The sequence below is a fragment of the Lolium rigidum genome, chromosome 3 (genome assembly GCF_022539505.1).
Source record: "Lolium rigidum isolate FL_2022 chromosome 3, APGP_CSIRO_Lrig_0.1, whole genome shotgun sequence".
In the NCBI taxonomy this organism is placed as follows: domain Eukaryota; kingdom Viridiplantae; phylum Streptophyta; class Magnoliopsida; order Poales; family Poaceae; genus Lolium; species Lolium rigidum.
In genome coordinates this window covers 326277194-326345243 of record NC_061510.1, presented here as the reverse complement: position 1 = coordinate 326345243, position 68050 = coordinate 326277194, and the positions used below count along the sequence as shown (strand labels likewise).

At 43.0% G+C, this 68050-nt stretch overlaps 3 protein-coding genes and 1 pseudogene across 4 annotated transcripts; 3 read left to right on the top strand and 1 right to left on the bottom strand.

Moving 5' to 3' along the window:
- Positions 1-7964: 7964 nt before the first annotated feature.
- LOC124703849 (glycine-rich RNA-binding protein RZ1C-like) lies at positions 7965-12661 on the top strand. 2 transcript variants are annotated; one of them, XM_047236089.1, is made up of 2 exons: positions 7965-8122; positions 11586-12661. In XM_047236089.1, exons 1-2 carry the CDS (start codon positions 8012-8014, stop codon positions 12429-12431), a joined length of 957 nt encoding a protein of 318 aa, XP_047092045.1. In that variant the 5' UTR covers positions 7965-8011; the 3' UTR covers positions 12432-12661. The 2 variants fall into 2 exon arrangements, with proteins under 2 accessions (XP_047092045.1, XP_047092046.1); XM_047236090.1 differs by lacking the exon at positions 7965-8122 and adding an exon at positions 10839-10943.
- Positions 12662-14831: 2170 nt separating this feature from the next.
- LOC124703847 (serine/threonine protein phosphatase 2A 57 kDa regulatory subunit B' alpha isoform-like) lies at positions 14832-20162 on the top strand. Its single transcript, XM_047236088.1, has 3 exons — positions 14832-16176; positions 19042-19368; positions 19698-20162. The coding sequence occupies exons 1-2, from the start codon at positions 14947-14949 to the stop codon at positions 19366-19368; spliced, it is 1557 nt and encodes a 518-aa protein (XP_047092044.1). The 5' UTR covers positions 14832-14946; the 3' UTR covers positions 19698-20162.
- Positions 20163-22680: 2518 nt separating this feature from the next.
- LOC124700010 lies at positions 22681-25764 on the top strand. The gene is made up of 4 exons (XM_047232213.1): positions 22681-23504; positions 24031-24162; positions 24414-24530; positions 25271-25764. Exons 1-4 carry the CDS (start codon positions 23244-23246, stop codon positions 25601-25603), a joined length of 843 nt encoding a protein of 280 aa, XP_047088169.1. The 5' UTR covers positions 22681-23243; the 3' UTR covers positions 25604-25764.
- A 9315-nt stretch (positions 25765-35079) lies between these two features.
- Positions 35080-42805, bottom strand: LOC124697006 (annotated as a pseudogene).
- Between the last annotated feature and the right edge of the window lie 25245 nt (positions 42806-68050).

The following is a 68050-nucleotide window of genomic DNA, read 5'->3' as shown; positions in this document are numbered from 1 at the left end:
AGTTTGCTTTATTTACTTGTTGCTAAAATGGCTACCCCTGAAAATACTAAGTTGTGTGACTTCACAACCACAAATAATAATGATTTCTTATGCACACCTATTGCTCCACCTGCTACTACAGCGAGAATTCTTTGAAATTAAACACTGCTTTACTTGAATCTTGTTATGCGAGAGCAATTTTACAGTGTTAGTTCGATGATGCTTGCTTGCCCATCTTAATAATTTTGTTGAACTATGTGAAATGCAAAAATATAAAGATGTAGATGGTGACATTATAAAATTAAAATTGTTCCCTTTCTCATTAAGAGGAAGAGCTAAAGATTGGTTGCTATCTCTGCCTAAGAATAGTATTGATTCATGGACTAAATGCAAGGATGCTTTTATTGGTAGATATTATCCCCCTGCTAAAATTATATCTTTGAGGAGTAGCATAATGAATTTTAAACAATTAGATACTGAACATGTTGCTCAAGCTTGGGAAAGAATGAAATCTCTGGTTAAAAATTGCCCAACCCATGGAGTGACTACTTGGATGATCATCCAAACCTTCTATGCGGGACTAAATTTTTCTTCACGGAATTTATTGGATTCAGCTGCTGGAGGTACCTTTATGTCCATCACTCTTGGTGAAGCAACAAAGCTTCTTGATAATATGATGATCAACTACTCTGAATGGCACACGGAAAGAGCTCCACAAGGTAAGAAGGTAAATTCTGTCGAAGAAACCTCTTCCTTGAGTGATAAGATTGATGCTATTATGTCTATGCTTGTGAATGATAGGACTAATGTTGATCCTAATAATGTTCCGTTAGCTTCATTGGTTGCCCAAGAAGAACATGTTGATGTAAACTTCATTAAAAATAATAATTTCAACAACAATGCTTATCGGAACAATTCTAGTAATAACTATAGGCCATATCCTTATAATAATGGTAACGGTTATGCTAATTCTTATGGGAATTCTTACAACAATAATAGGAATACACCCCTGGACTTGAAGCCATGCTTAAAGAATTTATTAGTACACAAAGCTGCCTTTAACAAATCTGTTGAAGAAAAGCTTGGAAAAATTGATATACTTGCTTCTAAAGTCGATAGTCTTGCTCTCTGATGTTGATCTTTTGAAATCGAAAGTTATGCCTAATAGGGATATTGAAAATAAAATTGTTACTACAGCAAATGCCATCCAAGTTAGAATTAATGAGAATATAAGATTAATGGCTGAACTGCGTGCTAGGTGGGATAGAGAAGAAAATGAAAAACTAGCTAAAGAGAAGAATGTAGCTAAAGTTTGGACTATTACCACCACTAGTAATGCTAATGCTACACATGTTGCTGCACCTCCTACTATTAATAATAAAAGAATTGGTGTTAGCAATGTTTCCACTTCTAATGCAAAGCGCGAGCTACTGAAATTGCTAAAGCTACTGAAGCTCACTTGTGATAAAGCTGCTGAAATTTTTTCCAACATTGGGGATGATGATCCCATTGCTTTAGATTATAATGGTTTAAATTTTGATGATTGCCACATCTCTGAAGTTATAAAGTTCTTGCAAAAACTTGCTAAAAGTCCTAATGCTAGTGCTATAAATTTGGCTTTCACGCAACATATTACAAATGCTCTCATAAAAGCTAGAGAAGAGAAACTAGAGCGCGAAGCCTCTATTCCTAGAAAGCTAGAGGATGGTTGGGAGCCCATCATTAAGATGAAGGTTAAAGATTTTGATTGTAATGCTTTATGTGATCTTGGTGCAAGTATTTCCGTTATGCCTAAGAAAATTTATAATATGCTTGACTTGCCACCGGTTGAAAAATTGTTATTTGGATGTTAATCTTGCTGATCATTCTACAAAGAAACCTTTGGGGAAAGTTGATAATGTTCGCATTACCGTTAACAATAACCTTGTCCCCGTTGATTTTGTTGTCTTGGATATTGAATGCAATGCATCTTGTCCCATTATATTGGGAAGACCTTTTCTTGAACTGTTGGTGCTATCATTGATATGAAGGAAGGTAATATAAAATATCAATTTCCTCTCAAGAAAGGTATGGAACACTTCCCTAGAAAGAGAATGAAGTTACCTTTTGATTCTATTATTAGAACAAATTATGATGTTGACACTTCGTCTCTTGATAATACTTGATACACACTTTCGCGCCTAGGCTGAAAGGCGTTAAAAAAGCGCTTATGGGAGACAACCCATGGTTTTTACCTACAGTACTTTGTTTTTATTTTGTGTCTTGGAAGTTGTTTACTACTGTAGCAACCTCTCCTTATCTTAGTTTAGTGTTTTGTTGTGCCAAGTAAAGTCGTTGATAGTAAAGTTCATACTAGATTTGGATTACTGCGCAGAAACAGATTTCTTTGCTGTCACGAATCTGGGCTGCTTTCTCTGTAGGTAACTCAGAAAATTATGCCAATTTACGTGAGTGATCCTCAGATATGTACGCAACTTTCATTCAATTTGAGCATTTTCATTTGAGCAAGTCTGGTGCCTCGATAAAATTCGTCAATACGAACTGTTCTGTTTTGACAGATTCTGCCTTTTATTTCGCATTGCCTCTTTTGCTATGTTGGATGAATTTCTTTGATCCATTAATGTCCAGTAGCTTTATGCAATGTCCAGAAGTGTTAAGAATGATTATGTCACCTCTGAACATGTTAATTTTTATTGTCACTAACCCTCTAATGAGTTGTTCTAAGTTTGGTGTGGAGGAAGTTTTCAAGGATCAAGAGAGGAGTATGATGCAACATGATCAAGGAGAGTGAAAGCTCTAAGCTTGGGGATGCCCCGGTGGTTCACCCCTGCATATTCTAAGAAGACTCAAGCGTCTAAGCTTGGGGATGCCCAAGGCATCCCCTTCTTCATCGACAACATTATCAGGTTCCTCCACTGAAACTATATTTTTATTCCATCACATCTTATGTGCTTTGCTTGGAGCGTCGGTTTGTTTTTGTTTTTTGTTTTGTTTGAATAAAATGGATCCTAGCATTCACTTTATGGGAGAGAGACACGCTCCGCTGTAGCATATGGACAAGTATGTCCTTAGGCTCTACTCATAGTATTCATGGCGAAGTTTCTTCTTCGTTAAATTGTTATATGGTTGGAATTGGAAAATGATACATGTAGTAATTGCTATAAATGTCTTGGGTAATGTGATACTTGGCAATTGTTGTGCTCATGTTTAAGCTCTTGCATCATATACTTTGCACCCATTAATGAAGAAATACATAGAGCATGCTAAAATTTGGTTTGCATATTTGGTTTCTCTAAGGTCTAGATAATTTCTAGTATTGAGTTTGAACAACAAGGAAGACGGTGTAGAGTCTTATAATGTTTACAATATGTCTTTTATGTGAGTTTTGCTGCACCGGTTCATCCTTGTGTTTGTTTCAAATAAGCCTTGCTAGCCTAAACCTTGTATCGAGAGGGAATACTTCTCATGCATCCAAAATACTTGAGCCAACCACTATGCCATTTGTGTCCACCATACCTACCTACTACATGGTATTTCTCCGCCATTCCAAAGTAAATTGCTTGAGTGCTACCTTTAAAATTCCATCATTCACCTTTGCAATATATAGCTCATGGGACAAATAGCTTAAAAACTATTGTGGTATTGAATATGTACTTATGCACTTTATCTCTTATTAAGTTGCTTGTTGTGCGATAACCATGTTCACTGGGGACGCCATCAACTACTCTTTGTTGAATTTCATGTGAGTTGCTATGCATGTTCGTCTTGTACGAAGTAAGAGCTATCTACCACCTTATGGTTAAGCATGCATATTGTTAGAGAAGAACATTGGGCCGCTAACTAAAGCCATGATCCATGGTGGAAGTTTCGATTTTGGACATATATCCTCAATCTCATATGAGAAAATTATTAATTGTTGTTACATGCTTATGCATAAAAGAGGAGTCCATTATCTGTTGTCTATGTTGTCCCGGTATGGATGTCTAAGTTGAGAATAATCAATAGCGAGAAATCCAATGCGAGCTTTCTCCTTAGACCTTTGTACGAGCGGCATAGAGGTACCCCTTTGTGACACTTGGTTAAAACATGTGCATTGTGATGATCCGGTAGTCCAAGCTAATTAGGACAAGGTGCGGGCACTATTAGTATACTATGCATGAGGCTTGCAACTTGTAAGATATAATTTACATGATACATATGCTTTATTACTACCGTTGACAAAATTGTTTCATGTTTTCAAAATCAAAGCTCTAGCACAAATATAGCAATCGATGCTTTTCCTCTATGGAGGACCATTCTTTTACTTTCATTGTTGAGTCAGTTCACCTATTTCTCTCCACCTCAAGAAGCAAACACTTGTGTGAAGCTGTGCATTGATTCCTACATACTTGCACATTGCACTTATTATATTACTCTATGTTGACAATATCCATGAGATATACATGTTACAAGTTGAAAGCAACCGCTGAAACTTAATCTTCCTTTGTGTTGCTTCAATGCTTTTACTATGAATTATTGCTTTATGAGTTAACTCTTATGCAAGACTTATTGATGTTTGTCTTGAAGTACTATTCATGAAAAGTCTTTGCTTTATGATTCACTTGTTTACTCATGTCATATACATTGTTTTGATCGCTGCATTCACTACATATGCTTTACAAATAGTATGATCAAGGTTATGATGGCATGTCACTCCAGAAATTATCTTTGTTATCGTTTTACTGCTCGGGACGAGCGAAACTAAGCTTAGGGATGCTGATACGTCTCCAACGTATCGATAATTTCTTATGTTCCATGCCACATTATTGATGTTATCTACATGTTTTATGCACACTTTATGTCATATTCGTGCATTTTACGGAACTAACCTATTAACAAGATGCCGAAGTGCCGATTCGTTGTTTCTGCTGTTTTTGGTTTCGAAATCCTAGTAACGAAATATTCTCGGAATTGGACGAAATCAACGCCCGGGGTCCTATTTTGCCACGAAGCTTCCAGAAGACCGAAGAGGAGACGAAGTGGGGCCACGAGGTGGCGACACCCTAGGGCGGCGCGGCCCGGCCCCGGCCGCGCGGCCCTATGGTGTGGGCCCCTCGTGCCGCCTCCTGACCTGCCCTTCCGCCTACTTAAAGCCTCCGTCGCGAAACCCCCGATCGCGAGAGCCACGATACGGAAAACCTTCCGGAGACGCCGCCGCCGCCAATCCCATCTCGGGGGATTCGAGGAGATCGCCTCCGGCACCCTGCCGGAGAGGGGAATCATCTCCCGGAGGACTCTACGCCGCCATGGTCGCCTCCGGAGTGATGTGTGAGTAGTCTACCCCTGGACTATGGGTCCATAGCGAGTAGCTAGATGGTTGCCTTCTCCCCATTGTGCTTCATTGTCGGATCTTGTGAGCTGCCTAACATGATCAAGATCATCTATACGTAATTCTATATGTTGCGTTTGTTGGGATCCGATGAATAGAGAATACTTGTTATGTTGATTATCAAAGTTATGTCTATGTGTTGTTTATGATCTTGCATGCTCTCAGTTATTAGTAGATGCTCTGGCCAAGTTGATGCTAGTAACTCCAAGAGGGAGTATTTATGCTCGATAGTGGGTTCATGTCTCAGTGAATGCTGGAGGAGTGACAAGAACCACTAAGGTTATGGATGTGCTTGTTGCCACTAGGGATAAAACATTGGTGCTATGTTCAAGGATGTAGTCATCGATTACATTACGCGCAATACTTAATGCAATTGTCCGTTGTTAGCAACTTAATGCTGGAGGGGTTCGGATGATAACTCTGAAGATGGACTTTTTAGGCATAGATGCATGCTTGGATAGTGGTCTATGTACTTTGTCGTAATGCCCAATTAAATCTCACTATACTCATCATAATATGTATGTGCATGGTCATGCCCTCTTTATTTGTCAATTGCCCAAGCTGTAATTTGTTCACCCAACATGCTTGTTTATCTTATGGGAGAGACACCTCTAGTGAGCTGTGGACCCCGGTCCAATTCTTTATCTTGAAATACAATCTCTTGCAATACTTGTTCTCTTGTTTTACGCAAACAATCATCTTCCACACAATACGGTTAATCCTTTGTTACAGCAAGCCGGTGAGATTGACAACCTCACTTGTTTCGTTGGGGCAAAGTACTTTGGTTGTGTTGTGCGGGTTCCACGTTGGCGCGGAATCCACGGTGTTGCGCCGCACTACATCCCGCCGCCATCAACCTTCAACGTGCTTCTTGGCTCCTCCTGGTTCGATAAACCTTGGTTTCTTTCTGAGGGAAAACTTGCTGCTGTGCGCATCATACCTTCCTCTTGGGGTTCCCAACGAACGTGTGAGTTACACGCCATCAGTCACTCTCCTAGAAACTAGAGGCATGAACCTACTATTGAGCATAAATACCCCCTTTTGGAGTCACAAGTATCCACTTGGCCAGAGTGTCCAGTAGCAATGGAGAGCATGCAAGATCACAAATAACATATTATATAAATATATAATCAATCTTGACATAGTATACAATATTCATCGGATCTCAGCAAACACAACATGTAGAATTACATAAGGATGATCTTAATCATGTAGGGCAGCTCACAAGATCTATACATGAAGTACAAAGTGGAGAAGAAAACCATCTTGGTACTGCTATGGACCCATAGTCGAGGGATGAACTACTCAGACATCACTTCGGAGGCGGGCATGGCGATGTAGATGCCTCCGGCGATGATTTCCCCCTCCGGCAGGGTGCCAGGAAAAGCTTCAGAACCCCGAGATGGGTTCTGCGATGGCGGCCGCGACGAAACTTTTCGTGGATGGAGGCTCGGGTATCGAGGGTTTTCCCGAGATTGTGAATAAATAGGCGGATGATTTAGGTCAGTGGGGTGCCTGGGGGGCCCACACCCCCTTGGCGCGGGCCAAGGCTAGGCCGCGCCAAGGGCAGGTCTGGCCGCCCTGTGGCACCTCTTCGACCCCCCTCTGGACTTCGTCTTCGTTTCGGTAAAATATTGACTTCGGCTTTTGTTTCGTCCAATTCCGAGAATATTTCCTGTACAACTTTTCTGAAATACAAAAATAGCATAAAACAGGGAACTTGCACTGTGGCATCTTTTTAATAGGTTAGTGCCGGAAATCATGTAAAAGTGCAACGAAGTGTAAGCAAAACATATATGAATTGGTGTAAAACAAGCATGGAACATAAAAAATTATAGATACGTTTGAGACGTATCAGCGCCATCACCGGAGCACCGTCAATCACCTAGGTGCACAAATGTCCAACAACAACGAAATTTGCCTGCAACATAAGAAGTCAACGCTCGTAACAATATGAAATGCACTTGCAACGAACATTCAAAAATCATTGCAACGTGAACACATCAATTGCACCATACACACATATTTAATGTAGCTCGTGTGTTTGCACCAAACCAAAAGAGAGCCCACATCATGTTGAACAAACATATACTCCGTACAACATAAAAAAAACCCACCTTCAATATGTAGCACCAATATGACCACCCAAGGAATTCCACTCACTAGGGCATCGTTAGCGCCAGATTTATTCTCAGAAATCAATTCCTTTGTGGACATTGGCTTCTAGAACTCGATACGCCGTTTCAAGTTTCAACTCACGTCCATAACAACTAGCTTTGTTAGCTTGATTGGGGGCGAAAGAGCAGCAACAACAGACTGGAGCGGTGGAGGATGGGCGACTAAGGAGGTGCGGGGAATGAGAAACTTTTTTTTATAGAATTTATTACTCTTTTTTTTTGAGGTTGAGAATTTATTATTCTTTCCAAAAATTTCTTACACCTTACACGGAGGGCCGATAAGGCCGCCGGCCCACTTATGGAAACACCAGTGGCCCATGGCCCAGGAAACCGAACCCAAAACGAACCGACCGGAACCCAAACCCTAGCGCTCGCTTCTCTTTTCTTTCTCCCCTTCTTGTTCCGCCATAGCCTCACCGTCGTCGTCTCGTCGTCTCGTCGTCTCCTCTTCCCACCCAAACCCTAATCCTCCCACAAACCGACGGAGATGGCGGGCAAGGAGGACGGCCGGATCTTCGTGGGCGGTCTCTCGTTCCACACCGACGAGCGCAAGCTCTCCGACGCCTTCCGCCGCTTCGGCAAGGTCGTCGACGCACAGGTATCGGAACCCTTCTCCGCGTTGCCCCGTATTATCTGCTGCTGCATATGTCTCTGCTGTTATTTTATCGATGAAGCTGGTAGATCTGTGCTTGTGTTGATGAGTAAAGCTGAATCTGATGTACATGGTCAAAGGGGGGTGCTTTTTCTTATTCCCTTGCAATAGGGTCATGCTAATTTCATGGCCTTATCTGGATCTGAACAAGGAACTAAGACATGAGAGAATTGTTTCATGTACCTAGCATTGGCTCACTTCTCCATGGGGGGGGGGGGGGTAGTAGTTTGCGGGTTTCCACTTTATAAGAAAATAATCGTACATGCTCAAAATCCTCCCAAATACACTATGAAGCATATACTTTCTACTAAGAAGGAGGAAACATAAGGTATTGGTGGAATTTATCGTTGACAATATTTTGTATATCGACACACTGTATATTTGTGTTCATGAGTCTTAGCCACAACATTATTAAGCATGATATTTTCTACTAAAAAGGAAGAAACACTGGTGGAATTTATCGTTGACAATATTTTGTATATCGACACACTGTATATTTGTGTTCATGAGTCTTAGCCACGACAGGATTGCTCACTGTTCTTGTTTTTCTTCTAGCTTCCATTGCTGGTTCTGATAATGGTCTTTATCAGCTACTCATAGTGTGAAGCCAAATGAGCTGGCACGTTTGTGAAGTTTGATAGAACAGGGGTTCTTTTGTTCGTTAAAAGAGCAGCTTTCCAGATAATCCGTGTTAGTGTTTTGTGGGAAGAGAGCAGCTAGTTACTGCGCTGTGAGGAAAAAAACGTAGGGTCGGAATTTCTTTTCCAAGAGGTCATGGTGATGCTGTTCGTTACAGTTTAATTCCTGCAGTGAATATTGTGACCCGTGAAATTTGATCAAGTAACGAGGGGACACCTGATCAATCTTGCTATTGACTGTTATGACATTCATTCAGCTTGTGGTCTGACTGCGTTCTGACATCCATTCAGCTTGTGGTCCGATAGAACAGATCAATCTTGCTATTGACTGCGTTCTGACATTCATATTCAGCTTGTGGTCTGATAGAAGAAACAGGGTGTTTGTTGCAATATTCTTGGTATTACTTGACAAGGAGTACCTGCAGCTGCTCTGTGGCTTTTGTTGTTCTCTGCACCCCTTGCCATTTTGATATTCTATTATGCCAAAACCACAGTTGATAGTCTGCAGTTGGAAAGAGGCTCAACAGATTGTTCAGCGGTTGCTATTTTTAGTGCACCTAGGAGATCAGTCAACTGTGGCAGTTCATTGTTCAATGGAAACATGACAACATTTTTGAATCTTCCATTTTAATCTGATTTGTTTAGCTGATATTATACGTAATAATTTTTCTATATGTTTGTATTTGTGACATTGTATTTAGCATTCAGTGACCGTATTACCCATTTAATGTCATATGGCATCCACGCGATTAGAAATCTGCACATCTGCTGACATGTTTTTTTCTGTTTGTGATGTGATATGAGTGCCTTGATTTTGAAACATGACAACAGTTTTGAATCTTCCGTATTAATCTGATTTGATTAGCTGATAATATGCGTAATAATTTTTCTATACTTTTGTGTTTGTGACATTGTATTTAGTATTCAGTGATCATGTTACTCATTTACTGTCATATGGCATCCATGCGGTTAGAAATCTGCACTTCTGCTGACATGTTTTTTCCTGTTTGTGATGTGATATGAGTGCCTTGATTTGGTTGGTATGTCAGTACTCTGTACATCCTGGGCTAAAAAATGTTCCGTTTTCTAGCATAGTGACCTTATTTTCTGCAATCATGGTCTGGCCGCAGTTCTGGGTACACATGTTTATTTATAAGCATGCACATCATATAGTCATCTAAATACGTTTTAAAAGTTGTTTTGTGTGCCTTTTAGATTGTACGCATATGATTTTTTGTGACAGTTGAGTGCTAAAACATGTTTGTACTGTGCAATCTCGTCTTATTGGCCACCAAATATTTTTAGCAGCGTCATGGCAACCTGCAATTAAACTGTGCAGCAACAGCTGGTAACTTGTGTGACGAAAACTGAGCTGAGCTGAGACTCCAGATTAGTTTGTGGTGAATCACTGCTATCATGTAGTGCTCATTGAACGACGTCTGAAGGAGGCTAACTGATGAAGCAACATTTGATGCTAGCAGTTATCCCAACCAACCCACACCTTCAACCACTTGCACTTGTTGGATATTGATGTCTGTGGTCTTCATGTGCTGTTTTTCATACGATGGAAGATGTGATCTTATCGACCAGCATGACAGTGTTTTGGACACCAGTGATCGTCCCGAGAATGCTGTTGTTTTGCTTTCAATACAGAAATTCACTAAGCTGAAGTGAAAGACTAATATATGGAGCTATACCACTAAACTGGTTTATATTTGTAGTGTAGTATGATGATATCATATGAGGGGAGTATCATGAACCTTGAGGCATGCCTGGTTCGTGATGTTTTTGTGGCAATTGAAGTTGATTGCTTCTCAACTTCTAGTATGCTGCAATTGGTTTAGTATGATATGTCCCTTAGGAATCCAAACACAGAGAGTTTCCCAAGAGGAATCTAGTATGTAGAGGTATCAACAGAAATTGGTAGCAGCAATGATTGTTTGGTTGGAGTAGCCAGTGTTGCTTGATGTTTGTTTGCCAACTGCTTGTCAGTGACAATGAGCTTTGCTGTCTTTGGATCTGCTCAGTCACAAAGAGCTACAGCTACACCCAGCCAGTTATGTGGCAGTTTTGATTGTCTATTGAATTATTGAAACTATGAATAACCTAATGCCTATACTGCTCTGAAGGTAATGATTATGTTTCCTGTCAAGCATCCGAAATTTGTCCACAAAAGATTCTTATCTATGTATGATGTGAATATATTTTCATTTTCTTAGCTTATGGTTACTCATTACACAAATGAAAACATGGTTCTTTGTAGGAGACTTGTCTTCTTTGGACTCACAGCTGAATGCACATTGTTATTTTTCTGTTACCTTGTCAAAGTAAAAATATCGCAATTACTTGAAATGTTGTAGTAAGTAGTAACTGTTTTTTTCATACTGAGCCCATATTATCATTTACTGAAATTCAGTATATTTGCCCTCTGCTACATCCCTTAATTTAAATAGAGGAGATGCTTACTATTATATGCTCTTTGTAGGAGACTTAGCTGCATGCCCATTGCTTTTTCTTTTCTGTTACGTTGTCAAAGTAAAAAAACGAAGAAGTCCATTTTTCTCTTTTGGCAAGTCTTGTATAAGTTGTTTTATGCTACAGTTCTGAACGAACTTTAGCTTGAAATGTTATTGTAACTCTAAATTATTATTTAATGAAATTCAATAATTTTGCCCTCTGCTGATCCACCTTGAATTTAAACGTGTCGAGATGCTTCCTATATTCTGCCTGTCTCTGTATGTAGCCTGATTCTTGAATATTTCTTTTTGTAGATCATGCTGGAGAGACACACAAACCGCCACCGTGGCTTTGGCTTCGTGACGTTTTCAGATCCACGGGCAGTTGAGGAAGCTATCAATGATATGCACAACAAAGAGTTGGATGGCCGTACCATTTCAGTGAACAGAGCTGAGCCCAAGATGAATACAGATGACACACGGTACACCAGTGGTGGTGGTGGCGGTGAACGTGGGGATTATCGTGCCCCCAAGGGTGATGGTCCACTCCCTGGCAACTGCTTTGAGTGTGGCCGTTCTGGCCATTGGGCCCGTGACTGCCCCAATCCTGGTAGTGGTCGATCTGGGCGGTTCCCTTCCAAGTTCAGTGGTGGTGGTGGTGGCGGCAGGGGAGACCGCTTTTCTGGAGCAGACAGGTTTGGTGATCGTTATGGGGATGACCGCTATGATAGTGGCCGTTATGGATACCGTGATGCTGTTGACAGCAGAGACAGGTATGACGGGGGCCGTGACCGTTATGCCAGTGACCGGTACCCCGCTGGAGGTGATCGCTTTGGTGCAGACAGGTATGTTGCTGCTCCAGATCGCTATCAGTCAAGTGCAGGATACGGCAGGGAGCGGGAGAGAAGCTATGAGAGAGATCCGGTGCGTGGCAGCGGCGCCTATGACAGGAGTGGCCCAAGGGGTGGCGCAAGCTATGACAGGGATGGCCCTAGGGGCGGCATCGGAGGTGGCTATGACAGGGATGGTCCACGTGGTGGTGGTGCTGACTACAGCAGTGGAGGACCTGCTCGCTACGATGGAGGAAGCTACAGGGAGAGGCCTGGGCCGTATGATCGCCCCAGCAGGGGAGGAGGAGGACGCTATGAGGATCGCTTCTAGTGGCCCATTACAATCAAGTTATGTATTTGCACTTTAATCCTTTCAGTTTGGCATGGGCTGAATGCTTAATGGGTACTATGGAACGGTTATCTCTATTCTGTATTACAGAAGGTACTCGCACTGGTTCAGTTTTATCCAGCAGACTGTTTTGATGCTGAGTTGAACCGTCATGCCTGGTTATTGGTGGTTGTGCTACCTTGCTGAATACTTTCGATAGTTCTGCATGCTATAATTGGTCTGAAATATGAAATCCAGTTTCCCTGCTGTCTTTGCTGTCATGGTGGATTTGCTAAGGTTATATTTCAGTAACAGTGACTGGGAATGTTCTCCAGAAGCAGACATAGGTGAATGAGTCTGCAGGAAATGATCTCCAGAGGCAGAGTAGATGAGTGAAGTTTCATAGGCATGTTGTTTCGGACTTTTTCTCAGTCTCCGTCATAGGACGTGAATTGGACTTGAGGAATGAGTTTTTTTTGTTTTGTTTCTTTAATCGTTTGTGCAAATTGTATTGACCTGGACAGCTTCAAGGTGGAAGGAAGCGAGAAAACTCTGGTAGATGTTGTAAAGCGGGTCCGGTCGGCAATCATAGCCACTGACTCGAGACCTGTCACCGTCTCTACATCTGTAGTGGGTCCTTTTGCATATGACTTATCCAAAAGTTGGCCGTCCTGGTTTTCCTTCGTTCCAATTGGACCCTGGCATGAACAATATCAACTTCCACCTTCCGCTTATAGTCCACAAATATAAAATAAAGAAGTAGTAACAATCTACCCCACCTTTAATCCGTGATGCATGCTACTAATTTGTCGCTATTAACATTCACGTGAGAGCAACCAATCAATCTTTGTAAAATTTAGAAATAAGAAAAGCTCAAGATTGTGATGTTATGACTTCCAATAATAAACAAAAATGCGAATTGCTAAACACATAAAAAGGATGAAGAAATTTCATAAGTATGACACTATTGGAAGAGAGGGACCAAAAACTTGGATCCGATCTTAAATATTGTACAGTACTGTACTTTTTTTTTTCATGAGGTAGCATTTTTTTTGATAATCAATACCACATATATTCATATAGTAACAAATAGTATATGGTAGAGATACATGAACTGACTCGAACGATTACAAAATAAACTCTAAAAGATAGTAACAAATCTTTGAGGCCTTCAAATTCTTTTTCTTCCAGAACACAATCTTGTACTCTTCTAAAGGTAGCTAAAGATAGATAACGAACCATAGACCTGGAAATACCAACAGAAGTTCTCCCATAATCTTTTGAGCCGCAATGCTAAGGCTGCGTGCACACACGTAACCATTAAAGCAGTCATTCGACATCGACAAGAGTACCAACACCAGTATGTCAGGGAATAACAACCGACTAGCTTTGTCGTCGTCGATGGAGAGACGAGAGTAGCATCTTTGTGAAAGTTGTGACAAAAAAACCCTTTTTTGTGAAACATGTAGACGGTCACAAATACATATATAATCTCATCACACAAATACATGTATGCACACCCTATCTCTACTGATCTACCGGGTCCTGAAACTGATGACGAGGTAAAACGTCGACTCCAACTAGAGAAATATTTCTCCTTTTATAAGACATCAAATTGTCAAAGCTAAGGGTTTGGTTTCTGATAGGCTGGGTGTCATGCCCTCCTAACCATCTAACACAGCCATTCCATTCCCAGGGCGATTTATAGAGTGTACAGCGAGAACGACGATCACTATGAAACAATTTAAATCAATGAGTGAGGATATGCTCATCTTGTTTTAGATCAACCATATATTTCATTAATAAAAATTAAGTTACGTGAAGCAACAAATGTGGAAACTAAAAGACAAATCGAGACAAAATGATTATTTTGAATTTATAGATAAAATCCTAAAAGATAGAGAAATACAGAATGATCCCTTAGGATTTCCTGCTAGCACGGTAGGCATCGGCCGCCGCCCAACTCCGGCACCCCTGAGACGGACGGGAAGAGGCGGCGAGACTCCACCATTGCAAGATCCGAAGAAACACCATCGCCATCCATGCTTCGTGAATCGATGAACAGACCCGCTGCCAAGTTTCGAAAGTGAATTTAAGTTCATATTGTTAGAGAAATTATACTTTTGCGTACAAAAAAACCAAGTTGTGATTTCTTTCCAAAAACTTGAAGGCAGAAGGTAAAGTACTGCCATTTATTGGGCCATTAAATGTAGTAAAACCGACCAAATAAAAAAGAAAAAAGAAAAAAAAATACATGCCTCCCCTTCTTCTCTCTCCTTCCCCCCTTTGATCCTCCTCCTCCTGTCTCTCTCTTCCTCCCCCAAATCACCATGGCGCCTCCTCCTCCGCTCCTCCGCTCGCCGCCCCTCACCGGCTGACCCCATCTCCCCCGCCGCCGCTGCCACCGGGCCCCCAAATCCCCCGAGGGGAACACAAGGGGAGCGAATTGATCGACCGACCCACCGATCGATCCATCCATCCACCGCCGATCTCCCACTCCTCCGCCTCCGCCGCCGCCATGTTCAACAAGATCATCAAGCGCGGCAACCGCAAGGGGGCGCGCTCCGAGGGGGCCGACGCCGCCGCCCGCCCCGCGGCCCCGTCCTCCTCCTCCGCCGCCCCCGCCGCCGCGCCCGTCACCGTCAACCACGCCTCCCGCGCCTCCGCGCCGACCCCCTCCTCGCCCACCTCCCCCCACCTCCCCGCCTCCGCCTTCCCTATCCTCCCGGCCTCCGCCGCGTCCCCGCCGCTCCTCGAGCCGCTGCCGCTCATCCGCGACGTGGCGGCCGCCGACCGCCCGGGCCTGCTCCTCCGCAAGCTGCGCCTCGTCGCCGCGCTCTTCGACTTCTCCGACGCCCTCAAGCACCCGCGGGAGAAGGAGGCCAAGCGGCAGGCCCTGCTGGAGCTCGTCGAGTACGTCCAATCCCCCACCCCCTCCTCCACCACCACCCCAAACACCCCCGCCCGCCTCCCCGACGCCGTCCAGGAGGCCCTCGTCGCCGCCATCTCCGCCAACATCTTCCGCCCGCTGCCCCCCGCGCTGCACGAGTCCGCCGCCTCCATCGACCCCAACGCCACCCCGGACGACGAGGAGGAGCCCTACCTCGACCCGGCCTGGCCGCACCTGCAGCTCGTCTACGAGCTGCTCCTCCGCTACGTCGTCTCCCCCGACACCGACACCAAGCTCGCCAAGCGCCACGTCGACCACGCCTTCGTGCTCCGCCTCCTCGACCACTTCGACTCCGAGGACCCCCGCGAACGCGAGTACCTCAAGACCGTGCTACACCGCATCTACGGCAAGTTCATGGTGCACCGACCCTTCATACGCAAGGCCATCAACAACGTCTTCTACCGCTTCATCTTCGAGACCGAGCGCCACAACGGCATCGGCGAGCTGCTAGAGATCCTCGGCAGCATCATCAATGGCTTCGCGCTGCCCATGAAGGAGGAGCACAAGCTCTTCCTCGGACGCGCGCTCATCCCGCTGCACAAGCCAAAGTCCGTCGCCATCTACCACCAGCAGCTCTCCTATTGTATTGTCCAGTTTGTCGAGAAGGACTTCAAGCTCGCTGACGCCGTCATCAGGGGACTGCTCAAGTACTGGCCTGTCATTAATTGCCAGAAGGAGGTGCTCTTCTTGGGCGAGCTAGAGGAAGTGCTCGAGGCCACGCAGCAGGCAGAGTTCCAGAGATGCATGGTGCCGCTCTTTAAGCAGATCGGACGATGCCTTAACAGTGCCCACTTCCAGGTATGCTTTTTTTTTTCTCTCTCTCCATATAATCTACTTTGATGCGTATACGACAAGCGGGACGTTGCAGTCTTATTGAGGTTTAATAAAAATGTATATATACTCCTCACTGTAACAGTGAATAATGTTTGTTAATCAACGATCTAGTATTGAAATATTGCACTCACTATGTGTTATTGTGGAAAGAATCATATGCCGATATTTTAATTAAGTTTTAACCACCATCATTTGATGTTAACTTTGATGCCTATACGACAAGCGGGACGTTGCAGTCTTATTGAGGTTTAATGAAAATGTATATATACTCCTCATCGTAACAGTGAATAATGTTTGTTAATCAAAGATCTAGTATTGAAATATTGCACTCACTATGTGTTATTGTGGAAAGAATCATATGCCGATATTTTAATTAAGTTTTAACCACCATCATTTGATGTTAACTTTGATGCCTATACGACAAGCGGGACGTTGCAGTCTTATTGAGGTTTAATGAAAATGTATATATACTCCTCATCGTAACAGTGAATAATGTTTGTTAATCAAAGATCTAGTATTGAAATATTGCACTCACTATGTGTTATTGTGGAAAGAATCATATGCTGAGATTAGATAGGATAGCTTAATTATCAATCTTCCTTCGTATATACCATTTTATGGCCCTGGTGCCCAATCTGCATCTTTCAGAAGCCTTTTATTTTTGTTTGTACTATCTAATATCCTAATTGCCTTGGTTGTATCCTGTTAACATCCTTTTAATTTTTAACCCAGAAGCTTGAACAACGTTGAGAAGTTTTTAGCACTCGGCCCCATGCTGCCCTTTTCTACATTATTGTGAAATTATCAAAGGCAGATGTGCACAGCATTTTCTCCTAGATCTTGGTCTTCCTTTTGCTGCCTAGTTTTTATTGTTTGTTTTATTCATTGGATTATAGATAAATTTTCTGCACATTTATCTATACAAACTGAGTCATGTGTCTCACGTCTGCCTCTCTTCATGCAAATGGTTGTATTATTTACCTAGATTAATCAGACCAAATTCCTATCATGCCTAAATATAGGATAGTAATACAAGTTATGTAATTCTCCGCAATCTAACTTATCCCGATTGGTATTGGGAGTGAAAAAGGGTTTACTGGAAGTTTTTGCCGCTATTACTAAGAGGGAAGCATGCATGTGGGCAGAGAAAAATAGGAACAATTTTTCGAATTTGGGTTTGGGAGATGTCCATGTGAGGGCAGTTCTTGGTCACTATAATGTGGGTTCGTATTAGTTTCTTAGGTACTCTTTTACAAGCGGGCCCTCTTTTGTTGGTGATTTAACAACATCATTACTTAGAGCTGCATTTATACTGTATGTTTCTTCAAAAGTGAATTAGTTAGAAGAAATTAAGAACAACTATAAGGCTTGCAAGTTGCAAGACATCTTGTATTTTTCTATTGCTAGGCTTTCAACCCTTCTGATATTATTTCCAATTTAGATTATTGTTTAACTCCAAACTGAGCTCTGCATCAGAAGAAGTGTACTATCTTGGGCCAGTGGATTAAATGTCTAAGAACCTAATTGTTAGGTCTTTTATGTTAGAGTCAGATGCCTGCTAATTCCAGCTTATTTTCTAAGGATTCTACAATTATGGGGATTATCCTATTTTTTTTGGCAAAGCATTATCTTAGTTGTTCAGTACTTTTTACCATAATGCAATGTTAGTGAGTTTCATTGGAGAACAATGGTCTAAATTTCAAACTGTTCTTGAGTTGCAACAAGTCTGGAATTGGTGTGAACCCAAACACTTCTATTGTCAGGCCTAATCTAAACACTAGATGTTATATTCCTAAGCTATAAACATATAATTTCTTAATCATGAAATTCCTCCTTATTCTCCTACCCTGTTTGCAGTATACTGCACACCTTGTATAGTAGGTATGTACAATATTGTGGCTGGTAGGGAAGTTCAATTGTGTCCATGGTCCCATTGCCAGGACCCTGCACTGCTGCCAAAGTAGAATGCAATTCCTTTTGTTGCCACTTTGTTTGTTTCCATTTTCATTTTCCTCGTTGCACTATGTCTTTTTCATTCCCTAACCTTTTTGTACTCTTCACTGTTGTTTGGTACTACTCGCTTTTTATTGATCCACGTACATAAATATCTGTTTTCTCCATATGTTGTCGGGGATATGCGGCCATCTAGGTATTTCTGAATTCATTTCTCTTGGATTTCTTTTAGTTGGAGGAGATTCAGAACGCCATTCAGCAGTTGTTTGTTAAGTAATTAATATTAGGATTGTCATATGCCCGCTTAGTGATAGCGTTACATGTAACTGTGTTTCCTCACTGTGCATTTAAATCAGTATGTTCTAGACTGTCCCCACACCCACCAACACACACAAAGTCGTGACACATTTACAATTTTGCCCAAACTGGCAGTTAATGTTACCAAATGTGCCATCTTTCAAGGCATTTTGAGCAATATTGATTTCATCAGCTTCATTTTTGGATGGTTATATAAATAAATAAACTAAATTGCTTGCAGCATCTTTGTTTAGGTGTGCTGTAAGTCACTCTGATTGGATTAACCCTTGTTTCCTGTGATGTGTGGTTCAGTTGTGTTAAATGGTTAGTGCTAGTGGGTCAGTCCTGATTGGATAAACTAAACTTGTTGCTATACAGGTCACCTACTGAAAAAAGAACAGCCCACTGGTGTTACATCATATATGCTACAATATTTCACAGCATGACATTATCTCTTTGCATTTTCTTGTTTCTTTTAAGGAATAAGTTTAGTTGAAAGCATTGTGTATTTTTGTGATGCATAGCTACTTCATTTATCTGATATATTGCTTGATTGTTGACGTTGATTTATTGGGGCAGGTTGCTGAGCGGGCTTTGTTCTTGTGGAACAATGATCACATTGTAAGCTTGATTGCCCAAAATCGTGGTGTTATATTTCCAATAATATTTGAAGCACTTGAGAGAAACATACAGAGCCACTGGAATCAAGCTGTTCATGGCCTCACGGCAAATGTGCGCAAGATGTTTTTGGACATGGATAGTGAGCTATTTGAAGAGTGCCAGCAGCAGTACATTGAGAAAGTAGCAAAAGCCAAAGAATTGGAGGAGCAACGAGAGTCAGCATGGAGACATTTAGAAGCTGTTGCTGCCAAGGCTGCTGGAGATGACATGGTTTTGGTGAATTAGGTAATATATCCGCCCCGCTTCATTTCTTTGTTAGTGGTTGTGTCCCTAAGTTTTTCTTTTGTCTTGTAAGTTAAAACTGTATTACTGCTGGTTATGCTCTTCCCTTTATGGTTTTCATTTTCTTTAAGCATTTCTACGAGATGCATTGCCACCTTTTGTACTGCCGAGTCTTTGTTTTAATTTGGTCATGGCAGTCCACAAAAAGATGGCATATGTTTGTGTATCAAACTATTATGGACATTTACTTTAGTAATTTCAAGTAAACCTTATTTGTACCAGTATCCATAAGTACGCAAACATCGTTTCAAAAGATGTTTATGCTTGCTCAGATGATCGGTGCTCACAATCTCACAAGCATCCGTGTGCACCTGTGAACTCACTATCAATGTCGGTCGGTTGGGGTGCGCTGACCTCATCTTTGATGGCTTGGAATTTCAAGGCCAGTGTTCCTTGGGTCTATGCCCCCAATGATCGCTTAGTCGAGACATGATGGTGGCAGCAGATGCTGATTCTTCCTACGCCCAATGGGGTTCCTGCGATGGTACCACATTCTTCTTCCTTCGTTCAACTCCTTCCTCTCCTTTTTTTATGAATAATCAGACCATTGTAACCTTTGTATTAATCCTTCATTGTTTGCCCCTAGTTCGCTACCCGCAATTGGGAGAGTGCAAGTAGAAAACGAGTGAGCTAGATGTAATCTCTTTCTTTGTTTCTTTTTCTTTCTTTTGAGATATTTCAGTTCATGTTGTATGAGTAACATCAAGAACGGAGATAAAAGAAACCGGTTTAATTTAGTGTGTGGTTGGTGCTGATTCCATGGTAGCAATAAAATGGCTCACGTGTAGGAGTTGCTGTATTGTTCTGCTGCAGATGTTATAGGTTTTGATGGTACCAGTGCATCCTTCTTCCCCTGATGCTGGACTGAAAACAGTATGTTCCCTCTGTAGGATATAGAGGATGTTACCAATTTCTGTGGAATTACTTGATATTGCTCTTCTTTGGCCCCTTCCTTTTTCATTTTTCAAACAGAGACATCTCTCACGCTAAGTAGTTATTCGCTGCATCTTTTGACAGTTCTTTTATTGGTTGCCTTGGCTCATCTGTTGAGTCAATTTTTTTTTCCTTCCTCCATTTTTGTTATCTTTTCCACCCAGATACTCTGCTCACTGATGTTGTTAGTTACCATAGTGACAAGATCATGGCACCGTCGTATGAGCAACAACGGTTGCAAACTGTATACTGAAACAACTCCTTAGTTGCTGCTAGCACCGTCACGTGAAATGTTGGTGCTCTTCGCGTGGAAAGTGGATACTGTAAAATGCGCGTGGAACTAAAACATGCAATGCGGGATTATGATCTCTGTCTTACATCTCAGCTAGCTAAGCGCAGGCCTCATCGTGGCTAAGTGCCTAATAACAACCCTAATCGAAACAAGGCATCTCGTAATGAGTCTGGTAATCCCTTAATGAGTCGCTCCATATTCTAGTACATATCACATATGTCATATACGCCGCACAACATGCGGCATGCCGTGCTCATCGGAATTGCCAATTCTCAGCTGAGAATTAACTTAAGAGCATCTCTAATAATTCCTGCAAATCTCGCCCTTATAACCGCGCATAAGCTTATAACCGCGCATAAGAATTAGTTTATAGTTGCTTTAATATATATTTAATTTTTTAAAAAAATTAGTTTAGGTAGAACGTGTAAAATAGCACCCTAAACCCAAATCTATCGCTAAAGGATCCACCTGTTAGCAACTTTTTTTCCCGCTTTCCCCATTTTCCCACTGCGCTACTCAACCACCTCTCGCCCCCACATGCCTCCGGCACCGTGCTGTCGTGACGGCCACTGGCCTGTGCACCGGCCCCTGGCCACCCCTCTTGTCCATGCTCGACCAAGCGCTGTGGCCAAGAAGGTACGGCGGGCTGTGCCTAGCGGCCAAGGCGCTGAGCGGCAGCGCATGTACGCACGGGAGCTAGGTGTGGCATATGCGTGTCAGCGACGCTTCTGCCATTGTGCCACCTTGGGGAGGTCCTTGACGATGACAGTGGTGGCTGGAGGCGGCAGCAATGTCTACGCAAGACTCTCCATGGCTGGAATTCGGTGAGTCTAGCGATGGAATGGTGTTGGTGAGATCGAAAACTTCCCAACTAGCAGTGTTGACTAGTTTGCAGGGCATACAAAGTTTCCCGCGTTTAGTTTCTCGGTGGCCTTTAGAAAAATACGGGTCAACCGAGTTCTACGGGATGTAAAATGGCTCATTTTTCAATTGAGACGGTAAAAATCCGTTATTTTATCGTTTCAAAAAAAAATCCGTTATTTTAAAGGTTTGACCATATGCTCATAGTGCGAAGTCAAGTTCACGATCAACCAATTTACATTGCGATTCGTGTATTTTATAAGTCAACTAGAATTTTTTCGGCTGCAACTGAGATTTGCAACCGTGTATTCATCAGCAAGGCCAAATCGAAAAACAGGAAAAAAAAACTATGCGAGCAACCCTAGATTCGCCATCCAAGCCCTAATTCCCAAATTCATCGTCAGCGCCACGCCCGTTGGACTCAACCCATCGCCGGCCCTGCGCCGCTCCCCTCTCCGCTTACTACCGCCGCCCACCGCACTGCGCCACCTCTCTCTCTCACTCTCTGCGAAGCACGCCCCGACGCCTCAGCTTCCGAAGGTATTCTTCTCTCATAGGCCTTCCCCTCCTTATCCGCTCTAGAGGACTTGCTGGGAGTGAGTCCGTTGTCGGGTTAATTTATTTTGTGTTGACGAACCCTAACTTGTTCTGAGCATATTATCCTGGTTCTTTTCTTTGCTATATGTGCTATCTAATCCGTACCTTTCTTTGTAGAATGAACACTCTAATTCATCCAATTTGTTCAGGATTTTGCCTCCGCGTGGTAGATTGCTAACAGCACTCGATTTCCAATTTTGCGAGGTTCATTTGAAACCCCATGCCCAACGTTAGGTTCACCCCTCCAGGTTGGTGTTTCAGCGTAGTTCTGGAGGGCACACGCGATGCGATGCTTGTGATGCTGGCCTGTGTGTGTGTGCCATTTCGATGCTACGATAGCTTCCATTTCTATGGTGTATTAGCATGATTTTGCATAAGATGGGGGTGGATTGGCTTTTCTAGAGATGAATTTTGCCACTTTACCAAGCTTTTTTTCACGCGTGAAGTGGGCCTTTCTCTCGACCACCGACCAATGGTACCTCTTTTCATCTCCTCTGCTGCTACATTGTTGCTCAGTCCGCGTCAGCCAGGCATCACGTGCACATCTTCTCCTACTCCTGGAGTCTCAACCGTGTCGAGAAGCAACTGATGGTGATGAATTAAGCAATTCACCAAAAAAATATTGGCGATGAAGGGGTACATGAGAAAACAAGGAAAATTTCTCCTCCTACACTCGACAAGAACATCGAAGGTGTGACCGGCTTCTCCACCTCCAGTTCTTGTGGTGGCCTGCACTGCGCTGGACCTGACTAGTCAATCTATGGAAGGTGAATCTAGTACCACAATAGTCAACGCCTCTAGCTTCGCTGGACGACAGTGTTCACCTCCAGTGCAGCTTACATTGCATATCACCGGATAATGAAACGGAACTACAACGCCTTAATAAACAATTATTTGGTGCAAATAGGTAAACCACAACAATGTTACATTTCTAGTTGCATTATGGTGGAGCATCCAGAGTGTACCCGTACCAACTCAGATTGTATCATCTCTGACCATATTTCAGGTTTTTGATAGCCTATTTCTAGTTCCTTAACTGTAGAGGAACCATAGTAGTCTGTTGATTATGTTCTTCTATTCAATTGTTTGTACTCATGATTGTCACGCTTATTACTTTTGAGCATGACATTGTTAGATGGATCTCAAGGACAGCCTCTCCAAATTTAAGCAGCAGCAGGAGAGGTGCCAGTCATCTTTGGCCAGCATCGCCGCAAGCCATGCTTCGACCACAAAACCAAAGCACAGGGCCCCACCGATTAATGCTCCATCTGCTCCAGCAAGGCCTGCACATCCTATTAAATTTTCGAATGATACAGAAAGGCTACAACACATTCATTCGATTAGGAAATCTCCTGCCGGGGCACAGATCAAGCTTGTCATTGAACTGCTTTACAAGGTACTTCTGACTAAGCTACAGCCTTATTTCCTTCTTTACTTTCCTTACGAGCGTAAGATGGCAAATGTCATCCCCTGCTGAGGTGTTTCAGTTTTTTCCATTGATCCTGCAAATGATCATGTTAATACATTTAAAAAAAAGCTGTGTTCTGCTAATTGAGTTTATATACCAATAATTGTTATGACTCTTCATGTGGAATTAATTATCATCACACAAGGGTTTCAACTGCTAGCTCAAGGGTTATTTACAGTTTAGGCTCATAATTGATTCCACCTTCCTGGTGACTAAAGTTGGACTATATAGACTGACTGGATATATTCTGTCGGTACATGTAAGAACTTCAAAGCTCAAACCAACAACACAAATAAGAACTCTTATGATAATTATCTACTCTGGTTATCTTTTGTATATATTAGTATTCTCTGTCTTAATGGTAGAAGTTATAAATGTCTTCACAAAGAGAATTATCTGAACCTTCTTTATATTGCCTGCTGTTTCTCACTCATGTAATTGATATTTACTGCAGACAAGACAAGCGTTTAGTGCAGAGCAAATAAATGATGCAACTTATGTTGATATCAGTGGTAATAAGGCTGTCTTTGACAGTCTGAGGAATAACCTCAAAGTACACTATGATGGGAGGCGTTTTTCGTACAAGGTGATTAGTCCTTGACATTTATGTTTTCAGCTTGCACTCAAAGGAATAACCTCAAAGTACCTAGCTTGAATCCTTTTAGTGCTTCATGTTTCATGTCTAATAAATTTGTAATTGATGATGAAGATACTTTTAATTATGAGTACTGAACATTTTAACATAAAAAATGTGTCACCTCCATAGGCTTCTTTGGCTCTTTGAAGTTAAATCAGTTTGAAGATCTCTCTGTTAGTTGGCTGTTTGCACTTGTGCAGTCCAAGCATGATTTGAAGGGAAAAGATCAACTACTTGATTTGATAAGGGGTCACCGAGAGGGTCTTGCTATTGTGGAAGTGAAGGATGCATACCCAACTGTACTAGAAGATTTGCAGGTCATCCTAATTCTCCTGAACTAATACTTTGAGGTTCTTGGATCCCATTTTGTACTTAAATGTTCTGCATGGTACCCAACTAGTGAAATATTTGAATCAATCAGCCATGTGCTCTAAAGCTTGCCATATTCCCAAGCTACATGGATATTTGTTGTTTCACCCAATGGTGCTTAATACTTCTCATTTTAACCCTGGACTTCAGAGTAACATACTGAGCACACTTAGTGGCCACCCATACCTAGATTGATATACTAGAGTATGATTTATTCATCTAAGTGGATAAGTCTATAATAAATAAAATAAAGAAGCACTTCTTTCTAGAGACCTAAATTATGGTCCTTCTGGACAAGGAAGTTACAAGCGTCATCATAGATACATCATGAGAATATTCACTTATGTTGGAAGTTTCCAAGAAGTTCTGTAAGAGTGGGCACAAGTCAGTTCTGCAAATTCTATAACAACAAAAGGTGTCCACAAATAACAGTAGTTTCACATGAGTTTCTTTTGGTCTTGTTGCTAATGTATTGTTCAACTCAAGGTACTGTACCATTTTAGTGAGTTCAGTTGCCCTTAAAATTTGTTAAATCGGTGCAGTACCCATTGAAGTACTAAAACAATGGCTTCATGTATTTCTATCCTTATATGATTTTTAATTGGGTAATCTTGATTGCCATAATTTGTATTCACATTTGTTATAGTTTGTGAATTTATTTATAATCTCGCATATTGCTGGACTGTAGGCTTTGAAGGCAGCAGGGGAAGTTTGGCTGTTGTCAAACATTGATTCACAGGAGGACATGGTTTACCCCAATGATCCAAAAGCAAAAATCAAGATTGATGATGACCTGAAGGAGCTGTTTCGGGGGATTGAGTTGCCACGTGACATGGTTGATATTGAAAAGGAGCTCCAGAAGAACGGCATGAAGCCGATGACCGACACCACCAAACGGCGAGCAGCAGCCCAGATCCACGGTGTGAAACCCAAGGCTAAGCCTAAGAAGAAGCAACGTGGGATGACTACACGGACCAAGCTCACGAACGCCCATCTGCCGGAGCTGTTCCAGCATCTTTAAGCCTTGATAGTGCCATGACCAGCAAACATTTCATCCTACCTAGCTACCATTGTAATTTTAGTATGAGCTCTGAGACCGTCATCTGAGATGTCCCAATGTATGTAACTATGTACCATAACTTCTCTCGAAACTCTGTTGCTGTAATATACCCGTTGTAACCAGTCGTTTCGTTCCAGTAGGATTTGAGAGGTGTACTAGTTAGTGATCAGACCAACGACTTTTGAGTAACTAAAAGGATGGACCAATTGAAAAGTTAAAGCCTTTATTATCTGACATATGGTAGCTTCTACTCTTTGCAACTTGCATAAACCTGTTACCTTGATACCCGCCACTTTGTGGGGTGGAAAACGCATACATAAAAGAAATATACTACTCATGATTTTGCAACCCAATTTACAACTGAAAATCTTAGTTACAACTAAGAAATTTAAATTGCAAGTTAGTTGTAACTTAGTATGATAATAATGCAATAAAATAAAGCCGCATGCAGCAATTGATGCAGAGGCTGGAGTTTTCCCCCTTTCAAAAGAAAAACAAAAATGGTTCACACGATAAAATTATGGGATCACATCATTTGACTGATAAATAATTTAGTTCTCAATTCACTTAGAATTAGTCACAAATTAGTTTTATACCATCTCATGTTTATGACCAACGAAACATGAACATAATCATGGACCAATGTGCATGTCGTTCAACGTCGGAACATAATCATGGACCAATGTGTATGCATAGCTGTTTGCAGGATTAAAGTTTAAACGTTTCATAATTCTTGTCATGTTTTTCTTTTGAACTAAACCACAGTAAGAATTATGGGACGGACAAGGAGAGCGAACGAAAAAAACACGAGCACTCGTGTTTCCCAAACCCTAGCGCCGCCGGACACCTTCCTCCCCTCCCTCTCCCCCTGTAACCACCCCTTGCCCGGTGAATGATTCAGGGCGTGATGCCTTGCTGCTTCGCTCACCCCCAGATCTTGGGCCGTTTGGCTCCTCCCCGCTCCTCTCCAGCGAAGGCCCACGATGAGTTGGGTGCGGGTCCCTCCCATGTAAAGCAGTACCATAGGAATAGTCTAGCTTTAGTGAGCTTGATGCGTGTTGCTTCGAGCGGAGCTCCTGATCATGGAGGCTAGATCTGGAGCTGATTAGGGTTCTTCCAATGGGGTTTCATGCTCCACTGGTCGGAGCTGGGAGCAAAGGGGAGGGCCACTGTCTCTGTTAATAAGGTCGTGGGTTGGTGCCTGGTGCTCGGAAGTTGTCTCCGACCAGCCTCGGTGGCGAGGGGAGGAAGCGGACCGGCGTGCTAGTCTCTGCAACTAGAAGATGGCGGGGAAGGTTCTTGATGCAGCTTGGAGAGTACCACATGGTGGCCATGTCCGCCGCCATGATGTGTGAACGAATCGGCAGTCTCTCTAGACGCCTGCGCGACATTTCTTCAACCTCCATGATGGAAGCCCATTCTAGAGATTCTCGTCGATGCTCCACGCCTTCTCGCCACCAAGTGGTTCATCCCCGGTGGAGTCAACAAGGTGGCTGGCGATGGAGTCTCATTTCCGGTGGAGAGGACCAAGGACTCGATTGCATTTTTGGTTTTTCTTATAGGGTCCTTTGTGCAATTTCCAAGGTTGTGTTGTATTTCTATTTATCTGTAAGGCCCTTGGTGTAAAATTGTACCCACCGAAGATGAATTGATGCAGCTTTCAGGATCCTTCTAGACCCCTCTTCCTGTAAAAAAAAGGATTTGAACATAAGATACAAGGAAGGATTCAGCCGTTACTAGAGAGCGAGAGAATAGAAGAAAGGTAGGAGACTGAATTCAGTTTCTAATCATTTCTGCCCATTACATTTTTTCTTCCCCTTCTTATGCTCCACTCCACGCTTACATGTGGACCCCAGGTCACACATCTAGCTACATAGACAAACACACACCGACTCTTACTCCTTTTACTTTGTTAGAGCATCTCTAGCACACTCGGTGTATTGCTCCAATCCGTAAAAAATCCGGCCAAAAAAGTGTCAGTATATATATTTGCGAACGGCGAACTTGGCGTGGGCGACGGCTCCAACGAGGAGTGCGAGGATACACAAGATCATGAGGTTGCGGTGTTGATCGATGGGGCGGCGCCGCTGAAGGTGAAAGGGGCGAGAAGCACACCATGGTAGAACTCATTGCTGAGAACAAAATCATGATGATGGATCCATCAACATGGATGACTACACAAAAGAATGGTGGGAGTATGCGAGATGGATATCTTGGAAAGGAGGAGGAAAGTGGCATTGGCTCGTGCAGCTACAGAGGCTACAGCTCGTGCGGCGGCAAGTGGTGGTGGTGGTGGTGATGCTTCGGCGAGCGGTGGTGGCGGTGGTGGCAGCTTGATGACACAGAGACTTCTTTTGGTTTGGTTGGTAGTAATGCAACGTCTTCACTGGCTAATCGTGTAGATTGACGTGAACTTAGCTGTTTAAAACTATTGCATATTGTGAAAATGTTGAAAATATGCAAAACCATAATTTACGGTTCAGTTTGCAGTTTTGTTGCGGTTTTGCGTAGACCAGACCTCTCATAGGAAATTAGTATAACGGCATATTACCAAATATGTGATTATACCGCTTGTGTATGCGGGGTCTGGTCTGCGGAGGCTGTTTTTGGCCTTCAAATCGTCATTTCCGTGGCCTGTGGCTCTCAAATTGTCATTTCCGCGGCATGTAAACGTGTGTTTACCGTCTGCAGTTTGAGAGGTCTGCTAGAGATTCTTTTGCGTGTACAACAGTAGCCGTTACACCTTCCCCTCCTGGAGAACTTGATTGTCCCCAAGCAACTCTTCCTATCAAAAGAATAACATAGCCAAGATCTATTTTATGCAGATGTAAGGTAACGGAGGGATTCGATGTTCATACCCTTGAAGACCGAAAGCGTTACGTTCCAAACGAACGTTGTCGATGAAGATGTACAACGACGTCGATCTCAAGATCGAGTAGAAGTACAGACGATTAAGTGCTCCAACTTCAGCACCTCCACAGTTCTATACAAGTACAGACGTCCCCTAGCTCCGGTCCAGCGAAGCAGCGAAAGTAGAAGATCCGAACCGAGATTCCAGCAGCATGATGATATGCGTATGGTGGATAGGTCTCACGCGTATTCTCATTCCAAAACTTGGGAACCACACGTGAGGGAGAGATGGAGAGAGAGGCAATGAGCCGAGGGATGAATGGGGGAGAGAGAGGGATCTCTTTATATAGGGTTAAGGGAGGAGGGGCCTCCACCTCATGCGCCGCCCCCTAGCCGTCGGCTGCGCTAGGGCTTGGGATGGGCCGGACCAAGTGGGCTAACGACCATCACCTCCTCCCCTTGGGGCTTGGCGCGCCCCTCTTAGTGGGCTGCCACACGGTGGCACATTAGGGGGTACCTAATTATATAAATCACTTTTAATATTTACTTCCACTAATTAAATGCTAAAACATATTTATTAAGTCTCTGAACAATTCATAGACTCTAGAACTTCTTCCGATATCTCCCCGGAACAGTTCCAGAGTTCTCTCTTATTACTCTGATGACCCCGAATCATTCTCTATGCGTCGTATACCCTTAAGTGTGCCACCCTATGGGTTTGGGAATGCACAGACATGATCGAGACACCTCTCCGATTAATGACCACTATGGGGTTCTAGAAAACCATAATGGTTCCTACGCTTTCCACGAAATATCCTTATCGCTTGAACCTCAACGTCGTTTCCTATTCCCTTTGTCTTATTATATATACCTTGTTTTTCCGAAACTTGATCTTAGGTATCCTCTATACCTAGTTCGGTCTCGTCGCCGCCAAACACATTCAACTCGTTCCCGTGATATCACATCCCGTAACCTAGTCATATGCTTGCAAGCTTCATAGATGTAATATCACCGAGTGAGCCTAGAGTATCTATCCGTCGTGCGGATGGACAAATCCCGCTCTTGACACATATGCCTTGATCCATCCCTTTGGAATACTTGAGAAACACTTTATGATCACCTTGTTATGGTGTGACGGTTGATGTTGTCAAAGCAGCAAGTGATAGTGATTAGATATGGCACCACGGTCTAAGGATTAGCTTACAACATTTTTCTACTATCGCCATGCTAAACTTTATGACTGGATCACATTGCAATCCTTTATTTGGGTGTGAGTTCATCATGTCATTCATCCAACCTCGACATGACTCCATTATAAATTGATATATATATATATATATATATATATGTATATATATATATATATATATATATATATATATATATATATAGGAAGCTCAAATGGGGCACCATGGTGCCCATGCTCCATACCTGTGAACCATTTGATTGCATTCAGATACGTGCTTCTCTAACGGTATGTAATGCTAATGGGTTTACCCGATAGCATCTATTAATTAGGAAAGAGTGGGCAGATTGCTAATTGATTCATATATAGAAACTGCTCGCGCACTTAACTATGGAAGGTTTGTTTCAACGCCATGCATGCAGGCCGGGTACAAATGCTGGAATATTAATGCTCCATGATTATTGCCATGTACTCATATATCTCTCATGTAAATACTAGCATTCGCAATCTAGGTATGTTGTGGACGTGATCTCACATGCCCCTTATGAGAAATAATTTTTCTATTTAATATACTTATTATTTTAAATTACAAATAAAAGGGCTTCATGCACTTTCTCTAGGTATGTGTGTTTTTATTCCTGGTAGTACCGTACATTCTCTTTTATATGACATACCTTGGACATTTTTGGGTATGTACATGCCTGAAAACTTAATTTCACAGGGTCAACAATTTCTTTGGTATGTGATACACACTAATGAGATATACGTACAGTTGCAATATTTTCTGGGTATGTGAAAATATTTCGGAGTATTATACCACTAATTTATTGTATATGTCATACCTGGGTATGTGATACATACCGATGAGACATACGATATAGTTTTAATTTTACTTGCGACAACAAGTGTGCCATATACCCTGTTGGAAAACATTGGGTATATACCTAGGTATGTAATATACCTAGGTGATACATTGGGTATGTACATTGGGTATAATATACCTAGGTATGTGATACACATTAATGAGATATACGTACAGTTGCAATATTTTCTGGGTATGTGAAAATATTTCGGAGTATTATACCACTAGTTTATTATATATTTCATACCTGGGTATGTGATACATACCGATGAGACATACCTGGGTATCTGATACCTAATCGACAAATGATAATAAAACGCTACTCGGCCTTGTCGATGTGTATCACATATCTACAGTGAATAACTCTAAGAAAGTGTGAAGTTGTGTATTGTATGTGGGTATTATAGATATGGAATTATAAAAAAAAACTATGCACATACACAATTCATTTTTATTTTCGGACTTTGGGTATCCGATACCTATGAAATATTTCGATACAAAAGGTAACTCATCTTTATTATTTTTAGTTTGTAAAAAATATTTTATGCGGTGTATTAGATACCTTGAAAACTATTCGTATTTCCATGTATATATTTATGGGTACGTGGGTGTTCATAATGGGTATGTACTCGGTGAATGTCTTTGGGCGCATCATGTACCTGGTGAATATTGTTGGGTATGTGGTACCTTGTTTTGATAACCGTACTTGGATGTTCAAGTACTTCATTTTAAGATGTCAAGAAAAAATGGGGGTAAATGAAGTACATATGATGTAAAACTGAAAATGTCTCACAAATCGAGCCGGAAGTCCTAGGTATGTGCATATGATACCCAATTGTTGTGAGTGTATATACCCGAAAAAACATATGTGCCATGCATGTAGACAAAAGGCTTAGGTATGTGGGCATCAAGCAATATCATCTACAGATGAGTCGTAGGTATGCATGTATGTGTAATTGGTTTAGGGTATGATACCTAACAATTGTATGGGTATGTACCCGTAAGAAAGTACGCATGATATCTAAGTGTTTTTTGGCTATGTACAAATAATACATGGGTATTTGATATTTCTTGGCTGTATTGTTTTCGTTTTTTTTTTGGGTTAACATATGACATACCTACAAAATTCTAAAATGTTAGTTCATAGGTTTACGTCGGTGGGTATATTTTCTCAGGTATCTAATACCTACAGATGATGTATGTGTAGGTAGGGTATTAGTTCGTGAGTTGTTCAGGGTCGGTGCGTGTCTAATACCCCAAATTATCTAGTGACGCACGATTCTTCTTCGTCAGTAGCTATCAGCATTTCTCAAGATTTACTTATGCTCGTGCTTACCGGATTATGATTTACTTGATGATCTTTCCGGTCGTCAAATAAAATCTGCTGACAGCAACCAGAATATAAAAAATCTTCTAAGCAGTAGAAAAATATACATAGATCATCATCCACACATCCATGCAACTAAGTATTTGTACATAACCATATGTCCTCTCGGCGCACATCAAATTAATCTCTCTAAAAAAGAAACAGGCACGCGTCAATCTCTCTAAAAAACAAGAATCTGCCAGTCATCCATACGTGAATCTCCAAACCCACACATACACACATAGCACACAACTTCCCTGGGAAGCAACTCAGACCAGTAGATCAAGTAAGGATCTGGCTGGTAGAGACGAGTGAGAGATTGACACTCGGCAAACGGACTTCATGCAGAACGGATGACGGCGAACATCACCAGTGGCCTTGGGCGGAGGTGAGCGCCAGGTTCGATGGAGCAGAGCCGCCTCATACCTAAATCAAAATTTCTAGCAGTGTTAGAGGCCTTCCCCAAGGAGAGTAATTAAGAAATGAATAAAATCAGCGTATTTAAGCCATTGAAAATCTCAAACACGTGCATACCTAAAATCTGCCGTCCGGGATTTCAAACAGCACTGCTCCAAAAGCAACATGGTGAGAGATAAAAAAAAAAGGAATACGTACACATACCTGAGTTGAAGAGAAGAAATGTGCACCATAAGAGCAGAGGGAGGTGAGAAAAATCAGAAACATACCTTGCCACATGAACCAGCCAAATCGATTCAATAACAAGCATATCTCTAAGATCTGAGATGGAAAAAATGGTCTGGATTACTATATAAACTGCAAGATTTTCTCAAGAAATAATTGCCGAAATCAATCATACATACCTGATTTGGTAGAAAGTTACAAAGCATAAGGAGATCAAATAATTTATAGAACTAGAAACATATGGCCATTGGTGTCCAGCTTCAGGTGCTCTTCGTCACCTCTGTCGGCCGGCCGGATGCGGTGTCTACACAGCCAGCTACATTTTAATCCAAACCATTATTTAAGCATGCATGAATAGGTGGAAATGAAATAAGAGGAAAGCTTTGTTTAGGAAACTATTAAAACTTTGATACGTAGTGTCATGTATGGAAACATTTCATACCGAAATAACAAGGAAACATATCAACTATAGTCTACTGTTGCCTGAAATAAAACACCATAACGGGTGAGACCCGAATACTATACCGAAATACCTGACATCTCTTGCGGGATTTCTAAAGCGATCCAACGGCTATTGATCGTGGTGCCCAGGCTCCTTGGAGCACCTATATATATATATATATATATATATATATATGGGAAATAGCCACCTACTCACATGTCTAGCTGTGCACCCTTATTCTGCCGTTGGATCAGAATATAGGACGTTTTCCACCCTTCATCTAAACTGACGCCGTGAGCCGAGTTTTCTTCCGCGCCTCGCTGAAACCCACCACCAACCACCCGCACTCTCCTCCCTCGCCCGTCCTTTTCCCCACGACCCCACGTGATACCACCACCACCGCACCACTACCAACCCCAATCCCCACATCGACCAAGCGCTCGTGTCGCCGGCGTTCCCTCACCATCCGTGTCTTATAATAAAAAAAATCAGCCCACCGCTCGGCCTCCTTCCCCGACGTGTGCCCGCACTCCGCGCCGCCTCCTTCCCCTAGCGGCAGCACCGCATCCGAGCCGTTGTCTCCTTCCCGCTCGTCCCCAACCCCGCCCTGCCGCTCCCCCAAATCCATGCCGCCGACCGGGCTCCCCCGCTCCTCATGATTTCCCGCGAGCCGGCTGCTTCCAGCCGTATCGGAAGCTCCCCAGCTCGAGCCCCCTCGCGAGTTGGCATCCACAGGGGAGGGATGACGAGCCGGCACACCAGCCCCCCCATCCGCACCGTGATCAAGCCCGGCGCGCCAATCATATCCTAGATCCCGTATCCCCATCTCTCTCTCGTTTTGTGATTTCTTTTTTGATCTGGAGCTGCAGTTCCTCCTCGCGTCCGGCCGCCACAGCCTCTCACAGGCCGCGTCCGTGAGGAGGCAACCACCGTGGCTGGTGAAGATTCCTTCGATTGCTTTTTCCCGGAGACTCGATTTGTGATTTCCGTTTTTATCTGGATTTGCTTCACCTCCTTATGGCAATCTGGATTTTGCCTCACCGTTTGAGTGAATCAGGTCTATGTTGATTTTCTTGTACATGGGGTTCGATCCAGATTCCAAGTTCATTTGAATAAATTTATTGTAGATGGTGTCGTGCTTCTGCAGGTCTCGCGGTCGGTCGCCATGGCTGGGCCATGTTTCCTTTGGTTGCTTTTCCCAGGGACTTGATTTGTGTTTTCCATTTTATTCTATCTAGATTGGCTTCACCTCCTCTCTACGATCTGTATTTTGCTTCACTATTTAAGCGATTCAGGTTGATGTTGATTTTTCAGACTTCGATGTCAACTTATGTTGATCTGTTGTGCATGTTTTGTTCTCGATCCAGATCCAGTGTTCATTTGTAAATAAAGGAAAAAATGAGAGAACAGTGGGTCTGGTACTCTGGTGTCCTTGGGATCTCATCTTTTCTTCTTTCCGAATTTTTGTAGGGACTAATAATTAGCCTGCAGGCTGCCTCCTCCATACTGAAATTTCAATATAGGGATTAGATTTTCCTGGAGGCTGTCTCTCCCTCGTACTGAAATTTCTCCTCTCCATACTGAAATTTCAATGTAGAGATTAGATTTGCCTGGAGGCTGTCTCTCCTTCGCACTGAAATTTCTCCTCATTGGTCAAGTTCTGTCTTTTGTTCAAGAAATCTCGAAATAAATCATACCCAAGATACAATTTTTGTTATGATCTCCGAAATTAAGGAATCTCAATTTTTTTTATATTCTTGTTCTTGCCAAATTCTTCTCGCCATCCGTGTGATTTGTAGTTGGATCCCCTCTCTTTCTTGTTTGGTGGCTTTGGTTTATCTGGTGGCGGCGTCCCAAGATTTTGTGCGGATCGAGCGCTGCTCTCGAGGCGCGGTTGCCTAATTCGCCTGCGCCTGGGGAGTTGCGGCTTCCGTCTCCCTGATTCGGTGGGTCTTGGACATTTCAGACATTTTTAGAGATGAATTTTGTGATGTTCCTGGACGTCTCTTTGATTTGATGCGGGCCCTGATACCTCTTTCAACAAAGGATTGTTGTTGCTCTCTTTAGTCAGGACCGTGTTAACTCTATCTTACCTATACGAGGTAATGGCGGTGGCGGGGCGGAGCGAGGCGACGGTGGTGGGCGTGGAGAAGGGCGTGCTGGGGAACGCAGCGGAGATCATCAGGAGAGCCAGCTTCGGCATACAGACTATAGATTTCGGCATACAGACTATAGATTTTACATATATGTCGATACACACAAATTTAGAGACTGATTTTCGGAGAAATCGGTTGTTTGTGGTTTGAGTAAGAACTACCTTGTCCATTATCAATATTATGATGGAAAGGTTTCATGGACAATTTCAACTGCAGAGATTTTTTTTCTGCGTTCAATCCTTTCATGGAAATATGTAAAGCATGAAACAAAATTATTGCCGCTCATACCAAGCAGATGCCTTGTAATTATTTTGTGTGTTTCACCTTCCCTGTCAATCCACGTATTAAGATTCATGTAGATTTCGAATAATTACTCTCCAAGTGCCACCAATTACTGGCGGATAGTTCATTGCTATGATCCAAGTAGTACTCTTGAATATGTAAATAAGAGAATGGATCTTGCATGGACATTGGGACACACACGCGACGGTGGGTCTTCTGACAAACACACGTGGGGGGCTCCACCTAGCTGCATGGACTGAATTTTTTCTGCAGTTTCTTTTGCTGGCACAGACGGGGATGACTAACGGATGATAACGGAAACGCGAATCACAAGATAATATCGGACGATCCTAAGCCTATGCACAGCTATCACCCAAGTTAGAAAATCCGCGTCGATATATATATATGGTCATGGATATATATATATATATATATCCATGACCAGGAAATCTTGATCATCTACTAATCAATGGACTATTTACTAGGGACTTAGTTTTGTTTACATACCACAAATGTACTAATGTTTCTGACACTTATAGCATGACATAAAACTTATTATGAACATTACTTATATATGACAATAAAACATATTTATTTATTTTCCTCTAGGGCACATATCAAATAGTGTCAACTTGCACTAGAATACAAATAAAATAGTTTACATTCGCCAAAATCTAACAACCATAGACTCTTAGTGCCGATCATGCTTCGCTTGTGGTAGAAGTTTTGTCACTGGCTCCACAACATTCAGATCCGTATGTACTTTGCAAACATTTGCTTCATTGTCATGGACATATTGTCTTTCACATGGTAGCGCCGGGGAATGTGTTTGACCACTGAGTGAGACATTGGGTCCTTTGTATTTGCAATGGCGCTTGTGTTATCACAGAAGAGAACCACATGGTCATGCATACTCGGGAACACACCTAGTTCGATGACGAACTTCCTCAACCAAATAGCTTCATTCCCCGCATCTGAACCAGCTATGTACTCCGATTCCATTGTAGATTAAGCAACTATGGCTTTCTTCTTGCTCCTCCAACTCACTGTGCCTCCATTCACCATAAACACATATCCCAATTGAGACTTCTAATCGTCTGGATCAGTGTCAAAGCTTGAATCGGTGTAACCCTTTACATCAAGCCTTTCTTCACATCCTCCATAGATAGGACACATATCCTTAGTTCTTTTAAGATACTTTAGGATATTCTTAACAACTTTCCAGTATTCCAATCTAGGATATCTCTGGAAACGATTAGTCAAACCAACCACATCAGGCCGAGTACACATCATGTTATACATGACAGAGTCTATGGCTGAAACATAGGGGATATCAGACATCATCCTCTCTCTATCCTCATCTGTTGATGGACTCTGAGTCACACTCAGTTTTGTATCTTTTAGCACAGGCAAGAACCTCTTCTTGGCTTGATCTATTCTAAACCTCTTCAGAATCTTCTCTAGATACGTACTTTGACTTGATGCTATTAAGCATTTCGATTTATCTCTATAGATTTTAATGCCTAATATATAAGAAGCTTCACATATGTCATTCATAGAAAATTTGCTATTCAAATAATCCTTCACACTCTTTAGAAAATTCACATCATTCTCACTCAGCAATATGTCATCCACATATAGTAGTACGTAGGAATGCTACCAAGGTCCCACTCACTTTCTTGTAAATGCAAGACTCTTTCAAATTTACAAATCAAAATTCTTTGCTCACCTCATCAAAGCGAATATGCTAACTCTGAGATGCTTGCTTCAGTCCATAGATTGAACACTGAAGCTTGCATACCTATCCAACATCCGTAGGATCGACAAACCTGCTTTAGGGAGCACCTTGGTGGTATACCAGGTCATGCCAGGGAATGCCCAAACGTTCCAAGAAATGTGCGCTACAATGAAGGAGGCCGGAATGAGGCAATGCGGAAGAAGAGAGAGAAGGAAAATCACAAGCTTCATACTGAACGAGGTATTATTGAAGACGATGATGATGAGCACATTCAGATGTCACTTCCGGAGCAACTAAGAGACAAGAATTTATCACGTGCAATTGGGAGGAAGCGTGGGAGTGGTAGTGGTGTTCGTGTGTCTCTTAGGAAGCGAAGTATCACATCATACTTCGACAAGGAATTATCAAGCAACAAAGTAACACTGCAACTAAAGATCAAACGATGTACTTGGCCAAGCATGGGCGAAGTTTTTTCGAGCAAATGAAATCGTTGGTCGGAAAGCTAATTGCCCATATTTTCGTGCTGCAATGAAGATCACTCAAAATCTTGCCCCAGCTCCTATTCCAACTGGAAAAGAGATTGATGGCATATATTTGGACAAGAATTATAAAGAAGCCGGAGAATGTCTCAAAATTTTCAAGCAAGATTGGAAGAACTATGGTGTAATTGTGATGTGTGGCTCATGGACCAGGCCTACTGGTATGAGTTTTATCAATTTCATGTTATGAATTTTATCAACACTACTCCTAGCCGTAGAATGCTAGCAGTGGCGCACCAAAAAGTGGTGCTCCACTAGTAGGCATGTTAGCAGTGGCGCACTAGACCAGTAATGCGCCACTGCTAACTTACTGCTTGGTCCACCCCCTTTCTAGGCTTACCAGTGGTGCGCCACTGGTAAGTCTGGCCATTTTTGAAAATGATGAAAATATGGTACCCCCTTAGCAACGACGCACCATGGCATGGTGCGCCACTACTAAGCGGGTGCCACATTTTCTGCCCCCTCCCCCCGTGGATCGCCTTTCTAGCTTTTAAAAATTCAAAAAATAAAATTCTTCGAGATGCCCATGTGTTATGTCATCTAGTTGCAAGAGAAATTAACAAAAATGGATTTCGACTTTTTTCGCAAAATTGCGTCATGTATCAGTAAAACAGGATTTGTGGTTGCATACGACCTCCGATGAAAATCTTTTTTGTACGAAAATGTATCTACGCGAAATTTCTTATCCGATTTCAACCCCTCGAAGCATTTAGAGAATTTTAGATTCCAAAAAAAGAAAAGGAAACATGACTTTTTTAAGGTTTTTGATTTCGGGAAGAAATTTTAAAAAATAAATAGCAGTGGCCCTCCAAGCCATGGGGTGCAGCACTGCTAACTTCCCGCCCATGAAATTTGAGATGCCTTGGCCAGCCACTTACCCTTATCCCCACCCTCTTCCCTCCTCCACACATTTCCTCCACCCTCTCCTGTTTCTCTCATTCTCCTCCACTACTCCTCCACTCCCTCCTCCTCCTCCTTCAACTCCGGGAACCTCCTCCTCCTCCTCCACTTCCCCCTCCACTCCGGCCTCCTCCTCGACAAAATCCGGCATCCTCCTCCACTCCAGCCTCCTCTTCCACTCCCTCCTCCTCGAACTCCGCCCCTCCTCCTCCTCCACCTCCACTCCTTCTCCAACTGCGGCCACCTCCTCCTCCTCCACTCCTTGTCCAACTCCAGCCACCTCTTCCTCCTCCTACACTCCTCTCCCCCTCCTCCTCATCCTCCTCCTCCTCATCCTCTCCTTCCTTCCTCTTCTTCAGATGCAAGTGGATCTTCACGTCACAAAGAACGTAACAAGATGCATACTAGAACGAAAATCGAAAACAAAACCCAAAAAAAATAAAAAAATCCAGATCTAGATCCAGATCCAAATTTCATTTTTTTACCAGTGGCGCACCACTTCTTTGCGCAGTGGCGCACCACAACCATATAGCAGTGTCGCACCTGTAGGTTAGCTGCACTAGGTGGCGCGCCACTGCTATCTGGATTACCAATGGCGCACCACTGGTGCACCACTGCTAACAGTTAGATGTGGCGTTATAGTAGTGGCGCACCTAGGTGCAATATTGATAGCAAAACTAGTGTGCCACTAATAAGGATTTTTCTAGTAGTGCAATTTCATGGTGTATTGCAATGCGCGGATGTTCTTCCATAACTCTGTTGATGCTTCTGGTCATACTCAAAATTCTGGTTAGTTTCTTGTGCTCGAAATTATTTCTCTTGACCAATTCTGTTTATTTATGCCTTACTATTTTTCAGTGGATATCATGATGCATCTATATCTAAAATCTGTTAATGTCTTTCTTATTCATGGTTAATTCTGTACATTATTATTATTTTTGGTTCAAACTTGTGAAAGTATTTCTGTTTTATTTATGTTTAATTATATTGTAGAATTTCTTTATATACATATCAAAAAAGGTTTTTGTTGAAGAGATAGGTCATGAAAATGTGGTTCAAATAGTAACTGGCAATAGATCAAATTACAAGAAAGCTTGTATAAATCGTGTAGAAGAACCCGAGTACAATCATTCGTATGGCAGTCATGTGTTGCCCACAGGCTAAAGTACATATCCAAGTTTCGTGAGGTTGATGTGATAGCTAAAAGTGTGAAGAAAACCTGTAGGTTTTTCATAATCATAATAACCTACATGATAGCATGAAAAATAATGTTTGTGGTGAAATGATAAAACCGAATGCCACCTGTTTGGAACTGTTTTCATGTTCTTTGAGAGTTATCATCAAAATAAAGATTAATGCTGAGTATGTCTTGGTTAAGAAGTTACTATCTATTAATATGTGGTGGTCAGCCTTAGAGTGGGTTCTTACTTTGTTGGAGCTACTCTATAAATCCATTCGGTATGTTGATACGCAAAAAATGCACTCTAGCTGAGTTTAAGAAGATATGATGATTGCCATACAAAATATGGATGCTCATCTTGGTGGTGGGTCACGGATGTTCCTAAGAGTCATGGACAAGGTTTATTCGAGGATGCTCACGATGCAAAAAAGACACACTAATGGTTGCGGGTATTTACAATACTAACGAAACAAATAGTGTCTTGATTTTTTCTTATGGTTTTTAACTTGGTCTTTTCTTAGGCAGTTGTCGTCCTTGATTCTTGCACTTATTATTAGGTCAACTTTAGCAACACTACAGAATATGCTTCCGCACTAAGAAATGCCATTCAGAAGATATGAGACCCTCAGAATGTTGTTTTGGCTATAAGTGAAATCAGCACTTAAAGAGAACGTCGTGGGAGGTTTGGCCAAAGGTTGGCACGCTCTACTGCAGAAAATATGGCACAAGTAAGTAATGTTACTTATATGTATATGTGTGTTAGCTCTATTACATCAATTCTCCTATTTCTCATTATTTTAAATCTGTTTTAACCATGTAGCCTAGTGGTGGTTCCAATTTGGAGGGGGAAGTTCCTAATCTGCAGAAGTGTGCATTGAGAATTGTTTCACGGTGTTTGTCCTCAAGTGGCTACGAGAGGAATTGGAGTGAAACATATACTTGAGGACACACATTGTGAAACAATTCCCAAAGCACGTTTCTGCAGATTAGGAACTTCCCATCCAAATTGAAACCACCACTCGCTACATGGTTAAACCAGAGTGAAAATAATGAGAAATAGGAGAATTAATGTAGGTAGCATTACTTATTTTGTGCCATATTGTTTGGCAGAAGAGCATGCCAACCTTTGGACACACTCCCACGCCATTCCGAGTAAGTGTTGATTTCACTTATAGCCAAAACAGTACTCTTAGGGTCTCCTATCTTCTCAATGGCATTTGCTAGTGCAGAAACATATTCTGCAATATTGCTCAAGTTGACTTGGTAATGAGTGTAAGAATCATGGACTGCAGCCGCATAAGAAAAGACTAAGTTAAAAACCATAAGAAAACCAAAACACTATCAGTTTCATTAGTCTTGTAAATACGTGCAACCATTAGTGTGTATTTTTTTGCATCGCGAGTATCCTCGAAAAAACCTTGCCCATGAATCTTTTGAACATCCGTGACCCACCACCAAGATGAGCATCCATGTTTTATGTGACGATCATCATAATCTTCTTAAACCAACTAGAGTGCATTTTTTTGCGTATTAGCATACCTAAGGGATTTATAGGCTGCCACCACATATTACTAGATAGTAACTCTTCAACAAAGACAATCAAGACTATCCTTCCAAATACTTTCCTTCTAATCATCAGATACCATCCATTCCCTAAATTGATCTTTTTGATGATAACTCTCAAGGAACATGAAAACAGTTCCAAACCGAGTGGTATTCAGTTTTATCAGTTCACCACCAACATCATATTCATGCTATCATTAGGTTATTATAATTATGAAAACCTACAGATTTTGCTTTGCACTTTTAACTGTCACATCAACCTCACGAAACTTGGCTATGTCCTTCAACACAAGGTTAACTATGTGGGCAACACATGCCTGCCATACAATATGATTGTACTCCGGTTCTTCTACAAGAGTTGAACAAACTTTCTAGTAATTTGACCCATTATCAGTTACAATTTGAACCACATTTTCATGACCTATCTATTCAACAAAAACCTTTTTGATATATTTATAAAGAAATTTTGTACTATAATTAAACACAAATAAAATAGAATTATTTTGACAAGTTGAAAAAAAATGTACATAATTAACCATGAATAAGAAATACATTAACACATTTTCAAATCCAGATGCATCATGATATCCAGTGAAAACATAATAAGGCATAAATAAACATAATTGATCAAGAAAAATAATTTCGAGCAGAGGAAACTTGCCAGAATTTTGAGTATGACCAGAAGCATCAACAGATTTATGGAAGAACATCCACATATTGGAATACACCATGAAATTGATAAGAATCATAATAGTAGGCCTGGTCTGTGAGCCACACATCATAGTTACACCATTGTTCTTCCAATCTTGTTTGAAAATCTCCAGCTACTCTCCCGCTTTTTCATAATTCTTGTCCAAATATTTTTCATCAATATCTTTTCAAGTTGGAATAGGAGCTAGGCCAAGATTTTGAGTGATCTTCATTGCAGCACGAAAATATGAGCAATTACCTTTCCGACCAACGATTTCATTTGCTTGAAAAAACTTGACCATGTGTGGCCAAGTACATCCTTTGACTCAATATTCAAAGAAATGTTGATGTTTGGTTGCATCGGTACTTTGTTGCTTAATAATTCCTTGTCGAAGTATGGTGTGATACTTCGCTTCCCAAAAGACATACGAACACACTGTCACTCCCAAGCCTCCTCTAAATTGCACGTGAGACATTCTTGCCTCTTAGTTGCTCGCGAAGTGACATCTGAATGTGCTTATCATCATCATCTTCAATATTTATCAGCCCAGGATACATCCCTTCAATAATATCCCATTCAATACAAAGCTAGCGATTTGCCTTTTTTTTCTTCCTCATTGCCTCATCCTGGGACTTCCTCGTTGCAGCACACACATTTCTTGGAACATTTGGCACTCCCTAACATCACCTGGTATACCACCAAGATGCTCCCTAAAGCAAGTTGCACCTCCTCCTCTACTCTTTAGGCGGCAATACCGGCAATGCATTATAACATCCATTAAAAGATAACAAGAAAGAAGAAACAGAGCTAACATAGTTTTAACTCAATATCCATGGTTATATCAAAACAAAACTTGATAGTAGAACTAGGAGTAAACAGACTAAACCATGAGTAGACATAACTAACAAGTTTATCATCGACATAGTATTAACCTCTCCAAGCTGGCTCTGTTGCTGGTGAATCATTCATCATCAGAACATCATCTTCATTGCTCAGGTCGCCATTGCCCCTCCTTCTAGCTTCATCAGTGCCCACCCTATGACAAAAGGGTGCATTTCTATCACCTATAAATTGCAAGTGTTAAATTTCATCAAGTGAAACTATCGACACAAGCAAGCACTTTATCTACAAAACATGGAAATCTATCTTAGAAAACAAGATGCAAACAAAGTCGATGTTTTGTAACACATGAGCATACTACATAAAATCTATCAACAAAAGCTAGCACATTCTGTATAAAATTAGGATGAACAGCCAGATGCATACATTCATGCCATCATAAGAAGTAGCCTGACCACATATGCCATGACCGATCAATTCTTACACTACTATACAAGAAATTATTGACGCAGCTACAAGCTAGCTACAAAATCTAAGCTACCACTAAGTAAGCATGCATCGTACATGTATACTATATCACAATATCTTACTCTCACCTTGCCCAGCCTTCGGACGTGCAGCTCCAAAGCCAGCGCTTGTGTCTTGCGCTGGCCGCTTCAGGCTGCGCTCCATCAACCCGGTCGCACTCCTTGGTGCAGCAACCGCCGACCCAGTCACCGGCCGCACGTCCGCTGTTGAGGCCTTCACGTTCCATGGCAGCAGATGGGAGGGAGGGGATTGGGGAGAAGGTTGGGGAGTGGTGGATGCTTGAGGAGAAGGATGGTGATGGGTGGAGGCGGCTCCGCCCCGCCTCCCTCGCTTGGGTTGCCTGCAGCCGCCGTACAGACGAGTGGAGAGCGGGGAAAATGAAAATTAGGGTTAGTAAAGGCTCAGATCGAGTTTTTATACCTCCGGGGCTATCTCTGGGCTATTCTAGACCTTGGGCCGGGCTGCAAATTCAAAAGAGGCTGAATTTATTTGACCGGACTGTACATATACCAGGCCCAAACGAAATAGGCGAATTTCAGATGAAATTTAATTTTTCCAGACGAAATTCAAAACCGTGCTCATCACGGCCTCGGCCGCCACATTGTACCGCGCGGCCATGGTTTTCTCCTCGGCGCTGCAGTCCCTGCCGAAGCTCAGCTCCCGCAGAGACGACTAGGGAAAAACTCTTCACGAGTGACACAAGAAGCCGAGGCCGGGCGGGAATGTTGAATAAACTCATGCACCATGCACCAGCGTGATACACATGCATGTGCAGCACTCAAAACACATGGAGTGTGAACGTTGGTCATTGCCGCACTAGTAATAGTAAGTCATAGATTGTAGCAGTGCTTAGGATACGTTGTGAATTACGGCTGGACTCTAAAGCTGCTGATTCACACTACTAGCTAGTGATGTTGTAGTACTATAAATAGCACCCCTTGGATCCCTGATCAAAGCACCAAGTAGGAGCAATAAGAAAAGAGAAAATTGCCCCAACTTCTTGTGTCACTCGTGAAGAGTTTTTCCCTAGTCTCTAGTGCGTGTGTGTATCATCTAGCCACAGCAATATAGTGGTTTAGAACCAACATTTGGTATCAGAGCGTTGAGTCTAGCGATCCACCATGGTAGGAAATGGAGACCATGCTGCTCTCACGCCACCAGGAACACTTGCCACGCTCGACGACTCAGCACGGGCGTCGCAGGTGGTAGTGCAGAAAGTGGTACGGGCGGCAGGCTCGACACAATTCCCTCCGCTCACACGCTCCAACTACGGAGACTGAGCACTCTTCATGCAGGTCATGCTCGAGGCGCGCAGCCTGTGGTCGGCAATCGAGATAGGCACGGCTGAGCGAGAGCTCGACCGTCAAGCGATGGAGGCGCTGCTCTGCGCCGTCCCGCCGAACATGATCTCGACGCTGGGCGTCAAGGCCACGGCGAAGGAAGCCTGGGACACGCTGAAGGCGATTCACGTCGGCAGCGACCGTGTCCGGAAGGCGAAGGCGCAGTCCCTTCGCAAGCAGTACGAGGCGCTGCAGTTCAAGGACGGTGAGGGCGTCGACGCATTCTCAATGCGCCTCACCGGCCTAGTGAGCGCACTAGCCAACCTCGGTGATAATATTCCCGAGGACAAGGTGGTGCTGAAGTTCTTGGCCGTGGTGCCCAAGAAGTACAGCCAGATGGCATGCGCCATCGAGACGTTGCTCGACCTCGAGACCATGACCATCGAGGACCTGACAGGTCGGCTCAAGGTGGTCGAGGAGAGGAACGACGTCGACAACAACACAGGCTCCGGCGGCCAGCTGCTGCTCAGGGAGCTAGAGTGGCTCGCACGCTCCAAGCGAGCGCAAAGCGGAGCGTCAAACTACGGCAAGCAAGCACGTGGTCCCAGACGCAGCCCCGACCCACGCAACGGCAAATACAAGCCTAGCGGGAGTTGCGGCAATGCCCGGAACGGCTCCACGTCGAAAGCCGCAAAGGACGACAAGTGCCGCTACTGTGGCAAGAAGGGCCACTGGGCACACGAGTGCCGGAAACGGCTGCGCGACGAGGGCGAAGCCAACCTCGTTCAGGCCGAAGAGGATGAGGACCCGGGCCTCCTAATGGCGCAGGTCTGTGAGCTGGGTGTCACCCACGACACGACCAACACCTTGGTGGAGTTGAACGAGGAGCGCGCTGAGGCTCACCTCGGCAAGACGGACGGCGAGTGCGATGAGCGCTGGTACCTGGACACCGGTGCTACGAACCACATGACTGGGCACGCCGCTTGCTTCACCGAGCTAGACAAGCGCGTGTCTGGAACGGTCAAGTTCGGCGACGGCTCTGTCGTTGACATCAAGGGTCGAGGCACCGTCATCTTCAGCGACCGCGACGGTGGCCATCGGGCGCTCACAGACGTCTACTTCATCCCTCGTCTAAAATCAAGCATCGTGAGTCTCGGGCAACTCGACGAGGTCGGCTGCCAGACTCTCATCGAGAATGGCATCTTGATGGTCCGCGACCGCCAACGACGCATCCTTGCATCGGTCAAGCGTGCATCAAACCGCTTGTACCTGTTCAAGCTCACAGTGGCACAACCTGTGTGCCTCTCCGCATGCGTAGGCAGCGACACTGCATGGCGGTGGCATGCAAGGTATGGCCATTTGAATTTCCATGCACTGCGTAAACTTGCGCAAAATGGGATGGTTCGTGGTTTGCCGCAGATCGACCAGGTCGACCAGCTTTGCGACAGCTGCCTGGTCGGCAAGCAGCGGCGCTCTCCTTTCCCGGCGAAGGCAAAGTACAGAGCCGAGCACCGCCTCGACTTGGTGCATGGTGATCTTTGTGGCACGATCACACCTGCCACACCCGGAGGGAAGAAATACTTCCTCCTCCTCGTCGACGACCTCACACGGTACATGTGGCTGGTGCTTCTCGGTGCCAAGGATGACGCAGCTACGGCAATCAAGCGTTTTCAGGCTCGCGTGGAGGTGGAGACCGGCCGCAAGCTGCGCACGCTGTGCACCGATCGCGGCGGCGAGTTCACATCGACCGAGTTCTCCGAGTACTGCACCGACCGTGGCATACAACGACACCTCACCGCACCCTACTCCCCGCAACAAAACGGCGTCATCGAGCGCCGCAACCAAACGGTGGTGCAGATGGCCCGGAGTATGATGAAGGCTACACAAATGTCGGGCAGGTTTTGGGGAGAAGCGGTCACAACGGCTGTCTTCATCCTGAACCGTGCCCCGACCAAGTCTGTGGAGGGCAAGACGCCTTACGAGGCCTGGCACGGCGAGCGACCGCCGGTGCACTTCTTCCGCACCTTTGGGTGTGTCGCACATGTGAAGGTCGTGAAGCCCAACCTGAAGAAGTTGGATGACCGCAACATGCCCATGGTCTTCATCGGCTACGAGGACGGCGGGAAGTCTTATCGGGTCTACGACCCTGTAGGCAACCGCGTCCATGTCACCCGTTGACAAGGTATCAACTTGTCAATGCCTACGGGTTATAGGCTAGGGTTTAGTTAGAAGTAGAGGGCAAGTAGATCTCGAAGGTTTCAGCCGGAAAGTACTCGACGATTATGAAAACTAGGGTTTGTGAACAATGATTCGATGATCTTCTCGTCCCTCGACTCCCCCTTTATATAAGAGGTGGAGACGAGGGTTTCGTTTTGTACAAGTTACAGAGTCCGGGACGGTTTCTAACTCATCCCGCCAGATTACAAACAACACTTCCTATTACAACTCTACTTTCCTTAATATATCTTGGGCTCTCGAACCTTCTTATTCTTCGGGTAGTGGGCCTTCATTAAACCCCGGGTACTATCTTTGGCAGGCCCATTTGGGATGCCTATGTCACCCGTGATGTGGTCTTCGAGGAGTCCGCAAGGTGGAACTGGAGCAAGGACGGTGATGAACCAGTGGTGGACTCCGGTGAGTCTTTCACGGTGGAGTACGTCACCTACAAGGTGCCGTGTGGCCCACACGTCGCACCAGCTCCAGAAGACGGGAGTGCACTGCCGAACTCCGCCCCAACAGACGCACCGAGCACGCCTAGAACATCGGCTCCTATGGCGCGTGTTAGCTTCGTCTCACCGACAAGTGAAGCCATGGCCGCGCTGGATGGCCATGACAATGGCGACGAGCCTCTTCGTTTCCGCACCCTCGACAACATCAACAACGCTGGTGCCGCTCTCAGTCCCGAGCCAGAGGAGCTGCAATTCGTAGCTGCCGATGAGCCCGCCACGTTCGTCGAGGCAGAGCAGAGCGAGCCATGGCGGCGCGCCATGCTCGAGGAGATGGCATCCATCGAGGACAACAACACTTGGCGCCTTGTTGACCTCCCTTCCGGCCATCGCCCAATCGGCCTGAAGTGGGTCTTCAAGGTCAAGCGCGACGAGCGCGGCGCTATCATCAAGCACAAGGCGCGCCTTGTCGCGAAAGGCTACGTGCAACGCTATGGAGTCGACTACGATGAGGTCTTCGCTCCTGTTGCTCGCCTTGAGTCAGAGCGCCTCTTGCTCGCACTCGCAGGGCAGGAAGACTGGGCGGTCCATCACATGGATGTCAAGACCGCCTTCCTCAACGGTGACCTCAACAAGGAGGTCTACGTCGACCAACCTCCCGGCTTCAAGGTGGCCGGACAGGAGCATAAGGTGCTCCGCCTCCAAAAGGCATTGTACGGCCTGAAACAGGCCCCACGTGCCTGGAACGCAAAGCTAGACGCGAGACTTACCTCGCTCGGCTTCATGCGCTGTCCGTCCGAGCAGGCGATGTACGCGCGCGGTGACGGCACCTCACGGTTGCTTGTCGGCGTGTACATCGACGATCTGATCATCACCGGCAACGACAACAAGGAAATCAGCCGGTTCAAGGACGAGATGGCAAGCTCATTCAAGATGAGCGACCTCGGATTACTCACCTTCTATCTGGGCATCGAGGTGCACCAGGACAGCACGGGCATCACCATCAACCAGTCAGCATACGCACTCAAGATACTTGAGAAGTGCGGTATGGCAGACTGCAACTCGTCTGTTGTTCCCATGGAGAGCCGCCTCAAGCTGAGTAAGAAGAGCACGGCGCCACTCGCCGACACCACTCTGTACCGGAGTATTGTCGGGAGCTTGCGCTACCTCGTGCACACACGACCTGACATTGCATATGCTGTTGGGTACGTGAGCCGCTTCATGGAGAATCCCACCACTGAACACATGTCCACGGTGAAGTGTGTCCTCCGGTACATCGCTGGGACACGGTCCTACGGGTGCCACTACGGGAGGAAGACTACCGATCCCAAGCTGATCGGGTACAGCGACAGTGACATGGCCGGCGACGTCGATGACCGGAAGAGCACGACGGGGGTGTTGTTCTTCCTCGGATCGAACCCCATCACATGGCAGTCACAAAAGCAGAAGGTCGTCGCTCTGTCTTCCTACGAGGCAGAGTACGTCGTGGCCACGACAGCAGCGTGCCAAGGAGTTTGGCTCGCACGTCTTCTCGGTGACATGAACAAGGTTGCGCCTGGTGGCGTGACGCTTCGCATCGACAAGAAATCAACGATCTCCCTCAGCAAAAATCCTGTCTTCCACGATCGCAGTAAGCATATCGAAACCAGATACCACTACATCAGGAAGTGCGTAGAGGACGGGCGGGCTGAAGTGGAGTACGTGAGAACAGAGGACCAGCTGGCCGACATCTTGACAAAAACACTCGGCCGGATCAAGTTCGAGGAGCTGCGTTCCAAGATTGGCATGATCAAGATTCCCGTAAGTGCATGAGCTTTGGGAGTGAATGTTGAATAAACTCATGCACCATGCACCAGCGTGATACACATGCATGTGCAGCACTCAAAACACATGGAGTGTGAACGTTGGTCATTGCCGCACTAGTAATAGTAAGTCATAGATTGTAGCAGTGCTTAGGATACGTTGTGAATTACGGCTGGACTCTAAAGCTGCTGATTCACACTACTAGCTAGTGATGTTGTAGTACTATAAATAGCACCCTTTGTATCCCTGATCAAAGCACCAAGTAGCAGCAATAAGAGAAGAGAAAATTGCCCCAGCTTCTTGTGTCACTCTCGTGAAGAGTTTTTCCCTAGTCTCTAGTGCGTGTGTGTATCATCTAGCCACAGCAATATAGTGGTTTAGAACCAACAGGCAACTCCCCACCGGCAGGAATAACACCTTGCGCGCTCCGAGGTTGTACATGCTCTGCAGCTGGCCGGTGAGGGACTGGACCAGCACGTCGACGAACCGGAGCTGCTGCTGAAACTGAGAAGGGTTGGTGTTGGCGGCGACGGCGTTGGCTTTGGCGTATCCTGTAGTGGGTACCAGGACATCTCGTTACTTAATTGCACTCCACGCTCTGATGCGATCGCGAAACTGGGAAATTCATGCTTGGTGCAGCGTAGCACAAGCACACAACTGTATCTGAATTTGGAATAACCAAATGGCAGCAGACGAGTTTTCTCTCACCGCTTATGAGTCTAAACTAACGAAATACGCTCTGATGAGAACTATAAAACACAAATCAGTTTCGACAGCTAAAACTTCCAACTTATTGCATCACTTTTAGTTCTGATAACTCCACATTACCAAAACAATTACGTAGTTGCATCTCCCTCGTTAGAAAACAGTACAAGGCCATGGATAACAAATAGTACAATTTTGCATCTCCCTCATCCGAAATTTTTTTGTGGCATCACGGAGTATGCTGACCTTGCTGAACCAGTTCACCATTGATGGAATAACCATTCATGGAATAGACATAGCATTTCACCGAAGGATTCGCAGAGAAAATATTGTAGATTTCAGTGGCGCAACCTGGATCTTCCAGTTTGACAGTCACTCTTTTCAGCATTGGCGAGCATTTAGATATAAGCCGTAAAAAATCTTGTCCGTAATCCTCCCCATTGAAGCAAATAATTTCCAGTTCTTTGAGATGTGGCAAGGAGATACTTTGACTACTCCAGTCCTTGGGCTTACCACAAGGACAATTTCTTGGGCATGCTTGTCTCTTCAAAATAAAATGACAAGTATTTTAATACTCCCTCTATTCCATTCTATAGTGCCTATTGTTTTTTGGCACGGAAATTAGCGCAAGAGTATTTTATACACAAGACCCCTAGCTGAACGATTTGAGATCAATGTAAAATTTGGGAAATCCATATCTTCCTAACTTACCATAACAATTTTGGGAGCTGAACGATTTGGGAGCTGAACGGGGAGGGGGTAATTGAAAAAAGCTAAGCTAAAACCTTATATTCTGAAACAAATGCCAAAAATCTATAGGCACTATAGAAAGGAACGGAGGGAGTATATGATTGCTTGTTTATGCTAGCTCCAGAATAGATAAGAGTATATACCGTGTGTGAAAACTAGATTCTGCTGGCATGTACACATGTAAGACATATATAACTAAGCATGGTGAAAATTTACCTCGTCCCCCCGCTTTACGAAAATCTTCAGCTTTTCCGTGGCGACACGAATCCGATGCATGCTAAGAATAAGCAATACGAGTGCTCCAAAAATATGTCCACATGTATCGAGACTTAGGTCCAACAGCGAGAAATTGGTAATTAGAAGTTTCTCCATCTCTTTTTCAAAGTTTAGCCTTGGACCATTTCGACCCTATATAAAACAAGATGACAAGGGGTAAAACGAATTAGGGTTCAGTGGGTAAATTGAATAGGATGGGCGCAGATAATTGGCATACCTTAACAGCCCAAGATATGTCCAACCACAGAGCAGACATCTCGCGAGGGATCCACGCAGGGGTGTTTTCCTTTTGCCGGTTATCTAGTTTCGCCCACTTGAGATGCCAAAAACCAAACATAAGAGCCGATGTTGTATACCTGCGCTGCCACAAGACCTTCTCCACCATTGGCGCTGAAATGGACACACTGAGTTCCCTACGACTACGAGTCCAGACTATCAGCGTCAATTTCTTAAGCACATGCGCGACGATGTCTATGCGGCGACATTCCATATTACCATAGACAGAGAGGTCCTGCAACGACGCTGAATGGACCGTGACATCACCCGTAGCCAAGGCCACCTTGAGCACACGTAAGCGCGGGCAGCGTCTGACCAAGGAGTCGAGGTCGGGAATGCTGCAACGCCATGGCAGGGACAGCGTGTCAAGCGCCGAGAACTCGCCATCCGGCAGTAATGTGAAGCGGACGGTGCTGAGTAAATCCATATCAATGGACGTAGCAGAGTGGAAACAGGGCAGATCGGCTTCGATATGTCCGCGAAATTCATCCCTGCCATATTCGTGACCGCCAAATTTCTGAGTGATCATAAGCTTCCGGGGTGATAGCCTCGCCATGGCGCGGAGAAGGGGACCGAAACCAGCGGCGTTGACAACGTAAATCCGGCGACTTTCGATGGCGAGGAGGGACATCGTGAGCCCAAACTCTGCAACCGCGGTTTCGAGCTCCGCGAGCGCTGCATGGAGCGAGCTGGGATCATTGGCATCGCGGAAGGTGACGCCGAGCACCCGGAGGCGCGGGCAGCGGCTGAGCAATGTGCCGAGGTCGCGGATGTAGCCAGCGAGGGACATCTTCTCGAGCGCGGGAAACTCGCCGGCAGCCGGCGGTGGGCCGATGCTGAGCAGCCCAACGTCTAGCTCAATCGACGTGACGCGATGGAAACTAGGCAGAACAACGTCGGCAACAGGGCTTCTGTATAGTGGCCAAATAAACTGCTCCTCGTTCTTGAGGACGAACACTAGCTCCGCCGGTGAGAGCAGCGTCGCCGCGCGCAGCAACGAGCTCGGGTCACGTGTTCTCGGGAAGCGGATCTCGATGGAAGATACCACGGGTGAGGCGGAGAAGCCGGTGAGCGCCGCTTCGATCTTGTCAGATACATCGCCGCAGAAGACAAGATCGGTGAGGCGGGTCCACAGGCCGCGCCACCGTCGCGAGAGGAGGCCCGTGCGCGCGGCGGCGCGGACGCTGCCGAGGCGCGAGAGGATCAGAAGGATCATGTCGTCGGAGAGAGCGCTGATGCGGTCAGAAGACCGCGGAAGACGCCCGGAGGTAGCTCCATGCGGCGGCGGTGGCGGCGAGCGCCTTAGGCGGCGCGCCGATCGCAGTTCCATCTAAGGAAAACGAGAATTCCTGGCGGAAACTCCGACTCCAATAAGGAATACCTAACCAAGCAATGCGGAAACTCGCAACTTCTTTTAAACGAGCACTAGCATAAATCGACGCGCACGTTAGCAATAGTTCGGGAGATTCTTTAGACTACCCCGCAAAAAAGAAAGAAGGACGTTGCTAGCCAGCATCCGGTGCTGGTTAGTCCGGCCCAGCATCCGAGTGCTGGTTGGTCCGGCCCAGCATCCGAGTGCTGGTTGGTCCGGCCCAGCACTCGAGTGCTGTTTGGTCTGGGCCAGCATCCGAATTGTTTCCCTCCTCCCACCAGTCGTTACCAGACAAAAACAGAAAAGGACAAACAAAAACAGAAAGGACAGGCAGTACATCTAGTCAAAAAGGGAAGGAGGACCAATGCTATATCTGTGCCAGCCTCCAATTGTTGTACAGACGAAAACCACAATACAAACCGAACAGATCTCCTTCTTTTGCTGTCCAAGAACTCATCTCTTGCTCCTCCTGCCTTTCTCCTTCTTCCTCCTCCAGATCTGATTCTTCCTCCTCCAGAAATCGTACAGAGAGCTCAGTGCAACTACACAACAGCTGAAAAACCTTCTTTCCCCACCCAGCAGAAGGTAAAACCCTATTCTCCTTGACTATTTTTTCAGCAGCATGAACTTGGTTGGCCTGAACCATCCAGATCTGTACCAACCCCTATCCTCTTCCCCCCTTTCCCCAGATCTGTGTGGTTTCTATTCTGTACAAAAAGGCCTAACTTTTCATCAGGATGAACAGCTACAGATACATGTTTAACAGAAGATCAACATACAGATTTGGTTTATTTTTCGCCCAGATCTGTGTTTTTATCTTCTGTACAGAAAGGCCTAACTTTTTCATCAGCACATATCTGTCTTGCAACAGAAAATCAACATGCAAAAACTTGGTTCCTTTTTCCTGTCCTACAAAATCTGTTTGGTTCTGTTCTATACAGTAAGATCTATGATTTCATGAAAATCTGTAGAAAAATATGGCTTGGAAAACAAAATCAACATAGTTGGTTTCTGTTCTACCCAACCAACTATGGTATTTTCATGAGCACTTGCAGATGAAACCTAGTTTTCTTTTTCCATTATATGTCTAGGCTGATTTCAAACTACAAAAGCAAACATTCTGGTATACTTTGTACCCCAAACTAGGTTTGAATTTAAAAACAGATGAACTGTGGCACAATTAATGTGAGAGAGAAAACCATACCTGTGGCACAGATATAACCATAGTTTTCATTTGCATAGTAACATCATAGTAAAAAGACAAAAAAAAAAGACATCATAGTAGATAGTACGGTTTGCAGGAAAAAGAACGACAAAAAGGTTTGGAAAAACACCAGTTCTTTGGTCAGGGAAAATACAAATCTGCTGACTAGTAGGGGCGATTCGGAAACAACAGTCCACATAAAAACAACTATATTTGTTCTTGTTTTATACGAAACATAAAAGGCGTAGCGATTCAGCCGCAGAATGTTTTCCCTTTCTTGGCATTGATATGCTGATGCCTCTTTTGTACTACTAGAGCATTTTGATTAAAAACCTGCATAGTTACAAAAATGAATTTGTCAGTTTAGAAATTAAACAAATTAAAAATGCAACTTAAACGATGAAATCAGTATATTTTAGGTAGTTCCTGCTTTTTGTATAAAAGCTGCTTTCTTATATGAAAACATGATTAGCGCCAACCCAATATGCTATGTTTGAAAATAGTTGTTCATTTAGTTGGCTTGGTACAAACTTATTATGGATCAGTGCAACAAATAACAAAAAAAGTAACGAGCTTTTTCATGTTAACAGATGTCAGGATTCGATCTGAATGCAAGTCCAACAGAGGTCGATGACATTGACATGGATCCTCCTTTTTGCACTCAAGCTCCACCAGCGGAGATTGTTGAAGAATCTCCAGACCCGATAGGCAGCGACCAGGAAGTTGGTGGTGGTTCAAATGACCACAGCGGTAGAGGCCCGCATAACAATACAGATTCACGCAATGTTGGGAACAACAGCATCCCGACTACTACAATGCCTACAGAATCTACCACTTATCCAGAGTTTGAAGATGGTGAAGATGACATAGCTGGCATGCATGAAGTTCTTTCCACCCCAACAGAACCATTTCTTGGTATGCGGTTTGATACTGTCGAAGCAGCAAGAGTACATTATAATGCTTATGCAGCGAAATTGGGTTTCTCGCTTAAGTCTCACACATCCCAAAGGAACGGACATACAGTGCACACCGGAGAAGCAAGCAGCTTTGTATGCAACAAATTCCGCAAACCTAAAACAGATGATGAGTTGCAGAGGGAAAGGATGAACATTATTGAAGAGGTGAGCCCAAGTACAGATGGATGAAGAAAATTCAGAAGGACATGATGAAGATGACGAAGCTGGAGCATCAAAAAGAAGCTCTAGTAGATTAGCGGTTAAGCGCAAGAGAGAAACTATCAAGCAGACAAGTTGTCGTGCTAGAATGTTTGTGAAGCTAATAAACAACAAGTGGGAGGTGACCTATTTCATTGCAGAGCATAACCACGCCATGGTTGACAAGCCATCCCTCACAAAATACTTGAGATCACACAGGGGTATTCCACCAGATGAGAGAGAGTTCCTAAGATGTCTACACAATTGCAATTTGCAAACAGGTTTGACCATAAACCAAACCATTTGTCTTTCCCATTGTTTTTTCATGTTTCTAAAAGTGGTCAGCATTTTGGAAGAATTATTTTGCAGTAGTAGGAACAATGTTAAGAAAATCGGTAATCGTTAACTGCTCGGTCGGCTTGGGAGTAGCGATTAATCGGAATTCGGACGATTAACTGATTTAATCTGTCGGCTATTAATCGGTGCAAATTACACAAAGTAACACTTAGAAAACAGTTTATATAAGAAAAATAATAGTATATGAGTCTCTATATGTCTGGCCCTACTTCTTTAGAGCCTAAAATTCCATAAAAACATGTACGCTTCTCCTCCGTGACCTAATCTTTAAGGTCACGCGCGAATCATGATCCACTAGCCGAAGCCGCATTCCTTCCTTCCACTTCTTCTCCTCTCATCTCCGAAGTTTATCTTTTCCCACCAGCTACCTAGGGTACGACCCATCTTACACCTCAACCACCTAACCTATTGAAGGCGTCCTCGAGCTCCTGCACGAGCTCCTCAAGGTGGTCGAGCTCTTGTATCTAGGTCTGGACAACTACGAGTAACTAGTCTGGGAGGGCAAGGAACTAGTTGACGACAGTGGAAATCGAGCTGCTGGAGGCTGCAATCAAATGGGAGATTCACAAAACCTACTCTATTGGGGAGGGATAGCATCTGTACTATTGAAAATTTCGTAACTTTTTCAACCAAATGTAGTAGCTAATCGAGAACATACCTAGTAATCGGATTTTCGGTGTGATTAATCGGGCTAAAGGATTAACACAAGCGATTAATGGTAATCGACACGGTTAGGCACCTAGTAGCGATTAATCGGCCTAGTAATCGCTGAATCGGCCTAGTTTTTGAACAGTGAGTAGGAATGCACCTTAAGTGTTCCAACAAAACTTAACCAGTAGATAGTACAAAGTTATGGGTTGTTTTTCCTATACAACTTAAGCTTGTTCTTGAAAGCATAGTTAGGGTAAAATGCAACTAAAACATGCACAAGATGGATTAAACTTAGTCGTGGAGTGGAAGCTAACAAACTTTGAATTTCACATTAAGTTGTATAATGAGTTCCATTTAGTTTTTTGACCAGCATGGCTAAGTTGGTTGCTTAATGCATATTAGTTGCTTCTCTGGTAACATCATCATTAAGTAGGTTTCATAAAAAACATGTTTAAGTTGGTTACTGAAACCAATATAGAAAACAAGTTATGTGTTGTTTTCTTAGGCAACTTAAGCTTGTTCATGAAGCTTTTTCTGGCCTAAATTGTATTCCTTAGCCAACCAACTTGGATTAGCAAACACATTAAGTTGTATAATGATTTCCATTTAGTTGTTTGACCAGCATGGCTAAGTTGGTTGCTTAATGCATATTAGTTGCTTCTCTGTTAACATCATCATTAAGTTGGTTTTCAAAAAACATGGTTAAGTTGGTTACTCCCTCACATCATGATTCTCAAATGAATCATATATGATTACCAACTCTACCATGAAAAGTAGACTTAAATACTCCTATCTCTCTTCCTTACCTCCTATGATTGACTCATCATAGGTACATACTACCTCATATTACTTATCTACAATACTTAACATCAGTCATTTGGCATTTTAAATGACTCTTACTTAACCATACTTGTATTGGTATACTTCTTCCAATAGGATATCTTCCTTATGGTTGTATCCTCTCTTTGGACTACCATGTGTTGTATACCAACTGTGGTTTACTACCACCATTTATCTTAAGCTTCAATGGTGTTCTACTAATTTGGAATGAAGCAAGATAACTAATCAACTGTACTTAAGAAAAATAGATAAGAAAGATTGACTCAAGTGTGTCAGGATTATTCTCAAGTGAATACCCATCTCAAGTCAAAAGAATGATTGGTTTAGCAGAGTTGTCTTAGCTAAGATACCTCCTATAGACACTACCAAACCTATAGGTCTCCTTTAAAGGGTTTTAATCCTAGGGTCAAAGCATTTGCTCGATACCAACTGTGATGACCCAGACAGTACCACCGCATGGTGTAGTACACAAGTCGTTGACATAACACAAGTGAAACACCGTTCCACCCATATTACATCTCTCGAGTGGTACAACGAAACATATGCGAGTCCAAGGTATGTCTATAGAAGTACACACGAACAGTTTACATAAGATCCACACAACCTCCTACTTTACAGTGAGGTAAAACTTCAAATAAAGCTCCAGAAGAACGACTCGTAATCTATCTTATTGCTAACTCAAGTTCAAGAGCTACTTGGTTTGCTATAGAAATCTAGCTACTTAGGTGCTAGGATTAGGGAAAGGTTCCCTTCTATTGCTAGTCTAGGTTTCCTTTATAACTGATGCAGGAGTTGACTCCATTTCTTCGTTGATTGGATTCTTCATCTTGTTGCAGTTGACTCCTTTGTCTTCGAGTTCCACGGTAGTTTCTCCTTCGGTGCATTGCTCTAAGAAGGGGGTTCAAACGAGATAGAATGAGTACGAGCGTACTCAGCAAGTTCATATTAGGAAATATGTGTATCATGCACTAGCTACAGCCATAGACCAGAAAGTCATAGGCCAATGCAAGTTTTTGTAAACATTTCTTCAAAAGGTTTATTTTATTCTGAAAACTATGCCCGTCAGTCTTCACAGAGTTGACCGAACTTCGTGGAGTTCCTTTCCTCGCCGCGTTCGCAGTTCCCTTCCCGAACAGGGAGTGACGAGCCACAATTCGCATCCTCTCGCAGAGGTGCGTTACTTTTCCCATAAGAGACCTTATCCTTGTTGCCAACCGGGCTCGAGATTCCGTCCACACTTCCTTTGGTGTGAGGCCAGGTGTAAGATCCAAGCCCACACCGCCTTCTCCGCGACTGCAAACCCACCCTTTTGTCCACCCGCACACCTCCAGTAGACTTCCCCGATAATACGGCTTTACTCATGGTGTACTTTGGACAATCCTTCATAGATCGTAGAGCCATCATCACTAATGGATGGGGATTTAAAAGGCTATCCCAACCTACGGCGAGTGCCTCCAACACCCCGCCGGCTCTACCAATCCGTTGGCGTGCGTAAGGGAAAAGATACGGCTGGCTTCCCGCAGGCCATTATAGATCTCATGGTCAACGCGGTTTGTACGGCGCTAGAATCACCTGGACGGCATTGGTAATTAATCCTAGGGTGATATAACCCATTGCAATGGAACCTCCACCATATCAACACATACCATGGTTCCATTGCCCACCACATAGTCATATTCATAATTGTAAAATAATACTTTGCTTTTCAATGCATGAGTGATAAGTATAGTACTTTGCATATAGTTTGATAAAAATAATCAAATGACATGAGCAAGCGATGAACTTGCCTTTCTTGACCGCAAGATTATGCAGGCAAAAGCTTCGATACGTGATAACTCCAAATTCTGAAATACCATCATCGTCCGGTAAGGACAATGTTTAAAGAACTGGCAAAGATGCTATAATGCATAGTATGAGATGCAATCGTCCCGAGCGTAACCTAACCTCGATGATTTAGGATGGATGAGTTGTAAAGATTTCTTTAGGGTTGGTTGCACTTTTAAAATGGTTCTCAAACAAGGTTATTATTAGGGTTTGGTTAAATTAGCATCATAATCAAATGATATAAGACATCATAACAATCATACACATAAGGAATAGTGGTGGAACAATATGTAAAGAACAGTGGTCAGTTTTAGGTTCTACAGGACATGGTTGATGATTATTGATATTATACTTCAAAAGAATAACTTTTGAAGAACATGTTAATTAAGAACTAATAAGTATTTCAAATAAGGATAGGGCTTCTAAGGTTGGATTGGCATTTGTACTTCAAAAGAATAACCTTTGAAGAACAGGTTAAATAAGAATATGAACTATACATATATAGGAGCTATGGCTTTCTAGGGTTTACTATTGAATTTATTTAGTTCCACTAATAGGAACTAGTTGGTTCTTAACTTGGAATGGGTTTCTATATAGCAAGTATTGGTAGTTTTATTGCTATGGTTTCCTCTAAGCATCATATCAAAGGATGGTTGTTTAAGATGGTTCTATAAATTAGATATTAGGGTTTACTATGGTTTCACAACTACTTACTAAGTAATCTCTAATGGTTGCCCAGCTAAGTGGCTTATCAATTACTAAGTAGGGTTGAGTGGAATAGGAGCATGTGATGTGATTTGCTACACAAGGTTGGTATTAGGGTTTATCATCATGGTTTAACTAGGGTTTGATGGTTGAGGTTAATCCTAATGGTGTGGTATAATGGATTGACGATCAATGGTGCCAACATGTGGTAACAAGCTAGGGTTTATACCTTGGTGATACTAGTGAATCATATAGGTTTTAATTAAGAATAGGAACATGAAATGATAATCTCATGTGACTTGGTTTATGCTAATGGATCATGAGTATGCATTCATGGGTTACTTATTAAGGTTCTACAAGTAAAGTTGAAATTCACATGATCATATGTGATAAGCAACTAGGGTTTTAGAGTTATTACTAAAGTGTAATGATCACATGGTTTAAATCCTTAGGGTTTTAGTTTACAACTACTAGGGATGAACACATGAAATAATGAGATCAATGTCTTACTTAAATTGAAACTAGGGTTTCTAAATTATGGTACAACTTCTAAAATGATAATTGGTAATAGAGTTGTGGTTACTAATTACTTTGAATCAAAATTAATAATGGTTTAACATTTTATTAATTTTTCCAGAAGAATTAATAATTAGGGTAATTCTTATTTAGGTTTAATTTAGAATCAGGGTTTAATAATTGTTATTAGGGTTTAAAATAATTAACTTGTTAACTAAAGATGTTTAAGTAAATAAGTTTTGATTTACCAAAATAATATTGGCTTATAATATTTTCTTGAGTTATTACTAATTTAAAGAAAACAGTAAATGGTAATTTGTAAATTGGGGTTTATGGATTACCACTAATAATTAAATTAATGCAAATATGGTAAATAAAATTAATCTTAACATTTTACTTAGTTACTGAATAGTTAAAATTTAAGTTTGGAACTTCATTATTTATTGAATCCAATTTGCATTTTAAATAAATGAAATGGCATATTTAATAAGGTTAAGATAAGTGAATTTTTATTTTGACACACATTTTTGTTTTATATTTTATTTGAATAGAGTTTATTTTTGTGAGAATTTTGATATATTATTCATAATTTTCTGAGTCGAAATGGATTTGATATAATTTTTCAAAGTTTAAGTGATTTTCTGGAATTTGAATTAAATCTAAAACGCTAAAGGTACCGGTTCAGATCTACCCGCAGGGACAGACAGGTGGGACCAAGTCCCAGTCATTTGCCTCGTTGGCAGTGGACCGAGTCAACACGAGGAATAGACCCCACCGGCCACGTCACCTCGCCGGGACGAACGCCGGCGACGCTCCGGTGAGCGATGGCAAAGGCACCAGAGACCCCCAGAGGCTATAATTTTTAGTGTGCTCGATTCCTATCCTCCCTCTGAGACGGACGGTATCAACGGAATCACCGAATGGTCGCCGGAGTTACTCCGGTGAGCACATCTGTGCGTGCGCCGGCCGGCCAAACTTGGAATGGGGCTACAGCTAATCAAATGAAGCGAATAAGAGAGCTATCGATGCGTAATTGTACCCTGGTTGCGTTGGTTTGATCGATGGAGAGGATTGAGGTCGGAGATGAGGCCGATGTTGATTCTTCCACGATTTGCCGGCGAAAGGGAACGGTGACTCCCTGGCGCCTGGAGCCTTCCCCTCTCGATTCCTTTCAGATAGACGACCACCGTGATCGTGCGCATCTCCTCGAACCATTACTGGACTCCGGGGAGACTTGAATCGACGGCTAGCCGGAGTTTCTTCGGGCGGCGGTTTGGTGATGTTGCAGAAGAACTTGAGAGTGAGAGGGAATGAATGAGGTTGAGGATTGGCGAAGCGGAACAAGGTCTCCACGGCGCTTCTCTCAGCGAATTTATAGAGCAAGGAGAGCTTGGAAACCACGGCGACACGCCGGCGACGGCCAGGATACAATGGACACGGTAAGTAGGGTTTCGGACGCGCATCTCGGCGTATTTGGATAGGCTCGGACGCGGTTGAGCTCCAGGGTAGCTTTGGTTTGAATCTGGCGTCCGGCGGCGTCCTTATCTGCAGTGAGGAGGTGGCAGAGGCTCGTCGGCGCCGTGTCGTCTGCAGGGAAGGAGAAGAAGACGACGCCCCTCTCCTTGTCTCGTGCCAGCGACGAAGAGGTAAGTGGTGGTGGGTCGTTTTCCCTTCGTGGGCTGGGCTGGCAACGTGGGCCGCGGTTGCTGCTGGCTTGGCCTGCTATGGCCCGGCAGGTAAGCTCCTTTTCCCTCTCTTTTTCTCTTTTCAAATTCTTGTTTCTATTTACTGGTTTGTATTCTCTATTAATTTCAAATTTGAATTATGTGTTGCTTTGCAGGTTAAAAACTATTTGAATATCCATATCACTTCTTGATAATACTCACTGCATAATTCTTTTGTTTAAACAACTATTGAATTTTAATTAGAGTGACACTTTGTGTGGTTTAATAAAATGGAAATGGTTAAGATATTGATCTCCATTCTTTTATAATTTAGGAATCATTTCTGTTTAAATGATTTGAAACTTTACCACATGTGCATGGTGAACATATTATTAAGGTTAACAATATGTATTGTAATATAATTATGGCTAAAGTTTAAATTAAATGATAATGAGAATGAGATGAATTCATCATTTTATGTGAAGGATTATTTCTTAGAGTTTCAGAAGATTGGTGATTCTATTTTATAAAAATACTATTTCATTTGGTTTCCAAAGCAAGTACTTGGAAAGCCAAATAAAATTGAATGTTTGTTTCACTCTTCTCACCAAATGACATTTAGTTTATAAGTGTATATGGATTGGTTTATACTTGTGATCCATGATACACAAGTTAGGACATAATATTTCATGTGGGTTGGATCCTATGGGAAATGGTTTAGGGTTTTGCATAAGCTTCACTATTTGAAGTGTTAATAGGCATGAGGTATGGCAGGGTTATAATTATAATCCAGAGTAATGCTTGGATTGGAATTAAAATATGGCTTAGGGTTTAAGTAGTGATCACCAATGTGATACACAACTAGTATTAGGATATGGACATAGGCTTTGATTATGTTTTATTGGCTAGCTAGGGTTACTCCTTCATACAAGGCATGAGGATTGGTTTGGGGTTTACTACTAGTGATATACTTTTTATTTTATGTGAAGAATGAGATCTATGAATCACTTGTAGAGGTTTAACTTAGCATCTCAATTTATAAGGTAAGATCATGCATTAGACATGATCCACTTATTCCTCACTAATCTCTCTTCTTTAATCCTTCTCTCAACACACTCACTTAAATTCTTAGGGTTTGTGATCATCACCCAATTTGTAATGATCAAAGTATTGGCTGCATAACAATTCATTGGTGAATTATGGTCTCTCTCCAAGATTAAGTATAAATCCATATACTTGAGTACACCTCTTTATGTTGAGCTCTTCTGAATAGGTAGGGTTCCTCTAGGATTTATGATCATTACCAAGTTGTAATAATCATAACACTTGCCTCTCTATAATTACTAGAAGAATAGGTTCTTGCTTACCATCAAGTGTTAGCTAGGTCAAGTAGGGTTTAATACTTGACTTTATTTCTTGTATCACTGATTAGTATCAACAATTACCTCACTTGGATTTGTTTTAAATACTAAACTAGGTTCTATTGAATGCATATTATAAGCATATGAATGGTTCTCTCCTTTCTCTCAGGTTTAATGGTATGAGTTGGGAAACAAGGTTGAAATGGTCAAAGTTAATGAAGAATGAATATGCATGTTCTTGACATGAATTTAAGTATTGTAGTGGAAAAGATATACCATGTGACTCATGGTAGGAACATTTATTTAGTAGAAGACATGGATAAGATAAGTAAAGAATAGTTTCTTAATTAATTGTGTTCTTTGATTTAGGATTGAATAATTATTCATGTGTTGTCGTAAGGAATGGCATGTTAAGATCCTTTATAAGATCTTGTAGTTAATCCTTACTGAAGGTTTTGTTTGTTGTAATTCTACTACTATTTGATCTAGCCCATAGATCAAATCATCTCTACCCAAAACAAGGTTTTAGCAAAGATCACAGTGAAGTTTATAGCGCTTGACTTGATGATCTACTTCGGTTCCAAGCAAGTCAAGTGAAACTTCGCTTATCGTGGTAAGTTTTATTTGAAAGCGCGAAAATTCCCCGGATTTTCTATGCATGAATGCAATGCACACTTTGGTGTTTTCTCATTTTATTGCCTCTAAACCTGGGATATTACAAAGCGGTTGCAAGTAGTCAGCTTGGTGTTTAGTTTGTTCATCTTCCCCTGATCCTCTAGTTTTCTGTTTGTCAGTTCCCTCATTTGCATCATCTTCGACACCCCTGTTGTTATCATCTACATTGTCGCAAGGCCTCTTCCTGAGGTTGCTAGATGGACCATCATGGGATTTCTTAGGTGTTAACCTAGCAGATCTTCTTGGAGGCGGTTGAAAGTTGGATGTTGGGTCCTCGTGTTGTTCATCTTCCCTAGTACCTCCAGTCCTATGATTTTCATTTCTGCCATCTGGGTCATCTTCATCTCCTCTGTTGTCATCGTCTTCATCTTCCCTGGTGTCATCATCATCATCGTCTTCGCCATCACTGTCTTCTTCAGATTCATGTTCTCCATTATTATCATCATCACCTTCGCCATCACCATCAACCTCATCATGAACAACCGCATCTTTCCGTTGCCTCTTCCTTCTACCTTCCCGTTCTTCATCCATTAAATTCGCAAACGATTCGACAAAGGTGCCAAGTCTATTTGATATGTCTGTGCACAGCTCCCCCACAATTACAGCGATTTTTCGTTTCTTCTGCATATATAAGGCAACTTAGTAAAAATGCACATGGACAAAATTTGGTTTACTATGTAACCAGAATAGTACACAACTTAGGTGCAGTGGTAGAACAATTTATACGAGTTTGGAAAACTATATTTTAGACCATGAATGCAACTTAAATGATAGCTCATTTACAAACTTAACAAAATGTGTGTATGCAGCTTACAAATAGTTGGTATGCAACTTAAACATAGCTGATTTACAAAAAACTTAACCACTGTGTGTATGCAGCTTAACAACAGTTGGTATGCAACTTAATATAATTGTATATACCAATTTATTATGTGCAAAGATACAACTAAGCTTATATGTGGAACCATCAATACCGCCGACAAAAAAAATGATGCAACTTAAAGGGACATGGTAGGCAACCTCGCAAACCAAATGATGCGCTACTTCACATAAAAAATCTGGTAGCCAAAGTGAGTACTAATGGTAGGTAACTTGGACATCGAACATGCAAGTTCACTCGAGGCCATTCAATTATGTTCTGGTTAGGCACAATGCATGCAACTTAAAATATATTGGGTATGCAACTTTGTATACCTCGCTTGAGAATTTCCGTGGCAACTTTGAAGATACAAATTCTTCCGTCCTTGTCATTCCAACGAAAAGAGAATCTCTTAAAGTAGCACCAACTGTTTCTTTCAACTTTTCATGCAAACACACAATGAAAAAAAAGACAAAAAATCCATGTTAGTCAAAAAAACAGTATATGACAAGTTCACTAGTTCACTGGTTGAAAACACTTACTCTCAACTTCCCAAACTCGCCATTGCCTTTAGAGTCCTTGTGCATAACATTTTGTATGAGCCTATCGTTCCATGCTGCAGCCCGAATGGGGCACTCTTCATCAGTTGGGACGGGCTCATCAACAACCAATGAATCAAGATAAAGGATCTGCAAAAACAGAGAAAAACATGATTTGGTTTCAAAAGAAAAAGGGAGAAATAGTTCGTATCGTGAAAACAATATAGCATGGATCACAAAAAAATGATTTGGTTTTTCAAGTTTACCACTAGGTGATGCAGGCAACAGCACACGGATTTCTTCTTCACTCCCATCTTCTTTGCTTCAGCAATGATTTGATCAATTGCAAACTGCGCAAAGTTTAACCGGCGGAACTGTTTGAGGTCAACTAAACTAGTGTAACATCTGGGACTTATAGTTGGACTCGTTGTAGGGCTAATGAAGCAGCTAATTACTCCAGCAAAATATGCACGGAGGAACTTCATATCTGCTACTCCCCCCATGTCTGAAATCATCTTGCACCAATCAACAAAATCTGGTGCTGAGCCACTTTCTATTCCATACTCTTCGTTCATGAACATTATTGGATCAGTTTCCATTTCATAACAAACGGGCATTCCTTCATTCCGGATCCCAAAAATCCTGGTGTAGCTGTCAGCAGTAACTGGAATGCTTCCCCTACCAGGAATGGCAAGCTCGCTTCTTATGGGATCGAAGCATGAAAGCACCCACATACTCAGGTCAACGGGCATTTCTTTAGCAACAACCTTTAACATTCCTCCCCAGCCCCATTCTTCAATGAGATCCTTTTGAGCTTGCACAAGAATCTTGTTAAGTTTAAACAACCTTGCAGGGGAAGCACGATTCCTTCCAAGCTGAACATAAAAAAAGGAAATGTTAGTTGAACCAAAAAAACCATTGAATTAGGGACCAAAAAATATATAAAACAGATTAAACGGAAAACTCCATATAAAAAAACAAAACAAACCTTAAAGCGTCGGGCAGCTGCAGGCTTCGGTGCTGCATTTCTGGTTGGATTGACAATAGATTTCCTGGCTTCGAAAGCAATTGGTGGATCTCACTGCTTCGCCGTCGCTGAGCTACTTGTTTCTCGGACAACTCCAGAAACTTGTGGTAACCGCAATCGGGACCACCTATCATTATCCTTGTTCATAATTTCAGATTTTTTGACACTGTCGAACAAATAAATTGCATTAAACAACTAAACCTATGCAACTATAATCAAACTATACAACAAAAACAGCATCCAACTTAAAAATGTGGAGCTACACACAAATCAAAAACTAAAACCTGAGAAGTCTTGAGATGGGATGTTAAGTTGCATAGACTTATTGTTAACTTGCATATCAACTATTGTTAAGTTGTATATTCACTAGAGTTAAGTTGCATCCATTGTCAAAACAATTGAAAAAAAGGTGTAACAGACATAATTGCCTATTTTGAGCGGCATAGATGATTTCTCCACATCAACTATCCAAGTAGTAGTATTTTAGCTAGCACATTTATGGTGAGGATGCGCATTGTGAATTGTCAATAACTTGGTACCATTATTTTCTAGTACCGTTTCTGACTTATTTTCAATAAAAACAACTTAATTAAATCGTTAGACAACTTAATTAAACAACTTAATGGTGATCAGAAACTTATTGGTGCCATAGGATGTGCAGTTGTTGCCGATAGCAATTTATGTTACATTCAGCAAATAGGAACAAAATAGGAACAAGTGTGTCAGCAATGATCAATACAAAATGTCATTCCAAAATGCAAAATGCAATTCGATAGTAAGCAATGATCAATGCAGTTGTTGGTGGAGCAAGGCAATTAGTTGGATTAATTAAGCAAACTTAGTGGTGCTCAGAAACCAACTTAAGCCAGATTCAGAAGCCAACTTAAGCCAGATTCAGAAGCCAACTTAAGCCAGATTCAGAAGCCAACTTAAGCCAACTTAAGCCAACTTAAGCCAGATTTAAAAGCCAACTTAGTTACATTCGCAAAACTAACTAAACTATAAGATGAACACATAATATAACCCTACAAAAATATAGGTTGAAAAAGCCAACATAGTTAGATTCAGTAAAACAACTTAAACGTGTTCATAACCCACCTAAGCTATAAGATGAAGAAAAATGTAAAATCTAGCGGGTGATGTAGACGAGTTCAGGATTAATGGAGGAAAATTCATTACATGGATCTCTGGATTCAATGTTCAGTCATGTTGTTAGCCACGACTCGATCATTAGACTAAAATTTGAAAAAGACGAAATACAATACGAGATAAGTTCGATCTGTTTCAGTATACAAATTAAGCTGCATTTGGTGTAGGCTTTAGCAAACATGCCACTCTCGTACAGAGAGTGCAGTTCTACCGATATGCTCGTGCAAATCAAAGTAGTACCCGCCCCAAACTTCGACGTGACTAGACCTATAAAAACCAGGGGCTACCACACATATATATCTGGTAGCAGTTACTAGGATTTTTGCAGCACTGCATCAAACACTACTAGCACACAAAACAATAATTCGAGCAACAAAAAATAGAACCCCAACTATGTAACCAAATTACTACAACCAGCACATAAAACACACACAGCAGCTTCCCAGGAAAAATCCCCACGAAAAATAGTTCATACTTGGCTCGAAATGCTCCACAACAACATACATAACGAACTAATTTGCAGGGGATTTGACAAACAGAAACTAAATTGGATGAACAGCAACCAAAATTTGCAGGGATTTTCGCTAGAAAGTACCTCAAAATCGCCGAAAACTTGGTGACCGCGGACCCCGCCGACGACCGCACCTAGATCCCCGCCTCGTTGATCACCACCGCCACGCTCACCGCCGCGGATCTCGACGCCCGGCTACCGGAGTGGCCGCGCTTCGCGTCGACAAGTGGAACGGCTAGACCTCTCCCGCCGAAATCGTCGTCAAATCCCGACGGGAAAGCCTCACTCCCCGACGCAGAGCTTGCCGCACTAACGCGCGGCTCACACTGCGCCAACGAGCAAAACGTTCCCTACGGCGAGAAATTCCTCCTCGTAGCGTCCGAGATCGCCGGCCCCCGCCAGCTGCGAGATCGCCGCGCTCCGCCACCGGAAATCGCAGCCAGCAGAAACCCTAGCGCGAGATGAATCGTGGGATCGCG

What these genes read in the sequence shown, in the direction of transcription:
- LOC124703849 (XM_047236089.1), top strand. Translation starts at nt 8,012, where the DNA reads ATGGCGGGCAAGGAGGACGGCCGGATCTTCGTGGGCGGTCTCTCGTTC. An exon ending in GCAAGGTCGTCGACGCACAG is followed by an intron (nt 8,123 to 11,585) that starts GTATCGGAACCC and finishes TTCTTTTTGTAG; the next exon opens with ATCATGCTGGAGAGACACAC.
- LOC124703847 (XM_047236088.1), top strand. Translation starts at nt 14,947, where the DNA reads ATGTTCAACAAGATCATCAAGCGCGGCAACCGCAAGGGGGCGCGCTCC. An exon ending in TTAACAGTGCCCACTTCCAG is followed by an intron (nt 16,177 to 19,041) that starts GTATGCTTTTTT and finishes TTATTGGGGCAG; the next exon opens with GTTGCTGAGCGGGCTTTGTT.
- LOC124700010 (XM_047232213.1), top strand. Translation starts at nt 23,244, where the DNA reads ATGGATCTCAAGGACAGCCTCTCCAAATTTAAGCAGCAGCAGGAGAGG. An exon ending in TCATTGAACTGCTTTACAAG is followed by an intron (nt 23,505 to 24,030) that starts GTACTTCTGACT and finishes TATTTACTGCAG; the next exon opens with ACAAGACAAGCGTTTAGTGC. An exon ending in GGAGGCGTTTTTCGTACAAG is followed by an intron (nt 24,163 to 24,413) that starts GTGATTAGTCCT and finishes GCACTTGTGCAG; the next exon opens with TCCAAGCATGATTTGAAGGG.